Source organism: Oncorhynchus gorbuscha, linkage group LG03 (assembly GCF_021184085.1).
Source record: "Oncorhynchus gorbuscha isolate QuinsamMale2020 ecotype Even-year linkage group LG03, OgorEven_v1.0, whole genome shotgun sequence".
Lineage (NCBI taxonomy): Eukaryota > Metazoa > Chordata > Actinopteri > Salmoniformes > Salmonidae > Oncorhynchus > Oncorhynchus gorbuscha.
In genome coordinates, this window is record NC_060175.1 from 59,271,440 (window position 1) to 59,343,528 (window position 72,089).

Genomic DNA, 72,089 nt, shown 5'->3' on the forward strand with positions numbered 1-72,089 from the left:
CTGTCAACTATGTGTCTGTTTATCCCTGTTCTCTCCTCTCTGCACAGACCATACAAACGCTCCACACCGCGTGGCCGCGGCCACCCTACTCTGGTGGTCCCAGCGCGCACGACCCACGTGGAGTTCCAGGTCTCCGGTAACCTCTGGAACTGCCAATCTGCGGTCAACAAGGCAGAGTTCATCTCAGCCTATGCCTCCCTCCAGTCCCTCGACTTCTTGGCACTGACGGAAACATGGATCACCACAGACAACACTGCTACTCCTACTGCTCTCTCTTCGTCCGCCCACGTGTTCTCGCACACCCCGAGAGCTTCTGGTCAGCGGGGTGGTGGCACCGGGATCCTCATCTCTCCCAAGTGGTCATTCTCTCTTTCTCCCCTTACCATCTGTCTATCGCCTCCTTTGAATTCCATGCTGTCACAGTTACTAGCCCTTTCAAGCTTAACATCCTTATCATTTATCGCCCTCCAGGTTCCCTCGGAGAGTTCATCAATGAGCTTGATGCCTTGATAAGCTCCTTTCCTGAGGACGGCTCACCTCTCACAGTTCTGGGCGACTTTAACCTCCCCACGTCTACCTTTGACTCTTTCCTCCCTGCCTCCTTCTTTCCACTCCTCTCCTCTTTTGACCTCACCCTCTCACCTTCCCCCCCTACTCACAAGGCAGGCAATACGCTCGACCTCATCTTTACTAGATGCTGTTCTTCCACTAACCTCATTGCAACTCCCCTCCAAGTCTCCGACCACTACCTTGTATCCTTTTCCCTCTCGCTCTCATCCAACACCTCCCACACTGCCCCTACTCGGATGGTATCGCGCCGTCCCAACCTTCGCTCTCTCTCCCCGCTACTCTCTCCTCTTCCATCCTATCATCTCTTCCCTCCGCTCAAACCTTCTCCCACCTATCTCCTGATTCTGCCTCCTCAACCCTCCTCTCCTCCCTCTCTGCATCCCTTGACTCTCTATGTCCCCTATCCTCCAGGCCGGCTCGGTCCTCCCCTCCCGCTCCGTGGCTCGATGACTCATTGCGAGCTCACAGAACAGGGCTCCGGGCAGCCGAGCGGAAATGGAGGAAAACTCGCCTCCCTGCGGACCTGGCATCCTTTCACTCCCTCCTCTCTACATTTTCCTCCTCTGTCTCTGCTGCTAAAGCCACTTTCTACCACGCTAAATTCCAAGCATCTGCCTCTAACCCTAGGAAGCTCTTTGCCACCTTCTCCTCCCTCCTGAATCCTCCTCCCCCTCCCCCTCCTTCCTCTCTGCAGATGACTTCGTCAACCATTTTGAAAAGAAGGTCGACGACATCCGATCCTCGTTTGCTAAGTCAAACGACACCGCTGGTTCTGCTCACACTGCCCTACCCTGTGCTCTGACCTCTTTCTCCCCTCTCTCTCCAGATGAAATCTCGCGTCTTGTGACGGCCGGCCGCCCAACAACCTGCCCGCTTGACCCTATCCCCTCCTCTCTTCTCCAGACCATTTCCGGAGACCTTCTCCCTTACCTCACCTCGCTCATCAACTCATCCCTGACCGCTGGCTACGTCCCTTCCGTCTTCAAGAGAGCGAGAGTTGCACCCCTTCTGAAAAAACCTACACTCGATCCCTCCGATGTCAACAATTACAGACCAGTATCCCTTCTTTCTTTTCTCTCCAAAACTCTTGAACGTGCCGTCCTTGGCCAGCTCTCCCGCTATCTCTCTCTGAATGACCTTCTTGATCCAAATCAGTCAGGTTTCAAGACTAGTCATTCAACTGAGACTGCTCTCCTCTGTATCACGGAGGCGCTCCGCACTGCTAAAGCTAACTCTCTCTCCTCTGCTCTCATCCTTCTAGATCTATCGGCTGCCTTCGATACTGTGAACCATCAGATCCTCCTCTCCACCCTCTCCGAGTTGGGCATCTCCGGCGCGGCCCACGCTTGGATTGCGTCCTACCTGACAGGTCGCTCCTACCAGGTGGCGTGGCGAGAATCTGTCTCCTCACCACGCGCTCTCACCTCTGGTGTCCCCAGGGCTCTGTTCTTGGCCCTCTCCTATTCTCGCTATACACCAAGTCACTTGGCTCTGTCATAACCTCACATGGTCTCTCTTATCATTGCTATGCAGACGACACACAATTAATCTTCTCCTTTCCCCTTCTGATGACCAGGTGGCGAATCGCATCTCTGCATGTCTGGCAGACATATCAGTGTGGATGACGGATCACCACCTCAAGCTGAACCTCGGCAAGACGGAGCTGCTCTTCCTCCCGGGGAAGGACTGCCCGTTCCATGATCTCGCCATCACGGTTGACAACTCCATTGTGTCCTCCTCCCAGAGCGCCAAGAACCTTGGCGTGATCCTGGACAACACCCTGTCGTTCTCAACCAACATCAAGGCGGTGGCCCGTTCCTGTAGGTTCATGCTCTACAACATCCGCAGAGTACGACTCTGCCTCACACAGGAAGCGGCGCAGGTCCTAATCCAGGCACTTGTCATCTCCCGTCTGGATTACTGCAACTCGCTGTTGGCTGGGCTCCCTGCCTGTGCCATTAAACCCCTTCAACTCATCCAGAACGCCGCAGCCCGTCTGGTGTTCAACCTTCCCAAGTTCTCTCACGTCACCCCGCTCCTCCGTTCTCTCCACTGGCTTCCAGTTGAAGCTCGCATCCGCTACAAGACCATGGTGCTTGCCTACGGAGCTGTGAGGGGAACGGCACCTCAGTACCTCAAGGCTCTGATCAGGCCCTACACCCAAACAAGGGCACTGCGTTCATCCACCTCTGGCCTGCTCGCCTCCCTACCACTGAGGAAGTACAGCTCCCGCTCAGCCCAGTCAAAACTGTTCGCTGCCCTGGCCCCCCAATGGTGGAACAAACTCCCTCATGACGCCAGGACAGCGGAGTCAATCACCACCTTCCGGAGACACCTGAAACCCCACCTCCTTAAGGAATACCTAGGATAGGATAAGTAATCCCTCTCACCCCCCTTAAGATTTAGATGCACTATTGTAAAGTGACTGTTCCACTGGATGTCATAAGGTGAATGCACCAATTTGTAAGTCGCTCTGGATAAGAGCGTCTGCTAAATGACTTAAATGTAAATGTAAATGTAAGATGGAGGAGGCTGCATGCATATACAACAAGTCACCATAATCATGGTGTGAGTGTGTGGATATATAGGATCCCCAATTAGCTGCTGCAGAGGAAGCGACTACTCTTCCTGGGGTCCAAACAGGAAACAACACAACAAATAAAATACATAATATACACAAATATATATACATCGCAAGACATTTAAATTACAAATTAGCCATTCAACAGATGCTCCATCCCACAGCAACCCACAGCTATTACATTCATCTTAAGATAGCCAGGCGAGACAAGAACACATCACAGTCGTATCACAACCACAATACAATACATAATACAATGCAAAATGCATACACTTTTCTGTGTGTCTCTTCACAGTCCCGTCATACCGTGAGGTGTTCTTTTATCTGTTTTTTTTTATCTGTTTTTATTTTTATATTTTGTTACCTTGGGGGGCAGAGAGTTCAATTTAGTAATGGCTCCATTTTTCCCAGACTCTGTTCTGGACCTGGAGACTGTGAAGAGACCTCTGGTTGTCTTGTGTGATACCAATAAGTGTCCGAATTGTGTGTCAACTGCTTGAAAAGACAGTTCGGTACCTTCAACACCTCACACAAAGACCAATAGTGGGTGGATGTGTCTGTGTGAACATTGGACATGTTGAATCAATCAGTCACTGTTGTGACAGTGGCATGGTAGTCCTGCGGTACAGGCTTGGTGGGTCAATAATTTGCAATCCCAACACCGCACCCAGACATCCTGTCACAACTAACCCTGACCCTTGCAGCCATTAGCTAGCTTAGATTTTTTTCTACAAATCAAGTCAAATGTTATTTGTCACTTGCGCCCAATACAACAGGTGTAGACCTTACTGTGAAATGCTTACTTACGAGCCCTTAACCAACAATGCAGTTCAAGAAATAGAGTTAAGAAAATATTTACAAACTGAACTAAAGGAAAAAATAAAATAAAAAGTAACACAATAAAATAAAAACAAGGCCATATACAGGGGAACCGGCACAGAGTCAATTTGGACCTAGACTTGACTCTCCGGTAACGCTTGCCGTGCGGTAGCATAGAGAACAGTCTATGATTTGGGTGATTGGATTCTTTGACCATTTTTTGGGCCTTCCTCTGACACTGCCTAGTATATAGGTCCTGGATGGCAGGAGGCTTGGCCCCAGTGATGTACTGGGCCGACGCACTACGCTCTGTAGCGCCTTATGGTCGGATGCCAAGCAGTTGCCATACCAGGTGGTGATTCAACCGGTCAAGATGCACTCCATGGTGCAACTGTAGACATTTTTCAGGATCTGGGGACCCATTCCAAATCTTTTCAGTCTCCTGAGGGGGAAAGGTGTTGTCGTGCCCTCTTCGTGAGTGTCTTTGGACCATGGAGGAACTTGAAACTCTCGACCTGCTACCCTACAGCCCTGTCAATGTGAATGGGGGTGTGTTAAGCCCTCCTTTCCATGTTAAAACTTTAGCATTGCAAAATAGACAACAAATATATCTACAAACACTGGGTATAAACTTGATATAATTGTTGAATCTAACAAAGCAGGTGATGCCATCAATAAAGTCCACAGTCTATCACAGGCTCTTGCTTCTTCACATGCGGGTTGAGGACTAAACTGAGCATGTGCACAGTGAGTCATATGATTCTAGCTTGTTCCCGATTGAAGATATGGAGAGTGTTACAATCATCCCTGGTCTCACCTACATGGGATATCACTTTTCAACAGGAAAAGTTCCAAAATTGCTGGAGGATGTCTTTAAAGCTATCCCACCGGACACACCACATAATTTGATGGTGGAAAGGTGGGTATTATTTGGTTGAGATGTTGATCAATGAGATTTCAACCTTTATTCACCCATTCAAAAAGACTATAGTAATTTGTTAATTTTGGGACAATCAAGTTTGAAAATTACACTCAATAATTACATTTAAATATTGGAGTGAGGTTGAGTACCCATTGGGATCCGATTTGTCCAAAACACACTATGAATTCAACAGGGATTATCACCAATCCATGAAGGGTGGTGATTAGATGTTAAGTAGTTGCCATTTTGTGATGTAGACTTCTTTACATTAAATGAGGATAAGAGCCTGAGCTAAGAGTAGGAAAATAAACTGTATCAACCAGGTCCTTTCTGATGTTGCACACTCTTTAAAAGCACCCTGGTTTGTATAATACAAATTCTACTGATGATGGAAAATACAGTATATCTTCCAGACTTAAGCCCTATTCGCACCGATTAGTACAGTATTACTAGAGAACGTTGGTTATGTAATTATTACCTCAGGACATCCATTATTCCAGAGGAGGATTCGGACGGGATTTGTTTTTTCCTAACTGTCCCTGTAATATTTTTTTTGTAAATTGACCATTATGATGGAGTCCTGGAGGTTTTTATTCTAGGCGTGAACATATTTCAACATTTCCAATTGTAATGATGTATTCTGAGAGTGGTGAAGCAAGTTCAAGGAGTGAATACATTTAAAAAATAAATGAACAAAACAAGAAACACAAAACAGTGCACCAACATGAAACAGCAACAAAGACGAATGGGAAAGAAACCTAAGGGAGTGACATACATTTGAAGTCGGATGTTGACTTACACTCAGGTTGGAGTCATTAAAACTAGTTTTTCAACCTGCTGAAATAAGGGGAGGCCCAAGGCAGGTTGGATTCATTTGTATACAGGGAGGGACCAGGAAATCTGGTAGCAATGCTGACGCAGTGGGCAGATAACAGACCATTTTATTACCATGTGTAAACGCAACAAATCTCGATCAGATAGTGATCGGGTCATCTTGATTGGATGACAAAAACTACTTGTTAATGCAGTGTGTAACCACAGCTTCTGTGTCATAGATCTGTGAATTACATTTTATTCTGGGTTGCAAGTAAAACTTACTGAACATCAACAAGATGCATTTGAATCCCAAAGGATAAAATATGAAAACATAAAGGAAAAAACTTACATTTACATTACATTTAAGTCATTTAGCAGACGCTCTTATCCAGAGCGACTTACAAATTGGTGCATTCACCTTATGACATCCAGTGGAACAGCCACTTTACAATAGTGCATCTAAATATTTTAAGGGGGGGGGGGGTGAGAAGGATTACTTTATCCTATCCTAGGTATTCCTTAAAGAGGTGGAGTTTCAGGTGTCTCCGGAAGGTGGTGATTGACTCCGCTGTCCTGGCGTCGTGAGGGAGTTTGTTCCACCATTGGGGAGCCAGAGCAGCGAACAGTTTTGACTGGGCTGAGCGGGAACTGTACTTCCTCAGTGGTAGGGAGGCGAGCAGGCCAGAGGTGGATGAACGCAGTGCCCTTATTTGGGTGTAGGGCCTGATCAGAGCCTGGAGGTACTGAGGTGCCGTTCCCCTCACAGCTCCGTAGGCAAGCACCATGGTCTTGTAGCGGATGCGAGCTTCAACTGGAAGCCAGTGGAGAGAGCGGAGGAGCGGGGTGACGTGAGAGAACTTGGGAAGGTTGAACACTAGACGGGCTGCGGCGTTCTGGATGAGTTGTAGGGGTTTAATGGCACAGGCAGGGAGCCCAGCCAACAGCGAGTTGCAGTAATCCAGACGGGAGATGACAAGTGCCTGGATTAGGACCTGCGCCGCTTCCTGTGTGAGGCAGGGTCGTACTCTGCGGATGTTGTAAAGCATGAACCTACAGGAACGGGCCACCGCCTTTATGTTAGTTGAGAACGACAGGGTGTTGTCCAGGATCACGCCAAGGTTCTTAGCGCTCTGGGAGGAGGACACAATGGAGTTGTCAACCGTGATGGCGAGATCATGGAACGGGCAGTCCTTCCCCGGGAGGAAGAGCAGCTCCATCTTGCCGAAGTTCAGCTTGAGGTGGTGATCCGTCATCCACACTGATATGTCTGCCAGACATGCAGAGATGCGATTTGCCACCTGGTCATCAGAAGGGGGAAAGGAGAAGATTAATTGTGTGTCGTCTGCATAGCAATGATAGGAGAGACCATGTGAGGTTATGACAGAGCCAAGTGACTTGGTGTATAGCGAGAATAGGAGAGGGCCTAGAACAGAGCCCTGGGGGACACCAGTGGTGAGAGCGCGTGGTGAGGAGACAGATTCTCGCCACGCCACCTGGTAGGAGCGACCTGTCAGGTAGGACGCAATCCAAGCGTGGGCCGCGCCGGAGATGCCCAACTCGGAGAGGGTGGAGAGGAGGATCTGATGGTTCACAGTATCGAAGGCAGCCGATAGGTCTAGAAGGATGAGTGCAGAGGAGAGAGAGTTAGCTTTAGTGGTGCGGAGCGCCTCCGTGATACAGAGAAGAGCAGTCTCAGTTGAATGACTAGTCTTGAAACCTGACTGATTTGGATCAAGAAGGTCATTCTGAGAGAGATAGCGGGAGAGCTGACCAAGGACGGCACGTTCAAGAGTTTTGGAGAGAAAAGAAAGAAGGGATACTGGTCTGTAGTTGTTGACATCGGAGGGATCGAGTGTAGGTTTTTTCAGAAGGGGTGCAACTCTCGCTCTCTTGAAGACGGAAGGGACGTAGCCAGCGGTCAGGGATAAGTTGATGAGCGAGGTGAGGTAAGGGAGAAGGTCTCCGGAAATGGTCTGAGAAGAGAGGAGGGGATAGGGTCGAGCGGGCAGGTTGTTGGGCGGCCGGCCGTCACAAGACGCGAGATTTCATCTGGAGAGAGAGGGGAGAAAGAGGTCAGAGCACAGGGTAGGGCAGTGTGAGCAGAACCAGCGGTGTCGTTTGACTTAGCAAACGAGGATCGGATGTCGTCGACCTTCTTTTCAAAATGGTTGACGAAGTCATCTGCAGAGAGGGAGGAGGGGGAGGAGGATTCAGGAGGGAGGAGAAGGTGGCAAAGAGCTTCCTAGGGTTAGAGGCAGATGCTTGGAATTTAGAGTGGTAGAAAGTGGCTTTAGCAGCAGAGACAGAGGAGGAAAATGTAGAGAGGAGGGAGTGAAAGGATGCCAGGTCCGCAGGGAGGCGAGTTTTCCTCCATTTCCGCTCGGCTGCCCGGAGCCCTGTTCTGTGAGCTCGCAATGAGTCGTCAAGCCACGGAGCGGGAGGGGAGGACCGAGCCGGCCTGGAAGATAGGGGACATAGAGAGTCAAAGGATGCAGAAAGGGAGGAGAGGAGGGTTGAGGAGGCAGAATCAGGAGATAGGTTGGAGAAGGTTTGAGCAGAGGGAAGAGATGATAGGATGGAAGAGGAGAGAGTAGCGGGGGAGAGAGAGCGAAGGTTGGGACGGCGCGATACCATCCGAGTAGGGGCAGTGTGGGAAGTGTTGGATGAGAGCGAGAGGGAAAAGGATACAAGGTAGTGGTCGGAGACTTGGAGGGGAGTTGCAATGAGGTTAGTGGAAGAACAGCATCTAGTAAAGATGAGGTCGAGCGTATTGCCTGCCTTGTGAGTAGGGGGGGAAGGTGAGAGGGTGAGGTCAAAAGAGGAGAGGAGTGGAAAGAAGGAGGCAGAGAGGAATGAGTCAAAGGTAGACGTGGGGAGGTTAAAGTCGCCCAGAACTGTGAGAGGTGAGCCGTCCTCAGGAAAGGAGCTTATCAAGGCATCAAGCTCATTGATGAACTCTCCGAGGGGACCTGGAGGGCGATAAATGATAAGGATGTTAAGCTTGAAAGGGCTGGTAACTGTGACAGCATGAAATTCAAAGGAGGCGAAACTTATATACAAAGCTATCCTTGATTGTGAAACAAACTTTGGAATAATATTTCAGGTCTGTTTTTCCTGGTCTAGTCACGTGGGCAGTCAGGGAAAACACTTGGCCCTGATGATATACAGACAGAAACATGACTTTAAGATTAATTTGAAGAGTAAATGGCTGACTTGAAATCAATAATTTCTCCAAATATTCCCGACCGCTGTACTTTTTCTCCTACATTATCAAGTCAATTGAAAGAGTGTACCTGTGATTGACTACATAATACAACACATACACATGCAATCATATGTCAATCTACACTCCAAACTCACTGTAATTCAGCTCTGATAATACACAATAAAACAGTCCATTCCGGTGTCTCTGAGTTTATGACAGAAAATATCCAGCAGAGCAGACATGGCTCAGGAGAGGAAGCTGCTAGCAGGGGGTCCTAGGTAAAATATTGCCCACTTGATAGTGTGGTGTGCTGCTGTGGATGGTGTCACACAGTCACAGTGTGGCTGTGTGTAGCCCGGTGTGTGTAGCATGGTGTGTGTGGCATGGTGCGGTGTGTGTACTGTATGTCTGTGACAGTGATTACTCCTCGGCCTCTCCGACGGGAGCTCCACACCTCTCAGTGCCACATGCACACACACACTCACACACACATTATCCAAGAGGAAGGCTTCACAGGCCATCATGATTGCATTCCCTCCATTTGTTATTCTATGAATTACTATCCAACTGGAGACAACAGGTAATTGTAATAGACACACCAACCCAGATTGAATTCCAAAAGTTGACATGTAGGTAAAAAGGCCTCTATTAGTATATTTTGTGTTTCTTTGCTTGTGTTGTTGCTACAGTCTGAAAATATTTTGAAGTAACTTTTTACATTTGGACACACACTTTGCTCAATCTGCACCAATGTCCTCTCTGTCTCCCTTTTTCAAACTTCTGATTTGTGGTAAATGTTTCTCTGTTTGTCTCCAATCACAAGCACAGTCCTGTGACAATCACAATCACAACACCAGACTCTCTAGCCTTGGGCAGCTGGAGAGAGAGCAGGAGAGAGAGGTTTCCAATTTCTGTTATTGCGACCATGAGGTAGTCCGGTGAAGGTGATTCGTTTGGCATTCCCTTTCTTTACAAAAAATATGCCTCTTGAATAAGAAAGATCTCGACTCTACGGTCAGTCAAAAATAACTGAAACGTTATGTTGGCAACTGCATGTTATGGTAAATGCTAGAACACTGCGAAACAACAAGACCATGGACTAAGTAGCTGAAGACTCGACTAAAGTGAGTTTTGAGACACTACTAACAGAAATTCACACTGGCAAAGAGATACTGTCCAAGAAGATGAAGAAAATATCCAATGATATGACTGAACTGTGCAAATGCATGGAGGAGGCCGTGCGCAGGAGAAAATCACATGAGAAAAGCATGAGAAAAGCTCAAGTAAATTGTGTATGAACAGAAATACATCATTATGGGGCTTACTAAAAGATTAAACGGGATCGTGGACATGTCAGTATAGACAATCTTTGGTGCAGGTCAGTCAAAATCAAATAGAACTTTATTGGTCACATACATGTACTGTATTCAGTCGCCTTTCAAATCTTAATTTTGTAAATTTCCCCAAAATGGGAGAATTCCTGGAAAAGGGAATATCACAACTACTGGGCCAGGAGAACTTCACATGAGCTCCCCCACAATTGAACAAGCACATCTAACAGGTGACTTGAGAGGATACATGAGCAGCAAATCAAGGGGCATTATCGCAAAGTTTCTTAACTATAGAAATAAAGATCAACGTCGAACCTTTGATGTACAGTATTAGGGCAACCGGGCTTGCATCAACTCCGACATGAGCAGAGACCTCTACATGAAATGCAGAGAATTTGACCCCATAAAGAAAAAGCTATGGGAAAATCGAATCCCACTCTCTCTGGTGTATTCCGCACAACTACGGGTCAAATGGACGGAAGGAGAAGTCACACTGAAATCAGCAAAAGAAGCTACCCGATTCCTGGATAACCTGGACAAAGAGAACGGTGGAAATGGCAATTCACTTTCACAGATGCATTGGGCACTGGAGTATTGAACTGTTTAGGCTACAGAAATTATATGAACAATGGACTATTGCACCCCACCACATTAGACACAAAAGAGAAAGGTATGTGTTGTTAATGCCTTCACTCACATGCCTTATTGGAAGACAATCACAGCACCATCCAGGCGATCTGCCTAAAGGAATAACACTTTAATGACCTTTGGCTCTACAGCCTAAATGACAACACATGCATTGGTGGGCTATAGCCATGATTGATCTATTTGTTTAAGTAACGAACTGACAAGTGAACAAGACAACATGATGTTTGCTATGATCTGGGCAATTATTTTTGAATGCTCCCCAGCCCATGGGCTATAAAGCTTTAAGTGGGTGGGGAGATCTTAAATATCATCACGTGTCGATTGTCCTTTTCTTGTTATTCTCCCATAGAAAGAACAATTGAAAAATGCTAACGAATTGTTGAATGAATGTTGAAGAAACATGGGCAATTACCAAATGTGTAAAAGAGAGAGACCAAAAAGCAGGCTGTGTGAGCAAAGCCCACAAATATGCACCTTTCAGTCATTATTTCTAGCTTCATGTTGGACAATCATATCAAATCAAAAATCAATATAGCCCTTCTTGCATCAGCTGATATTTCAAAGTGCTGAACAGAAACAAAGCCTAAAACCCCAAAGAGCAAGCAATGCAGGTGTAGAAGCACGGTGGCTAGGAAAAACTCCCTAGAAAGGCCAAAACCTAGGAAGAAACCAGGGCCAGGGGTGGCCAGTCCTCTTCTGGCTGTGCTCTGTGGAGATTATAACAGAACATGGCCAAGATGCTCAAATGTTCATTAATGACCAACAAGGTAAAATAATAATAATCACAGTAGTTGTCGAGGGTGCAGCAAGTCAGCACCTCAGGAGTAAATGTCAGTTGGCTTTTCATAGCTGATCATTAAGAGTATCTCTACCGCTCCTGCTGTCTCTAGAGAGTTGAAAACAGCCGGTCTGGGACAGGTAGCACGTCCGGTGAACAGGTCAGGGTTCCATAGCCGCAGGCAGAACAGTTGAAACTGGAGCAGCAGCACGGCCAGGTGGACTGGGGACAGCAAGGAGTCATCATGCCAGGTAGTCCTGAGGCATGGTCCTAGGGCTCAGGTCCTCCGAGAGAGAGAAAGAAAGAGAGAAAGAGAGAATTAGAGAGAGCATACTTAAATTCACACAGGACACCGGATAAGACAGGAGAAGTACTCCAGATATAACAAACTGAACCTAGCCCCCCGACACATTAACTATTGCAGCATAAATACTGGAGGCTGAGACAGGAGTGGTCAGGAGACACTGTGGCCCCATTCAAAATGTATTTTTGATACTGTCGCAAAGCTAACTAAAAAGCAGCATTCCCCAAGTGAGGATGGCTTTCACTTCAGCAGTAATAAATTAATGAACTTCTTTGAGGAAAATATCATGATCATTAGAAAGATTAGAAAAGGCACAACTCTGCCAGGCACAACTCTGCCAGGACCTAGGATCAAGAGAGACACTCAAGTGTTTTAGTACTGTATCTCTTGACACAATGATGCAAATAATCATGGCCTCTAAACCTTCAAGCTGCATACTGGACCCTATTCCAACTAAACTACTGAAAGAGCTGCTTCCTGTGCTTGGCCCTCCTATGTTGAACATAATAAACAGCTCTCTATCCACCGGATGTGTACCAAACTCACTAAAAGTGGCAGTAATAAAGCCTCTCTTGAAAAATCCAGAAAATGTACCCAGAAAATATAAAAAACTATCGGCTTATATCAAATCTTCCATTTCATCGCAAACATTTTAGAAAAAGCTGTTGCGCAGCAACCCACTGCTTTCCTGAAGACAAACAATGTATACCAAATGCTTCAGTCTGGTTTTAGACCCCATCATAGCACTGAGACTGCACTTGTGAAGGTGGTAAATTACCTTTTAATGTCGTCAGACCGAGGCTCTGCATCTGTCCTCGTGCTCCAAGACCTTAGGGCTGCTTTTGATACCATAGATCACCACATTATTTTGGAGAGATTGGAAACTCAAATTGGTCGATATATACTGTATATATAAATTCATTCATTTATTGAATCCAAAGGTGGAATGTACAAGAAATGTATATAGACCAACTGAACATGTAGAAGATAAACCCTGAAAAATCAAGTGAATAAATTACACTCGCTTTAGCTCTACCGGTGCCCAGAGTAGACTGATGTTACATTAATGTTGCAAGTCACTATACCCCCCAGCTCTTAGTGATCAGCCTGCTCTGTCCCCCTGTGGGTCAAGATGAGTGAGCCCCACATGTGGTTGCTTGCAGTACAACGGAACTGTAGGTTACTCCAGTGGTTATAGGCCTACATCTGTTTTCAATTTCTCTCTTTAATAGACTATACTGATAATCAAATTCATTTTATGGTCAATTAACAGTAATGGTAAGTGCTTTTAAAGTAGTTTTTCTCATTATTGACCGTGAGCGGGATAATCTTTAGAAGGGTTTCATCTCAAAAGGTAGAACCAGACCTAGAAAGGACTCCTTAATAATAATCACTATATTTACTTCACAAACACTAATTATACTAGTGTAGCATGTACACTGTAGTACTAACGCTCACTTCCCAGTGGTTAGGAATGGGTATGGGAGCGACCAAGACACCTCTAATGTTGGAGATTACAAATACTGACTCAAATAAATAAAAATAATAATCAATATAATCATTTTTTAGAGTGTTTTATTTAGTCCAAGTTGGAAAATATATTGGACTTACCAATGGAATCATAAGTCATATTACTATAAAGCTACAAGCTTGGCACACCTGTATTTGGAGATTTTCTCCCATTCTTCTCTGCAGATCCTCTCAAGTGCTGTCCAGCTTGATGGGAAGCATCACTTCAGGTCTCTCCATAGATGTTCGATCGGGTTCAAGTCCGGAATCTGGCAAGGATATTCAGAGACTTGTTCCTGTGTTGCCTTGGCTGTGTGCATAGGGTCGTTGTCTTGTCGGAAGGTGAACCTCCACCCCAGTTTGAGGACCTGAGCGCTCTGGAGCAGGTTTTCATCAAGGAGCTCTCTGAACTATTCTCTGTTCATCTTTCCCTCTATCCTGACTAGTCTCCCAGTCCCTGCCGCTGATGAACATCCCAGCAGCATGATGCTGCCACCATTATTCACCGTAAGGATGGTGCCAAGTTTCCTCCAGACCTGACGCTTGGCAATCATGCCAAAGAGTTAGATTTTGGTTTCATCAGACCAGAGAATATTGTTTCTCATGGTCTGACAATCTTTAGGTACCCTTTGGCAAATTCCAAGCGGGCTGTCAATGTGCCTGATTGGTGGAGTGCTGCAGAGATGGTTGTCCTTTTGGAAGGTTCTCCCATCTCCACAGAGGAACTTTGGAGCTCTGTCAGAGTGACCATCAGGTTCTTGGTCACCTTCCTAACCAAGGCCGTCCTCCCCCGATTTCTCAATCATGTTGTATAAACATCTCAAGGATGACAATGGAAACAGGATGCACCTGAGCTCTATTTCAATTGTCACAGCAAAGGGTATGAATACTTATGTAAATTAGGTATCCTTTTTATATACAGTTGGTCGGAAGTTTACATATACCTTAGCCAATTACATTTAAACTACATTTTTCACAATTCCTGACATTTAATCCTAGTAAAAAGTCCATGTTTTAAGTCAGTTAGGATCACCACTTTATTTTAAGAATTTGAAATGTCAGAATAATAGTAGAGAGAATTATTTATTTCAGCTTTTATTTATTTCAACTCATTCCCAGTGGGTCAAAAGTTTACATACACTCAATTAGTATTTGGTAGCATTGCCTTTAAATGGTTTAACTTGGGTCAAACGTTTTGGGTAGACTTTCACAAGCTTCCCACAATAAGTTGGGTGAATTTTGACCAATTCCTCCTGACAGAGCTGGTGTAACTGAGTCAGGTTGTAGGCCTCCTTGCTCGCACTCGCTTTTTCAGTTCTGCTCACAAATATTCTATAGGATTTGAGGTTAGTGCTTTGTGATGGCCACTCCAATACCTTGACTTTCTTGTCCTTAAGGCATTTTGCCACAACTTTGGAAGTATGCTTAGGGTCATTGTAATAATAATAATAATAATATATGCCATTTAGCAGACGCTTTTATCCAAAGCGACTTACAGTCATGTGTGCATACATTCTACGTATGGGTGGTCCCGGGGATTGAACCCACTACCCTGGCGTTACAAGCGCCATGCTCTACCAACTGAGCTACAGAGGACCTGGAAGACCCATTTGCGACCAAGCTTTAACTTCCCGACTGATGTCTTGAGATGTTGCTTTACATAATTTCCCTTCCTCATGATGCCGTACAGTCCCTCCTGCAGCAATGCACCCCCACAACATGATGCTGCCAACCCCATGCTTCACGGCTGAAATGGTGTTCTTTGGCTTGCAGGCCACCCCCTTTTTCCTCCAAACATAATGATTGTCATTATGGACATGTGCAGTTGCAGACCGTAGTCTGGCTTTTTTATGGCGGTTTTGGAGCAGTGGCTTCTTCCTTGCTGAGCGGCCTTTCAGGTTATGTTGATATAGGACTAATTTTACTGCGGATATAGATACTTTTGTACCTGTTTCCGCCAGCATCTTCACAAAGTCTTTTGCCGTTGTTCTGGGATTCATTTGCACTTTTCGCACCAAAGTATGTTCATCTCTAGGAAATGAAATGCATCCACAGGTACACCTCCAATTGACTCAAATGAGAGGGATGAGACTGGGTTGCCCTTTGTCTAATTATGTATTTTCTTTAGCCACAGAACCTCTAGCATTTGTAATTAGAATGTATAGCTCAATCCAGGACATAGATAGGTGAAGATCAACATTGTTGTTATTGTTATTTTACTGCTGCTCTTTAATTATTTGTAACTTTTATTTCTTAATCATACTTTTTTTAGGTCTTTTGTATTTAAAAAAGAAAACTGCATTGATGGTTAGGGCTTTTAAGTAAGCATTTAACTGTAGGGTCTGCACCTGCTCGGCGCATGTGACAAATAAAAATAGATTTGATTTTAACATGTGATATCATTGTTTGCGGATTACACATTTACTTCATCTATCTGAACCACAACATTCTCTGTCATTCATTGTACTTCTGTTGTACACATATGATGCTGTATCAGGTTTCATGGTGAATTGGGAGTTAATAAGGCACATTTCAGTTAATAAGGCACATTTCAGTTAATAAGGCACATTTCAATTAATAAGGCACATTTCTAATTAGGACTTATCAAGCTTAGAAAGTCAATTTAAGTGGAAATGGACAAAAACACAAAATACCTGGATGTAAGACACATGAAATACGTGGGTGTACTGATACCATGCAATCTGGAGGAGGCATATAAAGTGTATTAATTTCCTTTAATAGATAAGATTGAATGTTCAGAGATGGAGATCTCTCCCTATTTCTATGTTAGGTAGGGTCAACATAATGAAAATGAATGCTGTATATTACCAAGGTTGATGTATTTATTCCAGGACCTGCCAGTATTCAATTCCATCAACTCTTTTAATAAAATAAATGGCCTGCTCTCCAACATTACTTGGAATGGAAAGATCTCATGATTCAAATTGACTGTTTTACACTTTCTTTCTTTTCTTACACAAAAAAAGACAATCCAATGATTCTCAATTCCATTCATAAAAAATGTACTGAAATTCATGAGGCGGAAAGAACCAATATTTCCAGGCACCCCAATTTGGAATAACCCCACCTTGCCTCCAGTGTTTAATGACAACACATTCAACCAACTACAATAATGATTACTACGATTTCTTTAAGTTCTTATAACTCAGAAATCGTGTTCTATCACTTCAACAGAATCTGGATGAACCTAAGTCATCTAGCAATGAAGAAATACTGAAGGAAGCTGCTACTCCAAATAAGTTGATTGCCAAGGTACAGTGCCTTCAGACAGTATTCTGGGTGAGTCTATAAGAGTTTTACACACCTGGATTGTAAAATATTTGAACATTATTTTGAAAGTTCATCATGCTCTGTCAAGTTGGTTGTTGATCATTGCTACAGAGCAATTTTCAAGGCTTGTCATAGATTTTCAAGCCAATTTATGTCAAAACTATAACTAGGCCACTCAGAAACATTCAACGTTGTCTTGGAAAGCAACTCCAGTGTATATTTGGATTTGTGTTTTAGGTTATTGTCCTGCTGAAAGGTTAATTCAGCGAGAGTATAACCCCAAAGCAAGAGAGCAAAATGGAATAAGTTTAGGGGAGAGAGAGGAGAGGACAGAAGAGGAGAGGGAAGGAATGGGAGAGAGGAGAGGACAGGAGAGGAGAGGGAAGGAAGGGGAGAGAGGAGAGGACAGAAAAGGGGAGGGAAGCAAGGGGAGAGAGGAGAGGACAGGAGAGGAGGGGGAAGCAGAAGAGAGGATGCCCAGGGCGGATGGATATACTGATCCACAGAGATAGGCGTTTCCTTTTCATAATATATGCCATCAAGCAGATGCTTTAATCTCCCTAATAGCTGGCACTTAATCTACCACTGGGCATGCTCACTATCACTGGCATGGTGGACTACACACCTTCTGGGACAGACACTCACCACAGGCCTCACATTTAGGGGCTTGGAGTTCTTCCTGGAAATGGCCAGGTTCTAGTTAAAGAGTTACGACTAGATCCCAATTTTTCCTGGTAAGGCCATGTGAGCTAGTAAGTTATTCAGAGAAGACAGTCCTGTATTATGGACACTCAGGGAGAGTCTGGAGACTGTACTGCACTGCAGTCACAATGTGGTCAAATTATTCTGTTCCAACTTCCAGGTATCGTCCTCCTGAGCATTGCTTCTTACACTTGCCACAAGCATGTTTACAGCCGCTAGATGAGAATAGCTCACAGTGAGAAAAACAGGACAAAGATTTCTGCTGCCGGGGCACTTATTATGTACAGTATCCCTTCACATCGCAGGGAGGCGGGCAGTGGGAAGGAGGTGGGGGGGGGGATCTCGTGAGAGAGGAGGTGAAAACGGTTTGCAAGAATTGTTGGTTGCAGCCGGAGGTTGAATGTGAAAATCTGTTTATCTAGATTGTGTGTGGGGATGTGGATTTCACACACACACACACACACACACACACACACACACACACACACACACACACACACACACACACACACACACACACACACACACACACACACACACACACACACACACACACACACACACACACACACACACACACACACACACACACACACACACACACGCCTCTCTCTGTCAGTTATGTGAGATGTGCCTGGTGTACTTCAGCACCTCTGTTGGGCCTGTCAGACAGCTAATTGATGAGCTGAACACTTCCTTACTCTCCCCAGTGTGTGATGGATACACATACCCCAGTGGCGGTCGGTGCCGTTTAAGATGAGGGAGGACCATTTTTTTAATGAGCATGGCCTTATTTCTATTACAGCATATAGGATGACTGTCATTCATATTCCATTTACCCAGTTCAATTTAACATCAATAGGTTGCTACAACCTTGGCTATGAATGAAAGTTAACAACGTAGGTGGCACAGGTCGAGAGGAAACAGTTGCAAATGAGAGTTTCTATTGGCAGAAACGTTTTCAACAGAATCAGCAGAATGATTAGACCCGTGATCACACGCAAACATACACGACATGAGCAAAAGTATAGTACCAGTCAAAGTTTGGACACACATAATCAAGTTAGCCCTATTTGGTAAAAGACCAAGTCCATATTATGGCAAGAACAGCTCAAATAAGAAAAAAGAAATGAATGTCCATCATTACTTTAAGACATGAAGGTCAGTCAATCCGGAACACTTCAAGAACTTTGAAAGTTTCTCCAAGTGCAATCGCAAAAATATCAAGTGCTATGATGAAACTGGCTCTCATGAGGACCTCCACAGGAAAGGACGACCCAGAGTTACCTCTGCTGCAAAGGATAAATTCATTAGAGTTACCAACCTCAGAAAATGCAGCCCAAATAAATGCTTCACAGAGTTCAAGTAATAGACATCTCAACATGAACTGTTCAGAGAAGACTGCATGAATCAGGCCTTCATGGTTGAATTGCTGCAAAGAAACCCCTACTAAAGGACACCAATAATAAGAAGAGACTTGCTTGGGCCAAGAAACATGAGCAATGAGCATTAGACTGTTGGAAATCTGTTTGAGATTTTTGGTCCTAACCGCAGTGTCTTTGTGAGGCACAGAGTAGGCGAACGGATGATCTTCGCACGTGTGGTTCCCACGGTGAAGCATGGAGAAGGAGGTGTGATGATGTGGGTGTGCTTTGCTGGTGACACTGTCAGTGATTTATTTAGAATTCAAGGCACACTTAACCAGCATGGCTACCACAGCATTCTGCAGCAATACACCATCCCATCTGGTTTGCTCTGAGTGGGACTATCATTTGTTTTTCAACAGGGCAATGACCCAACACACCTCCAGGCTGTGTACGGGCTATTTTTACAAAGAAGGAGAGTGATGGAGTGCTGCATCAGATGACCTGGCCTTCACAATCACCTGACCTCAATCTAACTGAGGTGGTTTGGGATGAGTTGGATCGCAGAGTGAAGGAAAGCAACCAACAAGTGCTCATCATATGTGTGAACTCTTTCAAGATGGTTGTAAAAGTATTCCAGGTGAAGCTGACAGAGATAATGCCAAGAGTGTGCAAAGCTGTCATCAAGACAAAGGGTGACCTTTGAAGAATATAAAATCAAAAATATATTTTGATTTGTTTAACACATTTTTGGTTACTACATGATTCCACGTGTTATTTCAGAGTTGTGATGTCTTCACTATCATTCTACAATGTAGAAAATAGGTTTATTTTTTATTTTTTTATTGAATGAATAGGTGTGTCCAAACTTTTGAATGGTTCTATATGTGGACACCTGCTCGAACATCTCATTCCAAAATCATGGCCATTAATATGGAGTTGCCCTCCCCCCTGCTGCTATAACAGTCTCCAGAAGAGGCTTTCCACTAGATGATGGAACATCACTGGGGGTACTTGCTTCCATTCAGCCACAAGAGCATTAGTGAGCTCAGTCAGCATTCCAATTAATCCCAAAGGTGTGTGATGGGATTGAGGTCAGGGCTCTGTGCAGGCCAGTCAAGTTCTTCCACACCGGTCTCGACAAACCATTTCTGTATGGACCTCGCTTTGTCCACAGGGGCATCGTCATGCTGAAACAGGAAAGGGCCTTTCTCAAACTTTTGCCACAAAGAAGAACAGAATCATGTAGAATGTCATTGTATGCTGTAGCATTAAGATTTCCCTTCACTTGAACTAAGGGGTGTAGCCCGAACCATGAAAAACAGCACCGGACCATTATTCCAATGCATTATGCATTGGGGCAGGAAGCGTTTTCCTGACATCCGCCAAACCTAGATTGCCAGATTGAGAAGCATGGTTCAGCACTCAAGAGAATGCATTTCCACTGCTCCAGAGTCCAATGGCGGCAAGCTTTACCCCACTCCAGCCGATGCTTGGCATTGCACATGATGAACTTAGGCTTGTGTGTGGCTGCTAGCCATGGAAACCCATTTCATGAAGCTCCCGACGAACAGTTCTTAAGCTGAAGTTGCTTCCAGAGGCAGTTTGGAACTCGGTGATGAGTGTTGCAACTGAGGTCAGACGATTGTTATGCGGTGCGCGCTTCAGCACTCAACGGTCCTGTTCTGTGAGCTTGTGTGGCCTACCAATTCGCAGCTGAGTTGTTGTTGCCCCTAGATGTTTCTAATTCACAATAACATTATTTACAGTTGATCGGGGTAGATGTAACAGGGCTGAAATTTTACAAACTGACTTGTTGGAAAGGTGCCATCCTATGACAGAGCCACTTTGAAAGGCAATGTATGGCTGTGGAGATTGCCTGGCTGTTTGCTTGATTTTATACACCTGTCAGCAACGGGTGTGGCTGAAATAGCCAAATCCACTCATTTGAAGGTGTGTCCACATACTTTTGTATAGCCATTGGACATTTTTGAAGAAATTAATTTCTTCAACACTGTTCAACTATTTTCTTTCTCTCTCTTAATCAACTACTCACGTTATGCTCTGTAGTGCTAGCTAGCTGTAGCTTATGCTTTCAGTACAAGATTAATTTATTGATCTTTTGATTGGGTGGACAACATGTCAGTTCATTCTGCAAGAGCTCTGATAGGTTGGAGTATGTCCCAAAGGTACCCTACAGTATGTCCCAAAGGTACCCTACAAAGTGCTGTTGAGGCTCCTTGACCTTCATTGCAAAATATTGTGTTTTAATCAATTAATTGGTGACGTGAATATAGTTAGTATTGTTTTATCTAAAAAGGAAATGTTTAGTCTTTCACTATTTGTATTAAATTCTCTGGGGAGAATGGTCCTCCCCTTCCTCTTCTGGGGAGCCTCCACTTACACACACACACGCACACACCCACAAGCACACACACCCACAAGCTGACCCCCCCCCCACCCCCACACACACACACACTCTTGAGTGAGTTTTATGACAGATGTTGCCCGTTTTATCTAGCTAGCTGGGTGACTGTTTGGATTCGAATAATGCCACAACATCGGATGAAGCAGCAGAAGTGAGAGGACTGAAAGAGGAGATGGCTAGTGAAGAATGCTAGACTACTCTAACCACTAGCATTGTGTGGTGAGATACTATCAGTGCTTTTGTGGCAGCATAAACAGCATCACTCAAGTGGGTGCTATACAGTGACAGTGGAGAGTAGAGGCGACTGGCTAGCCAGCTAATCATTTTAAAGACTGAAGCCAAGGACGACGTGAGGGGACAGCGAGGTGCATTGCTGAGGCTACCTGGGCCCGGTTTCCCGAAAGTATCTTAAGACTAAGTTCATTGTTAGAACCTTTGTAGGAGCGTTGTTAAATCTCCTAACTGTTTCCCCAAACAATCGTCATTAACGTTGAACTTGAAAACGCTCACAATCTATGCCTGCCTTAGACCACTCATAGAACAACTCAGTTCATCAAACATGTCTACACAAGCACATATATTTCTACCCTCCTACTAGGAGGAGTCACCTCCTTGCACATCTAGATAGCCAACACATCGCTGTTCCTAGTCAGGAACTTAATTGGTTCCTCTCCCTGGTGTAGTCATGGCCCCGCCCCCTACTAGAACCTTTGTGGGCATGTAGGTATACAGCCTGATAAACTCTAAGCAGAAGAGATGTCGCACTGCATGAGGCAGTCATTCCAGATACTGACTGGTTTTCTGATCCACTCCCCTAACTTCTTTTTTAAGGTACCTGTGACCTACAGATGCATGTCTGTTTTCCCAGTAATGTGAAATCCATAGATTAGGGCCTAATTAATATATTTAAATTCACTGATATCCTTATATGAACTGTAACTCAGTAAAATGTTTGAAATTGTTGCATTTTTCTTTTTGTTCAGTAATGTTCTGAGAATGTGAAGAAACATCATTCTTCTGTGGGAATTTCAGTACTTTTCTACAGGTTTCCTCATGGTTCTTTTTACAATAAAGTTCTCAAATTGTTCGGAGAACGTAAAAAAAGTTTAAAAACCACAATAAACGTTTAATAACATCCAGAGAACATTCTAAGAATATATAAAACATATACATTCCGTTCTCGGCATCAACACAATTCTCCCATCCTCTCTCTTTAGGTCTGTTCAGGTATGTTGGCCATGCCCACTAATTGGACTCACCTGATCATAATGAGTGTTTGTTTCCTTTGAAATGATGTCTATTTGAATAGACTAAAATGAACAGCCTTGTATACGTAGAAGATAGCACACTTGTAACTGAGACGCTGGGAGTCGAGAAGCATGTGCAGCTGGTGAGTTTAATAATACAATGAACATGGAACGATACAGAACAAGAGTAGTGTCTGGACATGAAACACATAACCAATACTGATTGGGCAATGAAACTAAGGGAGTGACAGATATAGGGGAGGTAAGTACAGGTATGTCTCATGATATAGGTGAAGTGAGTACAGGTATGTCTCATGATGGGGCACAGGTGCACGTAACAATAATTCCATGTGTGCGTAATGGTTGTCAGAAACCGGCGACATCGAGTGCCTGGGAGGGGGAGCTCCCAGGCACTCGATGATTTCCACCTTTGGAACCCAACCTTTGGAACCCAACATTGCTCCTCTGGACCATACCCCTCCCAGTCCACCAGGTAATGGAGCCGACCCCCACAATGTCGGGAGTTCAGTAGGCATCTGACGGCATAGGCAGGACCTCCCTAGATGTCCACGGGAGACGGAGGGGTGTCGTGGGGGCCAGCCTCAGCCAGAGGACCAGGAACAACCAGCCTGAGAAGGGAGACATGAAAGGAAGGTGAGATACAGTAGTCACTGGGGAGCTGTAATCTATACATCACCTCGTTGACCCTCCGGAGAACCTTGAATGGCCCGACAAACCGGGGGCTTAGCTTCTTGCAGGGTAAGCGGAGTGGGAGGTTCTTAGTGGAGAGCCAGATGCAATCCCCAGGATGGAACACCAGAGCCTGTGGACGGCGCGCTGGAGTCTCATGTGGGCATCGCTCCACACTTCTTCTGCACACCTGAACCACTCTTCCACTGCGGGAGCTTCGGTCTGGCCCAGGGTCCACAGAGCCAACACACTGAATATATCAATTTAAACTCCTCCATAGCCTTGGTTTCACTCACCGATAGAGGGTAGATGAGTCTGTGCGAGGGTGCAGAGCATGCAAGCAGGTCGACGGCACAGTCCCAGGGACAATTAGGAGGGAGAGAGGTGGTGCGTGTTTTGGAAAAAAACTTTGCACGTCCTGGTATATCTCCGGGATGTTGGGCTGAAGGGCAACCACAGGACTCTCAAGTGACGTGGAACCACAGGGGACGGGAAAGCAAGTCCTCCGGCATTCCGGTGCCCAGTCCGTGATTTTCATCCTCGACCATGATATACTGGGGTTATGGTGATGGAGCCGAAGGAAATGTATTTCCATTTTCCTGTGCTTTGAGTTTTAAAAGATTCACCCAAAATAAGCTAGCACTGATATTAAAAGTCTTATGGAAACATTCAGTGAACAATTTATTATGGAAGATATTCCAAAAACTCCAAATTACCTATAATTTCCATTCTCAGAGCATTAATAAAACTTCCCAGGAGCTGGTGTACTAACCAATGGTGGTGTGCCACATCATCGACTGTGTAATCAACTATAACAAATGTGGTTTGATACTTAAAATACCTATCCAGGTGTTGTAACATCTGTCAGGCATCAGGAACGTCGAAGAGTCTAACTATGTCTCCATGAACCGCCATCTTAACCAGACTTCTTTGGCTTCAAATGAGTTATTGAGTCTTCAAATAGGAATGAGTGATGCCACGTGATTAATGGATTTGTCCATTCATATAATCATTGGTCTTCAGCACTCATTGTAAGTTTGTCAAAGTCCCGAAATCAGGGTTAGCTATCCTGCTAAAGAGCATTTTGATGTTGGAATGCGCACGCATCACTCGAACATGACAATCGATGGTAAACAATGCCATCCTATCTGCTTCTCCCAGATCATCATCCCTTCAAGTTTCTGTCACAATTTATTGATTCATCATTGTTATTTTTTGTTTGTACTTCAGCTTTTAGCTGCCATGTGTACAAAATAGAATTAAACACAAACAGAGAAAGCAGAGCTTACACTCACTCACAGTCGGACACACACTAGACTGGCAGGGATAGACCGCTATTACGCCACCAGCGAACACACCACTTATGTTTTATTATGAGATAATTATTGTGCATTAGCGTGGGGTTGTGTAAACGCAGCCAGACAGCTCCACTTAGTAAGGCTTGAGTGCATTCATTACCTACTGTTAAATAAGACTGCTGCTGCAGCCACCCAGACATGATTATAGACGATATGTACATTCTGGAAAAGGTTTGAACATGTGTTTTGATAGAAGACACAAATGACAGGTTTACGGTCCAGACATTAACCTTTTTACGCGTGAGTTACAAATATCTCTAACCGTTTCCCCTGCATGAGTTTCTTCATGAGTGTGATGGCATAATGCTCTCACTGTTCCAAAATGTGATTGTTATGCAACAAGACAGTTTCTCGCGCTGCACTCAAACCAAGGCACGCTGTCTGCTAATTATCTATAGGCTGTTTCAGTTGGTCAATTTCAAATGATTTTCTAACAAATTTTACTTCCTATCAACAGTTCGAATTGAGGTATGTTCTGCCTCTTCATTAATTCACCTAAGAAGTTGCCCATTTCACTGTTGCGGACAATTTATGTTATCGTGTTGTTGTTTCTGCTGTAGCACACCATGTATATGTATGTATGGATGTATGTATGGATCATAATGTATTTACTGTTTTATTCACATTTTCAAGTACTGGTGACAAATCATGCATTCTGATTCTTGCATGTAATGGACTCCTATGATGTGTGTAAAATACTTTTTGAATGTTGTACTGATTATGATGCGCTAATGTGAAGCTATTTGCCGGTTTTGTGTGGCACCATGTATGTTTGTCATCCTACAATGCATTCTGGTTGTCACATAAGCGTCTGTCAGACCAAAGATGTTATAACAGGGTGTAGTTCACTCGACTAACTTATGGTGCATTCAAGACAACTGTGAACTCGGAAAAACACTAGGTAAAATCATGATGTCAATGATCTTCAGGTCAGAAAGTCGGAGCTCTAGAAAGAGGCCCGAGTTCCCGAGTTGGAATTCCGAGTTGGATGACCATTCAAAATCTTTCCCGGTCGGAGCTCGTTTTTTTCCGTGAGTTCCCAGTTGTCCTGATGGCACTGAAGTCGGATATTTCCCAGTTCCCAGTTGTTTTGAATGCGGCATCAGATTGTAACTTTGGTACCTCAGGGATGCCAGCTCAGACACCTGTTTCCAGGGGTTTTATTTAGTTTATGAACTTCTCTTGTGTTTGTCCCCCATTAATTGATAAATCCCCCCTCATAGTAATATTTCATGCATCATATTCCCCCACGATATCTTCCCCCATTTCTACCCCCCATGGACTTGAAAACCCCCAACAAATGTAATTAAACCACCATACAATGTTTTTATCCCTGTTACGCTTTCACACTACAGTTAGGCTAGGCAGTAGGCTTGTATTTGATGTGATGATCTGTGAGGTGATAACATTTATTTGCTTTGTGATTTGTCAAAAAACGGTGAACGACTTGTCAAGTCGTGCTACGGTTCTTGTATACACTAACAAGTACATTGACGATTTGTAATATGCTGAAAAGTGCTAAACTAAGTTCATATTTTTCAGGCAGTGAGCGCAGCCATCTTTGACTTTGTTTATTTGTGTCTTATAGTGAATGGCATTCTGGAATTAAGGTCAAATATAAACAATCATGGCTGCCATCATAAAGAATTTAGTAGCTGTTACATTGGCTGACATGCATTTATTTTCAAAACAACATTACATTAGTCTCTTGTGCTCACCAGAGAAGTGGTATATTGTAAACTAGTCTCGCTGTTAGGTCGCTAACTTATGTTGAGTTTTTTTGTCAGCGGAGCTTGTTATTTAGACTGGTTTATGGAATGAGTTTGGCTGTGGATGTTTTCCGTGTGACGCTTGGATGATGAATATATTTTCTCCAGCAGTACAAACAAATATTTATATGCTGTTCAGACAACAATGCTGTTAGATGCATTTGTTGCATCATACGTTCTGTTGCTACTATTGACATATGTATGCTGCAGGGAACACTCAATAATGATCACAGATACGTGATCGTACTTGTCAAAGGGTTAATTACTGCATATACACTGAACAAAAATATAAATGGACAAATGCAACAATTTAAAATATTTTACTGAGTTGCAGTTTATATAAGGAAATCAGCCAATTTAAATAAATTCATTAGGCCCTAATCTATGGATTCCACATGACTTGGAATAAAGATTTGCATCTGGTCACAGATACCTTAAAAAAAGTAGGGGCGTGGATAAGAAAACCATTCAGTATCTAGTGTGACCACCATTTGCCTCCTTCACATAGAGTTGATCAGGCTGTTGATTGTGGCCTGTGGAATGTTGTCTCACTCCTCTTCAATGGCTGTATGAAGTTGCTGGATACTTTGGCGGGAACTGGAACATGCTGTCGTACATGTCAATCCAGAGCATCCCACACATGCTCAATGGGTGACTTGTCTAGTGAGTATGCAGGCCATGGAAAAACTGGGACATTTTCAGCTTTCAGGAATTGTGTACAGATCACTGACATCGACATTGAGGGGTTATAAGATTGGTGGAATAATTTTGAATGTTGCATAAATACATAAAAATAAAGCCATGGACTTTAAGTTGGAAGCATTTGTTGAAGACCTCAAACGGGAGATGCTAGATAAATGTACAAAGGCGAAACTGCTCGTCATTTCAAAGTATTGTGACATTAAGGTGGCATCTGGCGATCCAAAAGCAATAGTCAAACAGTTGATCGGTACTGCTTGGTGGAGGAGGAAATCCATCCAGAGAGGGAGGATGATGAAGAGGGTCCTATGGGTAGTAGAGTACATCCCATAGATGTGGAACTAAGGGAGTTAGAACTAAAGGCAAAATGGGAAAAATAGAAATTAGAGCTCAGGCACAAGGAAAAGGAAAGAGAATGTGAGGAGAGATTGGAACAACAGAAAATACAGTTGGAGCACAGGAAAAGACGAGATGAGCCAAACAAAAAGAACATGAACATGCAGACAACAAGAACAGAAACGTGCGCATGCCAGTCAACTAAGAGAAACAGATCTGGAAACACTCCAAATCCAGTCAGGCCATTCTGTACCCTCAACAGAGTTTGATCTGCATCAAAACAGTTGGCTTGTACTGTCTTTTAACGAAAAATAATTGCATGTATATTTCACTCTGTTTGAGAGGATTGCCACATCCCTAAAATGAACTCAAGATATTTGGTCACTGCTCCTCCAAAATGTTCTTGTGGGAAAAGCTAAAAGTGTATGCCGCTTTATCTCTTGACCAGCGTTCAAATTACGATACTGTTAAAGCTGCTATCCTTCAGGCTTACGAGTTGGTCCCAGAGGCATACAGACAAGTTCCTTCAATTATAAAACACACAACCATAAAGCCATGTTGAGTTTGCAAGGGAACAAGCATGTCTTTTGATTGGTGGCTTGGTTCTCAAGAGGTCAAGGACTTTGAGGATTTGAAGATACTCATACTTCTCGAGCAGTTCAAGAATTACCTACACGAAAGGGTTGTGACCCACACAAGGATCTCACTCTTGAGAAAGCTGCAGTTCTTGCAGATGAGTTTGCTTGTGAAGGTAGTTTTATGTTTTGAACACAAAGCACCCAGTAGTTATCCCTACAGAAAAAGCAATCCAGAGCAGTCATCTTCTACTGCGAGGTTTCCGTCCTTTTCCACAGTGCCCAAAGATCAAGATCATCAGAAAGTGGATTTTTTTCCCTTTCCAGCATTACTGCCATGAGAAAGGATCATACAGTGCATTCGGAAAGCATTCAGACCCTCTTTTTCCAAAATTGTTACGTTACAGTCTTTTTTCAGCCTAGATTGATTAAAAATATATTTCAGATCAGAAGAAGTTAAGCAAGATACAGTCATACGTCTTGTTGACCCCAAGATGGCCTGCCATACCACCCTCGTGAGCCAATCTCAGTATCTCTTGTCGAAGCATAATTGGAATGACAACTTGAGATACACTGGGCCAATCACCTCGCCCAGAAGTGGTGTGAGAACACCATTTCCTCATTAGAACACCATCTCTATCAAAGTAACCCACACAAACTTCATCAAACTACTCCTCTCCTCTTTCAGAGGTACTACAAACTAGCTCACCTTTGCGATTTCCACAGGTACACATTCAATTGACTCAAATTATGTCAATTAGCCTATGTCAATCAGAAGATTCTAAAGCCATGACATAATTTTCTGGAATTTTCCAAGCGGTTTAAAGGCACAGTCTTAGTATATGTAAGTTTCTGGCCCACTGGAATTGTGATACTGTGAATTATTTTTGAAATAATCTGTCTGTTAACAATTGTTGGAAAAGTTACTTGTGTCATGCACAAAGTAGATGTCCTAACTGACTTGCCAAAACTATAGTTTGTTAAGAGTCAAACAGATCCCTGTTAATCCCCCTTTAGGATTAATGCGCTGGACAGACAACCTCTCGGAAACTGGTCTTGTGACTTGCATGACCGAAAGTATCACCTCCTTCACTCTGAGGTCATTCAGTTAATGGTGTTGTTTTTCGCCTAAAGAACCCCTCATCCTCAGTCACCCCTGGCTAAGCTTTATGACCCAGCCAACTCCTGGTGACAAGGGGAACTGCTGTCATGGGCTCCAGTCTGTTTTAAGAACTGCTTCAATCCACCCTGTCGAGCCACCTCTATGGAAGGATCTGAGTCTGCCATTCCAACCTACATCCCGCCTGTATATGCCCAGTTCCAGAGTGTCTCCAGGAGGACTGAGCGATTGACCTGCTTTCTGGGGCATCGCCCCCTAAGGGTCGGATCTACCTCTTGTCCATTCCAGAGAAGGAGGCTATGGACACCTATATAGAAGAGGACCTCAACATGGGATTCATCCGTCCATCCACGTCTTCGGCTGCATCCAGTTTCTTTTTTTGTGAAACAAAATGATGGTAGTCTCCTTCCCTGTATAGATTACCGACCCCTCAATGACCTTACCATCAAGAATCGCTTCCCTCTTCTTCTGGTTCCGGCCGCACTAGAACAAGTTGGACAGGCTACCATCTACTCCAAACTGGACCTACGTTGTGCTTACAACCTGGTCTGTATCCGAAGTGGGGATGAGTGGAAGATGGAATGGACCGACACCGCCCTTACTGCATTTGAGACCATGAAACACGTCTTCACCTCTGCGCCCATCCTGAGGCAGCCAGGTCCTACCCTTCCTTTTGTTCTGGGGTGTGACGACCCTCCCACTCTGTCTGCCGTATTCTGTCTTTGTTCTTGTTTCCTTATTAGGATGCCGATGGGCGGAGTTGAGAGGGTCGTCAGCTACATGGGAAACACCTGGGCCAGGTGTCTCCCAGGATAAATAGACCTCTTCCACATTCATGGAAGAGACTTTCTCCATGCAGACACCTTTTGTAGATTGTGTTGTGGTTCTTGGTGGCCTTTTGTTTGTTTGCTTTGGCACCTTTCATCACCCTGCATTATCACATTCATGCATGCAAAACACTCACACTACTGATTACTGATTACACACACCATTGGATATTTTCCTTAGTTGCTTTAGTTAATAAATATATATTTTGCTACTCCTTATCTCCACGTTGTCTCCCTTTGTTACGGGCTTTGAGCCGGTTTGTGACAAGTGAGGGCTCATCCGGGATCTTTGAACTATTGGTTTGGGAGACCGTGGAGGTACGAGTTTGGTTTGAATATGTTGTTTGAGTGTGATCGGCCCAGTATTGGTTGCCTTTGATGTTTGGTTTGTGTGCTGCGTTGGAGAGAGTATAATGGTTAGTTTCCCGGCCTTGCCTAGCCTGGAAACTCTTGTTCTACTTTCTGTTGGGAAGTCAGTCTGAGGAGGTGAGTAAATCGTCTGTGTACCTCGGTAGGAGATTTGTGTAGGGTAGTGGAACTTGCTACCCGGAGCTATAGCCTTTTTCCCCTGATAGGCTTAGCGACGTGTTTCAATTTTGGACATGTTGGGCATGGTTAAATGTTTGTTATTTTTGTGTGGTGTCTGTGGACTGAGCAGTTGTCTCGGGGGCACGTCCTTGGCTTGGTGGAATTTGCCAGCATGCTGGGGAGTTCTATTTCCTTGCCAGCGGGCTACAGTGCGTAAATACCCACCGCAAATCTGCACGAAGACTAGGGTTGAGTTATTGTAGGTTTTGGGGAAGCTCCGTATCATCTCTTCTGTGGTGCTCAGGGTGATTGTCATTTCTCTGGTTGTGGTCTGATGTGCTCAGCAGAGGGGTTGAGCAAGATTACTTACTTATGACTATGGTGTCTCATGTATACAAGTTCATTCGCTTTCCATCAGAGGACCTGTTAGAATTATGTACTTAAGAACAGCTGTTGAAGATCGCTGAACACTACAAGCTTAAATGATTGAAATTAGTGAAATTCTGTTTCGTTGGAAGTGACTATGAATCGTTGGGAGTTGTAAAAATTAAGAAGGACCCTGATGTTCTTTTCGTTGGAGTTTGTAGCTGTTGGTCTTTTGTGCCATGTTCCTGAATGTTTACATGACTGACCATTGTTTCGGGTTTCGGGTTGTCATGTTCTATCTTTCCTGTCTGTTCCCTCCTGGTCTTGTGTTCTTCTTTCCTCTTAAATATTGCTTCCTATGCGCAAAGGTTGCTGAGGTCTGAGGAGGAGGAGGTTGGTTGGGGCAGGTGGAGGTGTGAACACATAACCCCTCACCAATTTGGGACGCAGCGGCCTGTGTCAATTTGGGACGCAGAGGCCTGTGTCAATTTGGGACGCAGAGGCCTGTGTCAATTTGGGACGCAGAGGCCTGTGTCAATTTGGGACGCGGGAGGCTGGTATGTTGTTCCGGGGTCCTTGTTGGTCCCCGGTTTTATGGGGGGGAATGTGACGACCCTCCCACTCTGTCTGCCGTATTCTGTCTTTGTTCTTGTTTCCTTATTAGGATGCCGGTGGGCGGAGTTGAGAGGGTCGTCAGCTACATGGGAAACACCTGGGCCAGGTGTCTCCCAGGATAAATAGACTCTCTCCATGCAGACACCCGTTGTAGATTGTGTTGTGGTTCTTGGTGGCCTTTTGTTTGTTTGCTTTGGCACCTTTCATCACCCTGCATTATCACATTCATGCATGCAAAACACTCACTTACACTACTGATTACTGATTACACACACCATTGGATATTTTCCTTAGTTGCTTTAGTTAATAAATATATATTTTGCTACTCCTTATCTCCACGTTGTCTCCCTTTGTTACAGGCTTTGAGCCGGTTCGTGACAGGGGGTTGATGCAGCCAAGGTCAGCATAGGAGCAGTTCTCTCTCAGCAGTTAGGGACACCTCCCAAATTACACCCATGTGGCTTCTTTTCCAAGAAACTGTCACCCGCTGGGAGGAACTATGATGTTGGGAACCGAGAGCTCCTCGCCATTAAGCTGGCTACCGAAGAGTGGCGCCACTGGTTGGAGGGAGCTCATCACCCATTCCTTGGCCTACCGACCACCGCAATTTGGAGTAGTTAAGAAGTGCTAAGAGGCTCAACCACAGACAGGCTCGCTGGGCACTCTTCTTTGCCCGATTCAACTTCACTGTCACCTATCTGCCTGACAAGGAATTATGTGAAGGCTGATTCCTTATCCCGTCTATTTGACTCCACTTCCTCTAACCCAGCTCCCGAGCCCATCCTGCCTCCATCTTGTGTCGTGGGACCCATACAGTGGGAAATCCAATCAGCCGTCCAAGAGGCCCTACGCCACGACCCAGCACCTCCCGGCACCCCTACATTCAAGACCTACGCTCCGACGTCTGTCAGACCCCAACTAATGCAGTGGTGCCATACCTCGCTGAGCTCTGGCCATCCCGGGATCACCTGGACCACGGAGCTACTGAAACGCAAGTTCTGGTGGTCATCCCTAACAGCAGACGTCCGAAATTACATTCTTTCTAGTTCCGTCTATGCATGGGCAAAGAGCCCTCGCCAACTACTGGTAAGCTCAAGCTTTTACCTACACCATAAAGACCATGGTCCCACATCGCCATGGATTTTCTCACTGATCTGCCAGACTCTTCGGGCTTCACTACTATTTTAGTGGTAGTGGACCGTTTCTCCAAGATGTGTCAACTCATCCCCGTTCCGCATCTACCTAATGCCATGGAAATGGCCGAGTGCATGTTCCAACAGGTGTTTCGTCTGTATGGGATCCTGGAAGACATCATTTCAGATCGGGGACCCCAGTTCGTCTCCAGGGTGTGGCGAGCCTTCTGCGACCGACTGGGGTCTCCATCAGCCTATCCTCCGGATACCATCCCCAAACCAATGGTCACACGGAACGGCCGAAACAGGAAATAGGGACGTACCTTTGCCAACACTGCACCCACCTACCACACAAGTGGAGACGCTATCTAGCCTGACCCGAATACACACAGAACTCCCTGGTGCTTTCCTTCCCATCTCACTCCTTTTTAGTGTGTCCTCGGATACCACCCCCGTGTTCCCATGGGAGAGTGCAGTTCCCCGTTCATTGGTCCCTTCAAAGTAACACACCGCATCAATCCTGTCACCTATCGTCTCCATTTTCCCCACCATTACCGGATCTCCTTATCCTTCCATGTGTTCTTTCTCAAGCCTGTGGGGTACAGCCCTCTCCATCCTCCAGTGGCACACCCTCTCCGTTTGACATCGGCAGTGCACCGGCTTATTCCATCCAAGCAGTCCTTGACTCCAAGCATCTTGGTGGTTGCATCCACTTCCTTGTGGATTGGGAGGGGTACGGACCCGAAGAACGGTCCTGGGTCCCCGCCCAGGACATCCTCAACCCAGCAATGATTCTGAGTTTCCACCGTAACCGTCCTGACCAAGGCCCCCTGTTCAGCTTCCTAGGCTGTCAAGAGCCACGCGTGGAGGGGGGGTACTGTATCGTCTGCTTCCAACTAACACTCTCAAACACGTAGATCCCCTGAATGTAGCTCACTGTCTAGATCCCAATCACCTGAATTCTGATCACCTGTTCACACACCTGTATGTCATTATCACACACTATTTAGTTCAGTTCTTTGCACCCCATCATTGTGAGGTGTTGTATGTTTTGTGACACACTTCTATTCGGAGCTCTGTTTTTCCTGTAATTTAATCCTCCCGTGTTTGATAGTTTTTGCCTGCCTCACTAACAACTCCTTTTGCCTGCCTGTACTTTAGCCTATCGGATTTCCTGTTATCAACCTATTGCCTGATCCCCCGGACAACGTTACTAGCCTTTTCCCTGCCTGTACTGGACCCCTGTGTATGACCTTCTGCTTGCCCCTGGACCCAGCTACCTGCCTCCTCCTGTGGTCCTTCACAATAAACACCTGCTGCACTCTGCGCTTGAAACCAGCTCTATGTCTCCCATCGTGTTCATTACAGTTACGTTTTTTTTAAATTAAAACACTCACTCCCTGAACTTGCTTACGGACTCTCAGCTCACATGTTACAGAATAACGCCTCACCTAAGGGAAGCATCAGGGAGTGTTTTTTGTTTTCGTTGTGAATGTCGTCAGGTCCGGGAGCCGCTACAGGCTCGCCTGCCTCAGCCGGCCCGACAGTTTTACCGCACCCCCAGCTGGAGACAGGTTCCTGCGCATCAGCAGGGGTGACCGGTCCGCTCCTGATCCCCGGATCATCCCTTTGGTTGGCATCCTGCGGCTGGTGCCGTAGGCGCCGGGGAGGGGTTACCAAACGTGACACTTGGTATTCAGGCCAAAGAGTCTTTAGGTGACTTTTGGCACATCCCGAATGGGCTGTCATTTGGGTTTTACTGAGGAGTTGCTTCCATCTGGCCACTCTACCATAAAGGCCTGATTGGTGGAGGTCTGCAGAGATTGTCCTTCTGGAAGATTCTCCCATCTCCACAGAGGAACTCTGCTCACTCTTTTTAAAACTTGAGACATCTGTGGGGCATTGTGTTGTGTGCAACAAAACAAATCAGCTCATGAAACATGGGACCAACATTTTACATTTTGCGTTTATATTTTTGTTCAGTGTATAATATGAAGGCCACAGCCTTCTCTGTCTGTTGCAACGGATTTTGCCAGAAATAGGACACAGCCTTCACATTGCATTAGGGCAAAAATATAAGTGTTTTGTGGGATGTAACCTCTATACTGTCATATAGCCAGAGTTGCTAAAAAATATATCTTTACCTCCCAATAGCCAATGTTTCACATTAAATCGCTATTGACACCCTGTCTGTGTCTTGCTTGTTTGCTATGTACATATAGCTTGCCTAAATTCTGCATGAAATCCTGAAAACAACATGAAATTGCTAGACTGCCTGTTGTGCCGTGCGTGCTTATCTTTGCAATAGATTACGGTTACAGTAGACAAATACGTTTCTTCGAACTGTCTTTCATGCAAGTGGTAGCAGAATCACTGAGTGAGTGAGCAGCAACTGAAAGGACTCGGTCTGGATGGACAAGAGGTAGTGGATCCTTATCATGCTCTGAAATCTCTTTCATTAGCTACAGAGAAAAAAAAATCCAGAACCGCAGAAACTCAGAAAAAGAAAAGCATTTGAAAATAAAACTAAAGATCAAAACTCATTCTGGGAATTATACCCCTCTCAGATAAACAGAAACTAGCGGATTTAGAAATAACAACTAAGCTTAAGCAGAATCCTCTAGACTTCCCCATCACAACAAATGAAATAAAAGATCAACTGAAAATGTAAAAATTAAAGACAGACTGAGCATCCCTAAGCTGGTGGACTGCTTAAATTATTTAAATGAATAATGGAAACTTGATGCTTCCCTGGACTCTGGAACGAAGGTCTAATTAACACCCACCTACAAAAAAGGAGCCAAATTCAACACTAATAAATAGTCTCTTCTTAACTGAATGCATTCAACTGAAAAGACCCCAATACTACAGTATGGTTGCAAAGTATAGGGCTGGGCGATATGGCCAAAACATCAGATCACAATATTTAAAAAAAATAATAATGGTATGACGGTAATTGACAGTATTTTATGTTTTTGAATGAATAAAATATCTAAATTCTAGTAGTTTATGACTCTAGGAAGACAACACAAATAAGGGATTTCAAATGGGGCTTTCTTCATTCTGATTGTGTTATGCAGTTCAATCCATTTTCTAGCAAGTTTATTTTCTAAGAACAGTTTGAATTGAGGTGTGTTACGCCTCATTCATTCACATAAAAAGTAGTCATTTTTACTTTTGCGGACCAATTAACTTTTTAGACATTTCTGACCCGGACAAAATTCCCCAAACACTTCCCATTTTTTTGTGCAGTTCTGCAGACATTTGCTCATCTCCTGTCCTGCACACACGTGTTCACATTTCCCGTATGTTGCCTGCATCGCAGTCATAGTTGTTTTCGTTACCAATAATAACTTGAAATGTGTACGTTTCTATCAAAGTAAGTGCCTTATTGCGTTATAATAGTTTCTGCATGTCGTGTTATGTCGTTTCTACTGTAGCAAAATGTTTTTGTGTACATTCCTTATAACCGTGGACACGCGAGGTGACGTTATTAATTTCATAACCTTTATGGTGTTATTCTCAATGCTTAGGTAGCTAGCTACATTCTATTAGCTCTGGAAAACAAATGCTAATTGCGTGAGAGAAGTAATTAGCATGTGTTGTATTTTGAAGCTACCCTGGCCTTATGACTCCCAAGTGGCGCAGCTGTCGAAGGCACAGCGTCTCAGTGCTAGAGGCGTCAAGACAGACACCCATGTTCAAAACCAGACTATGTTTCTATCAAAGTCAGTGCCTCACTAAGTTATAATAGTTCATGTTTGTCGTGTTCCACTGTAGCTCACTGTGTGTATGGAGCATAATATATTAGTATATATTCCTTATAACCTCAGACAGGCGAGGTAACGTTACTCATTTCATAACCTTTATGGTGTTGTATTCAATCGTGCTTATGTTGCTCGCTACATTCTATTAGCTCTGTAAACAATGCTAATTGCGTCAGAGACGTATTGGCTTGTTGTATTTTGAAGCTACCCTGGAAAAATCAAAATAATATCTTCTTATACCACTTGGTTGTTTTCTGAGTGCATTCCACAAAGCTGTTTATCATGTCAGCCTTATCCACTGCCCCGATTTTGAGGTTATAGTCAAGCACGCATTCTGGTTTGATTTTTCTCTCTCCCGTCAGGTGGTCCACCTTCCCTGTGTCCAACATGGTTGCTATACGGACAGTGGAAAGGACACAGATGTCTTGTTTGTCATGCCACTTTACTGCCAGCCGTTGGCATTTCTTATTTTGTATGCCAGGTCATTTAGGATGGCAGTAGCATTGTTGATGAAATGCAGCCATCGCAGCAGGAACTAGGAAGAAGTCTTGGGAAAATAGGGTGTCAAAGAAGGGAGTCGCAAACATAGGACCTGCGCTCCAGTATTCTCTTAGGGAGTTCTTCTTTACCATGAGAATGACTGTCACCAGGAAGGTATACATTTCTCTAATCGTGGTTGTCCTCCCCACTCCTGGCTGCTCTCTCTTCCCCTGTAGCTCCAAGGCATAGCGATTGGTCTCTGCTATGTCTCCCAACAGCTCCTCTGTCCGAAACAACTTAAAGCACTCTACCTCAGATGGAAATGGCAAGGGGTGTTGCACTCCAGACTGGGCCTCATCAAAGAAAACAGCAGGGCCAGGAGGGGTGAAATGGCTGGCAGCCTTCGAGCTACCACAGAACTTCTGTACTTCATCCACTGTCGGTCTGCCTCCATCACCACCAGCATCTTTAAAGGGAACTGGGACTTTGTCAGTGGACAAGGGGTCCTCAGATTCAGGGTTCTCCATTGTTGGGGGGAAGCTCCTCACTGTCACTGTCAGAATCTGATTCTGGACTTTCAGACTCATTGTCAGAATTTTTTTAAATCTCCAGAAGTTGTCTCCTTTTGAAAGACATTGTTAATGCTACAGCTTAGCTCACTAGGTACATACATAAACAACAACACTGAATGGCTGAGAGTGGGAGTAAGAGGTTACGCGATTGACTGCCTGCATGCGCCATTTGTATCAATAAATCACTATCAGATAATGTTTTGTGTGGTAATTATTGATATATTTACTGTTTTATTAACATGTTTTTCAATTACCGGTGATAAATCATGCATTCCGATTCTTGCATAGATTGTAATTTGCACATTGTGTGTAAAATACTTTTTTGAAGGTTGTACTGATTATGATGAGCTAAGCTAAGTCCAGCTATGAGTGGAGCCATGTTTGTTGACATACAATGCATTCTGGGTTTTGGATGTTATAGAAAGACGTTATAACAAAATGAGGTAAGGGTTCACTCATTTTTTGAGAACTTCAGGAAGTGAATGGTGGGATGTGAACGAAGGTAGACGACACACTCCTTCAACATGCATACTATAAACAGACCAAACTCATCTTGTCTTCTATTATCTTTGGTTTCTGTGAGGAAATGTGTGCACGCTGAAACTAATCATCGTTGGATTATTTTAGATTTCTAGAAAGTGTTTTACTCCATTATTTAGATCAATGGTGAGCTCACCCGTGATGTTATTAATTATACTTAGTAATTGCTATTAGCTAATTCATATTGTAGTTTATGTCAGCCGAGAGTTAGAAAATATGACCACTTGTGTTGCGTCAATCTTTCCTCAGTTAGCGCTCTGACAACTGTAGCCTACATTTTTCAGATTTGGATGATTGTGTTATGCTATAAATACTTCTGTGAATATCTGAACATTGCATCCCAAAATAAACTGCTCACATTCTGGACATAACTTTGTAAGGACTATGTTTGTGTAAATAGTTTGTCCAGCTCAAATGCTGATTGTTGCGTCATTCAAAACTGTCCGTTCTAAATAAGCGTTCTAATCACACGTGTGTGATTTTATGCTTCAGGGACCACTGTAGAACGAAAACACCCGTGTGATGGTATGCGTGAAAGGGTTAAATTCTCTGACAATAACTCGGGTGGACATTCCCGCAGTCAGGATGCCAATTGCAGGCTAACTCAAAACGTGAGACATCTGTGACATTGTGTTGTGTGACAAAACTGCACATTTTAGACTGGCCTTTTATTGTCCCCAGCACAAGGTGTACTTGTGTAATGATCATTCTGTTTATTCAACTTCTTGATATGCCACACCTGTCAGGTGGATGGATTATCTTGGCAATGAGAGAAATGCTCACAAACATGGATGTAAACAAATTTGTGCACAACATTTGTAGCTCAGTTGGTAGAGCATGGCGCTTGTAACGCCAGGGTAGTGGGTTCGATCCCCGGGACCACCCATATACGTAGAATGTATGCACACATGACTAAGTCGCTTTGGATAAAAGCGTCTGCTAAATGGCATATATTATTATTATATATTAGAAATAAGCATTTTGTGCATATGGAACATTTCTGGGATATTTTATTTCACCTCATGAATGTTAACAACACTTTACATGTTGCATTTAAATTTTTGTTCAGTATATGTTTTCCCCTTTCTCTAATGACCATTATTTAATTATTTAGTGTTATTCTTGCCAATGTCCAGTCTCTCGACAACAAGGTTGATGAAATCCGAGCAAGGGTGGCATTCCAGAGGGACATCAGAGACTGCAACGTTCTCTGCTTTACGGAGACATGGCTTACTGGGAAAACGCTATCCAGGGCGGTACAGCCAACGGGTTCTCCACGCATCGCGCCGACAGAAACAAACATCTATCTGGTAAGAAGAGTGGAGGGGGCGTATGCCTCATGACTAACGGGACATGGTGTGATGAAGGAAACATACAGGAACTCAAATCCTTCTGTTCACCTGATTTAGAATTCCTCACAATCAAATGTAGACCGCATTATCTTCCAAGAGAATTCTCTTCGATTATAATCACAGCCGTATATATCCCCCCCCAAGCAGACACATCGATGGCTCTGAACGAACTTTATTTAACTCTTTGCAAACTGGAAAACATTTATCCGGAGGCTGCATTTATTGTAGCTGGGGATTTTAACAAAGCCAATCTGAAAACAAGACTCCCTAAATTTTATCAGCATATCGATTGCGCAACCAGGGGTGGTAAAACCTTGGATCATTGTTACTCTAACTTCCGCGACGCATATAAGGCCCTGCCCCGCCCCCTTTCGGAAAAGCTGACCACGACTCCATTTTGCTGATCCCTGCCTACAGACAGAAATTAAAACAAGAGGCTCCCACGCTGAGGTCTGTCCAACGCTGGTCAGACCAAGCTGACTCTACACTCCAAGACTGCTTCCATCACGTGGACTGGGACATGTTTCGTATTGCGTCAGATGGGAATATTGACGAATACGCTGATTCGGTGTGCGAGTTCATTAGAACGTGCGTCGAAGATGTCGTTCCCATAGCAACGATAAAAACATTCCCTAACCAGAAACCGTGGATTGATGGCAGCATTCGCGTGAAACTGAAAGCGCGAACCACTGCTTTTAATCAGGGCAAGGTGTCTGGCAACATGACTGAATACAAACAGTGCAGCTATTCCCTCCGTAAGGCTATCAAACAAGCTAAGCGTCAGTACAGAGACAAAGTGGAATCTCAATTCAATGGCTCAGACACAAGAGGCATGTGGCAGGGTCTACAGTCAATCACGGACTACAAGATGAAATCCAGCCCAGTCACGGACCAGGATGTCTTGCTCCCAGGCAGACTAAATAACTTTTTTGCCCGCTTTGAGGACAATACAGTGCCACTGACACGGCCTGCAACGGAAACATGCAGTCTCTCCTTCACTGCAGTCGAGGTGAGTAAGACATTTAAACGTGTTAACCCTCGCAAGGCTGCAGGCCCAGACGGCATCCCCAGCCGCGCCCTCCGAGCATGCGCAGACTAGCTGGCCGGTGTGTTTACGGACATATTCAATCAATCCCTATACCAGTCTGCTGTTCCCACATGCTTCAAGAGGGCCACCATTGTTCCTGTTCCCAAGAAAGCTAAGGTAACTGAGCTAAACGACTACCGCCCCGTAGCACTCACTTCCGTCATCATGAAGTGCTTTGAGAGACTAGTCAAGGACCATATCACCTCCACCCTACCTGACACCCTAGACCCACTCCAATTTGCTTACCGCCCAAATAGGTCCACAGACGATGCAATCTCAACCACACTGCACACTGCCCTAACCCACCTGGACAAGAGGAATACCTATGTGAGAATGCTGTTCATCGACTACAGCTCGGCATTCAACACCATAGTACCCTCCAAGCTCGTCATCAAGCTCGAGACCCTGGGTCTCGACCCCGCCCTGTGCAACTGGGTACTGGACTTCCTGACGGGCCGCCCCAGGTGGTGAGGGTAGGCAACAACATCTCCTCCCCGCTGATCCTCAACACGGGGGCCCCACAAGGGTGCGTTCTGAGCCCTCTCCTGTACTCCCTGTTCACCCACGACTGCGTGGCCACGCACGCCTCCAACTCAATCATCAAGTTTGCGGACGACACAACAGTGGTAGGCTTGATTACCAACAACGACGAGACGGCCTACAGGGAGGAGGTGAGGGCCCTTGGAGTGTGGTGTCAGGAAAATAACCTCACACTCAACGTCAACAAAACTAAGGAGATGATTGTGGACTTCAGGAAACAGCAGAGGGAACACCCCCCCTATCCACATCGATGGAACAGTAGTGGAGAGGGTAGCTAGTTTTAAGTTCCTCGGCATACACATCACAGACAAACTGAATTGGTCCACTCACACTGACAGCGTCGTGAAGAAGGCGCAGCAGCGCCTATTCAACCTCAGGAGGCTGAAGAAATTCGGCTTGTCACCAAAAGCACTCACAAACTTCTACAGATGCACAATCGAGAGCATCCTGGCGGGCTGTATCACCGCCTGGTACGGCAACTGCTCCGCCCTCAACCGTAAGGCTCTCCAGAGGGTAGTGAGGACTGCACAACGCATCACCGGGGGCAAACTACCTGCCCTCCAGGACACCTACACCACCCGTTGTTACAGGAAGGCCATAGAGATCATCAAGGACATCAACCACCCGAACCACTGCCTGTTCACCCCGCTATCATCCAGAAGGCGAGGTCAGTACAGGTGCATCAAAGCTGGGACCGAGAGACTGAAAAACAGCTTCTATCTCAAGGCCATCAGACTGTTAAATAGCCACCACTAACATTGAGTGGCTGCTGCCAACACACTGTCATTGACACTGACCCAACTCCAGCCATTTTAATAATGGGAATTGATGGGAAATGATGTAAATATATCACTAGCCACTTTAAACAATGCTACCTTATATAATGTTACTTACCCTACATTATTCATCTCATATGCATATGTATATACTGTACTCTACAACATCGACTGCATCCTTATGTAACACATGTATCACTAGCCACTTTAACTATGCCACTTTGTTTACTTTGTCTACACACTCATCTCATATGTATATACTGTACTCGATACCATCTACTGTATGCTGCTCTGTACCATCACTCATTCATATATCCTTATGTACATGTTCCTTATCCCCTTACACTGTGTATAAGACAGTAGTTTTGGAATTGTTAGTTAGATTACTTGTTGGTTATTACTGCATTGTCGGAACTAGAAGCACAAGCATTTCGCTACACTCGCATTAACATCTGCTAACCATGTGTAGGTGACAAATAAAATTTGATTTGATTTGATTTGTTGGTCATCTCACTTTGCTTTAGCATCCGTGGCCTTGTCATTCATGCTATAATATCTTATCTGAATCTGAAAGAGAGAGAGAGAAAGAGAAGACCAAGAAAGAAACAGACAGAGAGATGAGAGATATAGAAGACTGACAGAGAAGACAGAAAGCACGAGAGAGACAGAGAGGTAGTAAAATAAATTGTCTGTACCTTCATAAAGCGAGCATAGTCAATGACATATGCATAGGCGCTGGTACCTGAAATGATCACCTTGGGTCGGAAGAGACGGGCAGTCACTTCCAGCTGGTTGTAGCCAGTGAGTCATATGGCAGGCTGGTGAGAGGGAGGAAAGGAGAGAGGGCAAGAGAGATGGAAGGCAAGTGTGAGAGATGGAGGGAGAAAGGGATGAACAAGTACACAAACACCTGTTAGAGACTGAAGCTTTACAGCTAAATGAGGGAGTGAGAAACCTATGCATACAGGCAGAATGCACTGAAAAGGTATACGTTTCTCCATATCGGTCGCATACAATTGTCATCAACCCCAAAGCTTTGCGCCCACAGCTTCTCTTGAGGATAGGGGGCAGAATTTTTACTTTTGGATAAATAGCGTGCCCAATTTCAACTTCCTGCTACTCATGCCAAGAATATAAGATATACATACCATTCATAGATTTGGATAGAAAACACTGAAGTTTCAAAAATGTTCGAATCATGTATAACAGAACTTATGTAGCAGGCAAAACCCCGAGAACTAACTGCTCAGATTTTGTTTTTCGTTCTCTGTTGACAACTTTGTCTGCCATTGGATATTTAATAGCAATCCATGTTCAGTTCCTACCGCTTCCACACGATGTCGCCAGTCTTTGGAATATGGTTGAAGTTATTCCTTTGTTTATTGAGGAAGTAGGCCAACTCGGAACTGGGGACACATTTGTGAGTTGCGCAAGACGTGAACAGCAGTGCTGCTTTGGTTTCGGTCCTGTATGGAATACAGATTGCCCCTTCTACAATTTGATCGATTATTAACGTTTAAAAATACCTAACATTTTATTACAAAAGTAGTTTGAAATATTTTGCCAAAGTTTATAGGCAACTTTTGAAATATTTTGTAGTGACGTTGTATTTTGGTAAGCTGTTTTTTTCTGGATCAAACGCGCTTTATAAATTGACATTTTCGATATATTTGGACGGAATTAATGTAACGGCGTTCTTCGTTTGTTGAAAGAGAGTCGGACCGAAATGCAGCGTGGTGGTTACTCATGTCTTTAATGAAACAATCGCGATACATGAAATAACTTATACAAATACAAAACAACAAATGGAACGTGAAACCTAATTACACCCTATCTGGTGAACACTACACAGAGACAGGAACAATCACCCACGAAATACACAGTGAAACCCAGGCTACCTAAATACGGTTCCCAATCAGAGACAACGAGAATCACCTGACTCGGATTGAGAACCGCCTCAGGCAGCCAACCTATGCTTACACCCCTACTCAGCCGCAATCCCAATGCCTACAAAACCCCAATACGAAACACAACATATTAAACCCATGTCACACCCTGGCCTGACCAAATAATTCACAAAAACACAAAATACTAAGACCAAGGCGTGACAATTAATCGAACAAAAGAACCAATTGTGATGTTTATGGAACATATTGGAGTGCCAACAAAAGAAGCTCGTCAAAGGTAATGCATATTTTATATTTTATTTCAGCGTTTTGTGTAGCGCCTGCTACGCTAGCTCTTTTGTTTACTACTGGTGCAGATGGGTGCATGCTATCAGATAATAGTTTCTAATGCTTTCGCCGAAAAGCATTTTTAAAATCTGACATTTTGGCTGGATTCACAACGAGTGTAGCTTTAATTGAGTATCTTACATGCGTGATTTAATGAAAGTTTGAATTTTATAGCATTTTATTTGAATCTGGTGCTCTGCATTTCCTCTGGCAATTGGCAAGTTGAGACGCTATCGTCTCCCTATCCTCAAGAGGTTATTAAGGACAGGGAAACCTGCTTTATTCAGACAGAGGAAAAATCTCCCATCTCTAGATCCCTCCTCACTCCATCAAGGTGGTCTCACACACACCGCCCCTCACTACATCAAGGTAAAGATCATTTTGAGGATGGAGGACAGAGAGAATAGGACAAAGTGGTGTGAGTGAGAGAGTAGGATAGAGTGGTCCCCGCCGGCCGGCATGTTGATTTCCTATTATCTCTCCTACAGTGGGGGCCTGCCCATTCATCCATCACACAGACACACGCAGAGGAGAGGAGACACACACACCATTGATCACATCCCCATCACAACACACACAGATAGGCACACACACACCCAAACTTTGCAAACACACACACACACACGCACACACACCAAAGCCTTGATCAGCACAACACACTACATTGATCACCTGCAGAGATTCCCCTAAGATTTTTTTCAGCAGAGATGGCAAAGGTAACACCACTGCACTTAGGGAGATGAGGAACAAGCAGTGGCTGTGGGTCTCATTCGCGCCCCTGCTCGCTCTGTTTGCTACAACAGACAAACAGAAAACACAGGTATAAGTACCCAGGGGATAATGGGGAAGGTGGGCGACACCTGGAGGAGGGTTGAGACAAGCACAAGGACAGGTGAAACAAGATCAGGGCGTGACACAGGGACTTGGTGAGAGAGATCGAGAAAGTGAGATCGAGAAAGCTCCCGCTCAGCCCAGTCAAAACTGTTCGCTGCGCTGGCCCCCCCAATGGTGGAACAAACTCCCTCACGACGCCAGGACAGCGGAGTCAATCACCACCTTCCGGAGACACCTGAAACCCCACCTCTTTAAGGAATACCTAGGATAGGATAAGTAATCCCTCTCACCCCCCCCCCCCTTTAAGATTTAGATGCACTATTGTAAAGTGACTGTTCCACTGGATGTCATAAGGTGAATGCACCAATTTGTAAGTCGCTCTGGATAAGAGCGTCTGCTAAATGACTTAAATGTAAATGTAAATGTAAGATAGAAATGGAGACAGAGATATAGTATGAGATAATGTAGCAACAGTCATCAAAATTGTTAAAAGCTTGAAAATATCATTCTGGTAAATGCAATAGTTGGATACAAATACTCCAAACATTTGGGAAAAAATGTATCCATCATATATTGACTAAATTATAACTAGAGATGCACGATATATCGGTGAAGGTATCAGAATCGGTCGATATTAGCTAAAAATGCCAACATCGGGCCAATGTCTAGTTTAACGCCGATGTGCAAAACCGATGTCAAAGCTGACGTGCATACCTATTTAACGTAGGTACATGATGTAATGTCGCCACGTAAAATGTTGCGCTACACGTGCAACACAGCATTCCTAACCTAGCCCACAATGTCTGCTGTGTGGATCGAGCAGTTAACAAGTCGAACTGACATTTCAACGGCATTTGAGAACATGTTTGATACTTGGAAACATGAACACACTAGCTAGCTCCATTCGAACAACTGACTCGAGAAATAAGCTCATCAACTGCGCCTGCAGCGACCTGATACCCTCTGTCATGGCATTGAAATGCCTGCTCAACAAAACTGCCGACACAGGCTGTGAACAAGCGATTCGGTGGCATTCTCTCTTTACTGTCACCACCATGCTCGATGCTATGTACAAGGACTGCTACTTCGATGCACTCAAGAAACAGGGTTTATGTGAAATGTTACATACATAGCACTTAGGAAGAGAGGCCACAGACAGACAGAGCTGAAACTTCACTGCTTGACATGTATGATGAAATCCTGGTAGAGAATGACACGATTGAACAAATGAACAATGAAACAGCACAGCAAGTAGGTGAAAGTAATAGGTTTTGATTTTGTTTTACTGGTAATGGGGACACATGTAAATGACAACAAAATAACTTTTTGGTCAGTGTGGTGTGTATGTGTGTGTAACCTTTATTTAACTAGTCAAGTCAGTTAAGAACAAATTATTATTTACAATGACGGCCTACACCGACCAATCCCAGACAACACTGGGCCAATTGTGTGCCGCCCTATGGGACTCCCAATCATGGCCAGATGTGATACAGCATGGAATCGAACCAGGGACTATAGTGACGCCTCTTGCACTGAGATGCAGTACCTTAGGCTGCTGCGTCCATGTGTGTGTGTTAACTATTTAACGATTTAACTGTACTAGAATGGCCGCTGAAATGTTAAATATCGGTATAGTTTTTTTGGCAAGCAAAATATTGGATATCGGTATCGGACAAAATTGTCATATCGGTGCATCACTAATTATAACATATACAACGTTGGCATGGACAAATGATTAATGGAGTTCAGGCAATTTGGTGGGAATTTAGGTAATCAATTTATTGTAAAATGTCACCATTTTTATTATGCACTCATTTACAGTACCAGTCATTTGAACACACCTACTCATTCCAGGGTTTTTCTTTATTTTTACATTGTGTACATAATAGTAAAGATATCAAAACTAGGAAATAACACATTTGGAATAGTGTAGTAACAAACAAAGGGTGGTGGTATACAGAAGATAGGCCTATTTGGTAAAATACAGAGTCTATATTATGGCAAGAACATCTCAAATAAGCAAAGAGAAACGACAAGCCATCATTACTTTAAGACATGAAGGTTAGTCAATCCGGAAAATTTAAAGAATTTTCAAGTTTCTTCAAGTGCAGTCACAAAACCCATCAAGTGCAATGATGAAACTGGCTCTCATGAGGACCGCCACAGGAAAGGAACACCCAGAGTTACCTCTGCTGTAGAGTTAACTGCACCTCAGATTGCGGCCCAAATAATTACTTTACATTGTTCAAGTGACAGACACATCTCAACATCAACTGGAGACTGCGTGAATCAGGCCTTCGTGGTCGAATTGTTGTAAAGAAACCACTACTAAAGGACACCAATAATAAGAAGAGCCTTGCTTGGGCCAAGCAATGTAGATTAGACCGGTGGAATTCTGTCCTGTGCGTCCAAATGTGATGCGTCCAAATGTGCAATTCTTTGGTTACAACTGCCGTGTCTTTGTGAGATGCAGAATAGGTGAGCGGATGATCTTTGCATGTGTGGTTCCCACCGTGAAGCATGGAGGAGGAGGTGTGAAAGTGTGAGGGTGCTTCACTGGTGACTTAATCAGCATGGCTACCACAGCATTCTGCAGCGATACGCCATCCCATCTGGTTTGTGTTTTGTGGGACTATCATTTGTTTTTCAACAGGACAATGACCCAACACACCTACAGTAAAGTGTAAGGGCTATTTGACCAAGAAGGAGAGTGATGGAGTGTTGCATCAGATGGTCTGGCCTCCACAATCAACGATCTCAACCAAATTTAGATAGTTTGGGATAAGTTGGACCACAGAGTGAAAGAAAAGCAGCCAACAAGTGCTCAGCATATGTGGGAAATCCTTCAAGACTGATGGAAAAGCATTCCAGGTGAAGCTGGTTTGGAGAATGCCAAGAGTATGCAAAGCTGTTATCAAGGCAAAGGGTTGGTACTTTGAAGAATCAAAAGTATGCCTTGCAAAAATCACTGGTTGGAGTCTTATATCTCCCTCACTAACTTTAAGCATCAGCTGTTTTTTAAATGTTTGCAAATGTATTAAAATACAAAACTGAAATATCACATTTACGTTATTATTCAGTATTTTGTTGAAGCACCTTGGGTATGACGCTACAAGCTTGGCACACCTGTATTTGGGGATTTTCTCCAATTCTTCTCTGCAGATCCTCTCAAACGCTGTCAGGTGGGATGGGGAGTGTCGCTGCACAGCTATTTTCAGGTCTCTCCAGAGATGCTTGATCGGGTTCAAGTCAGGGCTCTGGCTAGGCCACAAAGACACTCAGAGACTTGTCCGAAGCCGCTCCTGCATTGTCTTGGCTGTGTGCTTAGGGTCATTGTCTTGTTGGAAGGTGAACTTTCTCCCGTCTGAGGTCCTGAGTGCTCTGGAGCAGGTTTTCATCAATGATCTCTTTGTACTTTGCTCCATTCATCTTTCCCCTCGATCCTGACTAGTCTCCCAGTCCCTGCCGATGAAAAACATTCCCACAGATGGATGCTGCCACCACCATACTTTACAGTAGGGATGGTGCCAGATTTCCACCAGATGTGACGCTTAGCATTCAGGCCAAAGAGTTCAATCTTGGTTTTGTCAGAGAAGAGAATCTTGTTTCTCATGTTCTGAGAGTCCTTTAGGTGCCTTTTTGGCAAACTCCAAGCGAGCTGTCATGTGCCTTTTACTGAGGAGTGGCTTCCGTCTGGCCACTCTACCATAAAGGCCTGTTTGGTGGAGTGCTGCAGAGATAGATGGTTGTCTTTCTGGAAGTTTCTCCCATTTCAACCAAACTCTGGAGCTCTGTCAGAGACCATCAGGTTCTTGGTCACCAAGGCCCTTCTCCCCCGATTGCTCACTTTGGACGGTCGGCCAGCTGTAGGGAGAGACTCGGTGGTTCCAAACTTCTTTAATTTAAGAAAGATGAAGGCCACTGTGTTCTTGGGGACCTTCAATGCTACAGAAATGTTTTTGTACCCTTCCCAAGATCTGTGCCTTGACACAATCCTGTCTCGGAGCTCTGTGGTCAATTAATTCGACCTCATGGCTTGGTTTTTGCTCTGACATGTTCATGGGAATTGGGTGAAAAGGTGTGTAGTAGGTGTGTGTGTTTGGGTGTGCGTGTGTAGGAGGTGGGAGAGGACCAGAGGACAGAGTATATTCTGTCCATCTGTTAGTCATTCAACCTGACAATTCCAGTAATTTCATTTCATTACGTAGTAAATGCAGTGGACCGTCTGGGGACTGAAATAATGGAGAGGGAGAAACATAATTCCTGCCAAAAATGTGAAAAACACAAATAATTAACAACAAAAAAACTGCTTTACACCACTGATCTGTTACCTCAACTAGTGCCTAGTCCTGCAGTATCCGCAGTCTTGCCTCCTGCCTGGGTACCCCTCTGAGAACTTGTTGTTGATGCAGGATCCCTGGACCTCGAGAGCAGCCAGTCTGCAGAAGTTCTGTAGGGAGGAGAGAAAAACCTGAAGAAACATGTACGTTGGGATCAGATCAATGCAGGAGACAGAAGGACAAGACCTTGTTAAATTCAAAACTGCTAAGTGATTAGCAGAAATCTCCCCTGGAGCCCGTAGCAATCATTACACTATCGAACCCAGTCTTCATACACTTATCTACAACAACAACAAAAGGAAAAGGGCGAAAAAGCACAACCACTTCTATAAGCGGTGGCAATGTTTCTCATCCTATTCAACTGGCTCGGTTGCCCCCCGCCTAAGAGAGCTTGGGTTCCATTGACAGTTTTGGTGGTAGAGGGCCTGGATAATACTTTGTTCGCCTTTGGGCCGCGCATGGAAAATAAAGTAGGGGGAAGACTAAGCGGTGGTAATGCACCGTGTAACGTTTAATCAGAATTCTGAACACCCTCACAGTTTTTTGCCAGTGGTGCTAGTGGGGAATCCTAGGCCTGCTATAACCACCATAACTACAGTGTCAGTTCCCACCCATGGAGAGCGAGGGGACTGTAAGCACTATTCACAGTGTCATGGAGGTGACAGGGGACAGACAGGCACCTCAGTGTGGCATTCTGACACTCCCAGCCCAGATTATCACAGCGCCTGTCGGGTGTCAGGCCACGCTCTGCCACACACACACTCGCTGATACACACACGTCTGGCACAGGGGCCTCCCTATAGGGTTGTATGCTAATGCCTCTCAGACCTCCACTAGAGAAGGATATGAGCGATAACATAAAGGCTCAGGTAATAGCTTAGACGCACACACACACAGATTTCTGCTGTGTGCGTGTGCGTGTGCCATGCTGAGAAACATCCCCATTCCTCACATTAGACTTGGAAATGCAATCGCTGCCTGCGTGTTGTCCTTTTAAAACAAGCAAGGCAAGCGGAGTAGCAGCAAGCTGAGCTAGTGGCACCTCAACCAGGACGCCTTGGCTGTAGCCAGCCTGCCGAGAGGAGGCGAGGGTGTGTGTGTTTCAGAGGAGAGAAAGAGGGCGGTATGAAGATATCAGCTTTATCTCAGACTAAAGTGGGCCAGTTTTGTGTTGAGAGGAAGCTGATATACTCCACTAAGCAGGACTTGCAGGGCTGGAAGGAAGGAAGGAGGGAGGAATTGAGGGAGGAGGAGAGAGGATGAGGAACTTCACAGGATATAAAGGACCCGTGTGTTACGAATTTCCCTGCCGAGGGCGCTGTAGGACTATTTACCAGCGTGTGTTTGTTTATGTCTGGCTGGCGCCGCGTAGTTTACCTCTCCCCCTCACTTGAGAGATATCGATCCCCTCCAGCTTGTTGCTTCAGCCAATCGGACTCTCCCCATGCATCCACACACTGTTCATGCACTGGTCATGCATGCTCGCTAGCACTGCACTGGCCGGACAGATCCATGGCAAGGCTATAAATACAGCCAGGGCCTGGACGGTGATAATCCAGTCTCAGAACGTGGGTGGACTTATGTGCATGTTGTTACTGTTGTTTAGCTTGGCTATACTGTACCTCTGTCATAATTATTTAGCAATTACTATGTTAAGTATGTATGCCATCTCATTGGCTTGTAGCTCTGCTTTAGGTTATTTACTGTCATGTAAATAGTCCTTTCTTGCACTGCTGTCATTTATTACTATCAGCAACCATTGCTAACATTACCACTGTGTAATACATGCTTATTACCTTAGAAACAGTCCTTACCTGTTGGGCTATTGCTGTTCTGTTCCATTTCTATCCACTGTTGTGTTCTATTTGATATGCGTACATTCATCCTGCTCTATTCATCACACTCTAACATCAAGGCGGTGGCCCGTTCCTGTAGGTTCATGCTCTACAACATCCGCAGAGTACGACCCTGCCTCACACAGGAAGCGGCGCAGGTCCTAATCCAGGCACTTGTCATCTCCCGTCTGGATTACTGCAACTCGCTGTTGGCTGGGCTCCCTGCCTGTGCCATTAAACCCCTACAACTCATCCAGAACGCCGCAGCCCGTCTAGTGTTCAACCTTCCCAAGTTCTCTCACGTCACCCCGCTCCTCCGCTCTCTCCACTGGCTTCCAGTAGAAGCTCGCATCCGCTACAAGACCATGGTGCTTGCCTACGGAGCTGTGAGGGGAACGGCACCTCAGTACCTCCAGGCTCTGATCAGGCCCTACACCCAAATAAGGGCACTGCGTTCATCCACCTCTGGCCTGCTCGCCTCCCTACCACTGAGGAAGTACAGTTCCCGCTCAGCTCAGTCAAAACTGTTCGCTGCTCTGGCTCCCCAATGGTGGAACAAACTCCCTCACGACGCCAGGACAGCGGAGTCAATCACCACCTTCCGGAGACACCTGAAACCCCACCTCTTTAAGGAATACCTAGGATAGGATAAAGTAATCCTTCTCACCCCCTCCCCCCTTAAAATATTTAGATGCACTATTGTAAAGTGGTTGTTCCACTGGATGTCATAAGGTGAATGCACCAATTTGTAAGTCGCTCTGGATAAGAGCGTCTGCTAAATGACTTAAATGTAAATGTGTGTATTCCTTTCATTTCAGTATTACAGATCCATACCCATGTACATCTCTTGCTCTCTCTGTGTGTGTGTGTGTGTTTGAATGAAGTTTCCTGTGTGTATTAACTCTTGCGCTCCCTTATTACCCTCTAACCGGGGGCGGTGTCAGTGGGTCACAGACCAGCAAACACAGAGTTGGGTCACGTCCTTTCATCATGTGTCTTTGTTTGAATAGTAAAAAAAATATCCTGGTTCCTTCAAATGTTTATGGAATGGAAACAAAAAAATGCACTGATTTATCTAATGATGTGTACAGTGTTTCCCCCAATTTTTTCATTTTTGGCTAAGGCAATGGAAGGGAGGGGGGATGGGGTTGGGTGCCTGGCTTAAATCGTCCAGAAATTGGAGGCAGAGAAATGTGCTGTTATTCAGGTAATTTCCTGCAATTCTATTAATTTTTACATGGAGCTAAGAGAATTTTGCAGTGTGCAAGCTAATTTCTTACAATTCCAAGCATTTTGCCATGGCTAATTCTGTGTTCTTCTGCTCAAACATTATAACAAAACCAATGGGGACCCCAAACGGGGAAATTGGGCATGTACCCTGCGTGCTCCGTTAAGGTAGCCATGCCAAAAACAGCGAATAAACTAGTGACCCAAGCAGTGACGGAGTTCTTCTAAAAGAGCCCATATCATTGAAACCAACCTTAGTCACTGTGTTGCTTTAGGGAAGGTTTTCGAGACTAGCGTTTAGACAGGCAGCCCAGTTCTGATATCTGAGAAAGATCTGATGTAACAAGGTCAGATGTGATTTTGTCAAAAAAACAATTAGTGGAAAAAAGATCAGAATTGGGCTGCCTGTGTGAACGTCTGTTAATGATCAGGATCTGGGGTCATATGTAGGCTATCAAGTGTATCTTTGTCCATGTAATTGTATTCATTGTGATCTAAAAGGCTAAACTGATCCTAAATCAGCACTCCTACACTGAGACTTTTGGTACATACAGCCACTGATTGAAAGTGAATGGGATTAGGCCTAAGTGTGTCTTGTAATTACTAAACTGACAGTGCCAGCCTGACAGCTCAGTTTACCTCTGAAGCGGTGAGATGCACTGTCTGTCCTCTTTCCGCAGCAGGCCCCACATCTCAGGGTCCTCCTGGGCCAGACTGTCCTGCCCTGTCCATGGGCCTTGTGTTCCGTATTACTGGTAGCGGCATGCTGATCCCTCCTTGCCCCCACGCTGCAGAGAGCCACCGGGGCACGGTTGGCACAGCAGCTGGAAGAGGGGAGAGAGAGGACACAGGGACAGAGAGAGGTTATTCATGGGTCCATAATACAAAGACAACTAGGTCGTGTTCACTTGGTGCCTTGGGATCAAAACGTTTGGAAACGGAGGATGTATTGGCATGCAGGATTAGCAATTGCCCAGCAGCACATAGCTCTTCCACAAATCTCAATAAAATGAAGACAACAGTGGTAGCATGGCATGTTGTTATGTACATTCATATGATTACTAAAGCTATCATAAAACCCAACAGGATTATGAATAGTTGTTAGCGTTGTAAAATTTAAGTGAATTCCAGAAATTCTGGTTTGGAGGTTCAAGTTACAGGAATTATTCAAACCTAGTTGGCGTAGTTGGCAGTGCTTGCACATCACCAGCTCTTGGCTGTAAATGGATGTGTTGGAGATACATAAGAAGCTAGAAGTGTGCCAGAGACTGTGACTACATAATCAAATTGGCTTCTTGGGAACTTACTTGTGTCTTGTGAAAAAGAGACACATGGAGTGTGTTCTCACTATCATTTAAACAATTAATACATTTGAAACCATGTTCAAACTTCAAACGCATGAAGTATAAAAATAGAATCTTATGTCTCCCTCTCATGCAGTCCAATATGTAATGAAAAACAGTCAGCTGGGTGTTTGTCAGATATCAATAATCAGCGTGGTTTTTCAATTATGTCTATCAGCAGTACTGAGAGGAGGGCACTAGCTGGCTCCTTGACTGCCCAATGTACCAGACCCAGTATAGCACATATTCAGCACTTCCTCTTATCTAATCTCAGCTAGCTCAGTATGCCTAGCGGCTCCATACTATGTTCCATACTGCTGCTGCTCACTACTGGATATTGTGGGTGCAGTGCATAGAGTCCACACAGTTTAAGATTCCCTCTTTCACACATTTAACATAGGCCTATTCCTATTAGATCCCTTGGGAATGATGTCTTCTGACCTCAATGGAACTTTCCTGGTTATATTAAAAGTTCGATCCTGTTCTGGGCCCGGTTTTGCGATAGCGATGGAATTTATACTTACAAGTGTTTTATCGATGAATCTTTCCTACAATGGCCAAAGATGTAACATGTGTTTCCTAAAACACCACGCAGAGACAATGTTTACATAAGTGCGTCGTTGAGGCATGAGTTGATACTGATAGGATCGAAAAGGCAGCACTGCTCAAGGAGTAGCTTCATCCATTAAAATCTTCATTAACATTAGAACAGATCAGCTCCTAGAAAGATATTGGTCGCGTTCCCCTGCTCAAACATTGCATGCATCAACCAATGGTTACATGCCACGTCATCAACTGTGTCATCGACTGACAGATTTCTTTAACATATGTGGTTAGCTGACACGTAAAATACCTAACAAGTCGTAAGTTTTGGCAGGCGTCAGTAAGCAACGCCTAGGCAGAGAAACGAGCCCATTATCACCTATGGCTGCAAATATTGAGTATGTTTACATGCACACTAATAATTCAATATTAAACTGATTACGGCAGTAGGCCACGTCTGGAAATACTCATGTAAACACCTTACTCTGCTCATTGTAATCAGCGTAAGGTCAAAATCAAAATAAGCATACACCGATTAAAACACCTGGTTTTCTGAGGAATCTTTCGAATTAATAAGGACACGTAAAAAGTTGAATCAGTGTTCCAGCGGTGTGTATTTGTTCTGCGCATGTGCCAGCACCAGTAGCGCAAGGCTCCCTCTTACATGCGAGTGAAGGGAGTTTAAAAAACTGGAAGTTTTAAAAATATTTGTAAGATGCTAAAACTTCATGTCTGAACTCAAAAATAACATGGTCACTGTGGTAGACTGGGGCGAATCCCACTGCTGACAACATGTGAGAGAGCTGGTCTACTCTAACACTTAAAATGGCATAAAAGGTCAAATGCAGCCGTTTTATCTCAATTTTAAATCATTTCTGGGTGACAATTAAGTACCTTACTGTGATTGTTTTCAATTAAAATGGTCCAAAATAAGCAGAAATCACTTCTTAGTAGTGATGTTACGTTTGATAACGGAGCCCAGAAACCATGCATTGAAATCACTAAGCAGTGCACTTCGAAGGAGTGTGCCGATGCTTGTATTCACTTTGTCAGAAGCACGTCATCAATGACGTCCGAACATTGTGTCGTTGAACAACAACCTAAATAATGTAATGAACCTATTTGACACAATTGGATGCAAAACCTCTGATTCAGGAAGCTTCATTTACCCAGCACTACTTCTTAGCAAAGGCCAATTTCTCAAGCAAGAATTTTGCTAGGACTGTCTGGGAGAGGTCTGAGTAAGGAGGAGAAAACTGAAAACTAGCTGGCATAGTGGTTTGGAACTCTTTTATATTGATTTATTAACTAATTTAGGTCAAAACTCCATCCCACAAAACAGGCTGAAATTTCAGGTGGTTTCTTTCAAACAGCTCTTACACTAAAAGGGCAATATCAACATTTTCCAGTATTATTCCAACCTCATTGTGGAAATACAGTATATATAATACACAGGAAAATGACTGACTGCACAGGGCCTTTAAAAACAGTAATTAATGACAAAAAACCATTGGCACTAAAAAACATCACCTTGCTTGAAGAACCTCCAATTTTGCTAAAATCAGGTGCACCTGTGTCAGTTTACCCAATGAAATGAAACAACCAATCAGAACACAGAAACGATTGACAAGACATTTTGGGTGTGTGCTATTGCCAATCAGCTCAGGCTATGGAATATCCTGCTGTTGGAAATGAAATAACCAAACATTACTTGCTTCCACAGTTAAATAAGTTACGTTAAAATTTGTCTTTAGTCCAAGTGAAGGTCTCTCCTTTACACTTTCCCTTCACCCTCCTGTATACTCAGTCTCTCCCTACACAGCTAATTAGGGGGATAGTATTCACATACTGTACATGTAAGGGGGGTGGAAGATGTTTGTTGTGTGCTTTAAGATTTCCCAGTCTTGTATAGTCAGACGATGTTGTCTTAACACAGAGTAGACCGAGCTATGGCCTCAGTTTGTGTACCTACAAAAGTGCTGAGTTGTTACAATCTTTGCAGAGGAGGGTGCAAACTAAATAAATAGCTCATCACCATTTTTTAAATAGCAGGACTAGCCTAATAATTAGGGATGTAACGTTTCACCGATAAGCATCTGTCCCCAGTTCAAATGTTTAAGGCTGAATACCAAATCGCACCCTTCTTGTCGCCCATCCACTTCCGCGTTCACGTGCACCTCTACGATTTGCACAAATTCCCCAAAGCTGAGGGAGTAAAAATGATAGAGTGTAGGGGCTAATTAGCCCCTCCGGTAAATACTTCGACTGAGCCTGCAACACTGCTGGCTTCATAGCAGAGTGGAATCTGGCAAGGCACCACGTTCTTGGAGTTTGCTCAATTTCACACAAAAGAATGGAGAGGCATGCCTAATTATATGACACGTGCATTTGTTTGTCTGATGTTGTAAAAGATGTTTAACTGTTTAACCAATGTTTATATTTTGTAAAACAAATGTCATAAATTGCCTCATTCAAGTCACAAGTGTGTCGCGAAGATGACGGGTTTATTGATCCTCTCCCCCACTCTCTGGAAGTCACCCTCGGGGTTTCGTCCGCAACACGTGACACCAGAGGGCCCTCCAAGCGAGTTAGTAGGGGCGAGGCGGTGGTTTGGGATTCACGGTAAGAAACGAGTGCGTCGGCTGTCAGAAAATCGATTCAAACATTACGAATCATCGGTGCACTACATTTTTGGGCTGATATTACTTTCTACCTATGGCGTCCTTTTCTGTCTCACATTTCGAAGTCGCAGGGGGGCATGTCGAGAACGGCGCGGGTGGAAAGAATTGAAAGTTCAGATAAAACATTGAGGGAGCAGAGGATGTTGAGGAGCTGAAAGAGAGTTAAGAGCTCATACAAAAATGCCAGAAAGTGGGATTGAGCGCAATAAATTAAGTGTTGAGCACTGCTCACGGTATACTATTTAAGGAACATATCACCTCCACCTTACCTGACATTCTTTTGATAGAATGCCTCCGGAGGAGGAGATGGCTTCTGTTTTACGAGCTCCTAACCAATTGTGTGCTATTGTGTGTTTTTTACATTATTTTGTGCAGAATGTTTCTGCCACCGTCTCTTGAGACCGAAAAGGTGATTCTGGATATCAGAACAGCCATTACTCACCTCATACTGGACAAAGATTTTTCTTTAACAGGTCGGACGCAAATGATTTACTTCAGACGCAGGACATGGCCCAAATCCCCAACATTCGCAGGAAGAAGAGACGAAGATATAGGGGATGTAGGTCGGGGTGCCTTATATGGATCCGACAGCAAGTGGGTAATCTGCCTCTTCCATCTGTCCTATTAGCCAACGTGAAATCATTGGATTTTTAAACTGGATGAGCTCCGATAAAGACTATCCTAACAACGGGACATTAAAAACTGTAATATCTTATGTTTCACTGAAGTCGTGGCTGAACAACAACATGGGTAACATACAGCTGGCTGGGTTTTCCGTGCATCGGCAAGCTACAACAGCTCCCTCCGGTAGGCAAGTAGTGGCAGTCTATCTATTTGTCAATAACAGCTGGTGCACGAAATCTAATATTAAGGAAGCCTCTGGGTTTTGCTTGCCTGAGGTAAAATATCTTATAAGCTGTAGACCACCCTATTTACCAAGAGAGTTTTCCATCTATATTTTTCATAGCTGTCTATTTACCACCACAAACCAAAGCTGGAACAAAGACAGCACTCAACAAGCTACTGTGTATATAAGGCCATAAGCAAACAAGGAAATGCTCCCCCAGAGGAGCACAACTTCTAGTAGTCGGGGACTTCAATGCAGGGAAACTTAATTCTGTTTCAACTCATTTCTACCAGCATGTTACATGTACAACCAGAGGAGTCAAAAAACCTCTCTCTTCCTTGTCCTCCATTTGGAAAATCTGACCATAACTCTATCCTCCTGATTCCTGCTTACAAGCAAAAACTAAAGCAGGGAGTACAAGTGAGTCCCTCAATATGGAAGTGGTCAGATGAAACAGATGCTAAGCTACAGGAGTGTTTTAATGGCACAAACTGGACTATGTTCCGGGATTCTTCCGATGGCATTGAGGAAAACACCACATCAGTCACTGGCTTCATCAATAAGTGCATCGATGACATCATCCCCACATTGACCGTATGTACATACCCCAACCAGAAGCCATGGATTACAGGCAACATCCGCACTGAGCTAAAGAGTAGAGCTGCCGCTTCAAAGAGCGGGACTAAACCGGACGCTAATAAAAAAAATCCTGTTATGCCCTCTGATGAACCGTCAAACAGGCAAAGCATCAATACAGGACTAAGATCGAATCATACTACACCAGCTCCGACACTCGTCGGATGTGGCAGGGCTTGCAAACCATTACAGACTACAAAGGAAAGCACAGCCGAGAGCTGCCCAGTGACACGAGCCTACCAGACGGGCTAAATTACTTCTATGTTCGCATCGAGGCAAATAATATTGAAACATGCATGAGAGCACCAGCTTTTCTGGACGAATGTTTGATCACGCTCTCCGTAACCGATATGAGTAAGACCTTTAAACAGGTCAACATTCTGCAGGGCGTGACCAACTGGAAAGTGTCTTCACCAACATTTTCAACCTGTCCCTAACCGAGTCTGTAATACCAACATGTTTCAAGCAGACCACCATAGTCCCTGTGCCGAAGAACACCAAGGTAACCTGCCTAAATGACTACCGACCCTTAGCACTCACATCTGTAGCCATGAAGTGCTTTGAAAGGCTGATCATGGCTCACATCCACACCATCATCCCAGAAACCCTAGACCCACTCCAATTTGCATACCGCCCCAACAGATCCACAGATGACGCAATCTCCATTGCACTCCACTGCCCTTTCCCACCTGCACAAAAGGAACACCTGCATGAGAATGCTATTCATTGACTACAGCTCAGTGTAAAACACCATAGTGCCCTCAAAGCTCATCACTAAGCTAAGGACCCTGGGAGTAAACACCTCCCTCTGCAACTGTATCCTGGACTTCCTGACGGGCTGCCCCCAGGTGGTAAGGGTAGGTAACAACACATCTGCCACACTGATCCTCAACACGGGGGCCCCTCAGGGTGCGTGTTCAGTCCCCTCCTGTACTCCATATTCACCCATGACTGCACGGCCAAGCGTGACTCCAACACCATCATTAAGTTTGCCCACAACGCAACCGTGGTAGGCTTGATGACCAACAATGATGAGGCAGCCTATATGGAGGAGGTCAAGAGACCTGGCAGTGTGGAACCAAGAGAACAACCTTGTCCTCAACATGATCAAGACAAAGGAGATGATCGTGAACTACAGGAAATTGACGTCCGAGCACACCTCCATTCTCATCTATGGGTCTGTAATGGAGCAGGTTGAGAGCTTCAAGTACCTTGGTGTCGATATCCCCAACAAACTATCATGGTCTGAACACACCAAGACAGTCATGAAGAGAGCACGACAACTCTTATTCACAAAATATTTGGCATTGGTCCTTAGATTCTCAAAAAGTTATAGAGCTGCACTATCGAGAGCATGCTGACCAGTTGCATCAAATCAAATAATATTTGTCACATACCCATGGTTAGCAGATGTTTATGTGAGTGTAGTGAAATGCTTGTGCTTCTAGTTCTGACAATGCAGTAATAACCAACGAGTAATCTAACCTAACAATTTCACAACAACTACCTTACACACAAGTGTAAAGGAATGAAGAATATGTACATAAAAATATATGAATAAGTGATGGTACAGAACGGCATAGGCAAGATGCAGTAGATGGTATTTGAGTGCTTGGTGGAGAGCTGCAGAGATTGTTTTCCTTCTGGAAGGTAATCCCATCTCCACCAAGGAACTCTCGAGCTCTGTCAGAGTGACCATCAGGTTCTTGGTCACCTCCCTGATCAAGGCCCTTCTCCCCTGATTGCTCAGTTTTTCTGGGCTGACAGCTCTAGGAAGGGTCTTGGAGGTTCCAAAAGTTTTCCATTTAAGAAGGTTGGAGGCCACTGTTTCTTGGGGACCTTCTATGCTGCAGACAATTTTTGGTACCCTTCCCCAGATCTGTGCCTCGACACAATCCTGTCTCTGAGTTTTACAGACAATTCCTTCGACTTCTTGGCTTGGCTTTTGCTCTAATATGCATTGGCAACTGTGTCACCTTATATAGACAGGTGTGTGCCTTTCCAAATTATGTCCAATCAATTGAATTTACCCCAGGTGGACTATAATCAAGTTGTAGGAACATCTCAAGGATGAGCAATGGAAACAGGATGCATCTAAGCTCAATTTCAAGGATCATAGCAAATGGTCTGAATACTAATGTAAATAAGGCATGTTTTTCATTTTGAATACATTAGAAAACATTTACAAAAACATTTTTTCACTTTGTCATTATGGGGTATTGAATGTAGATTGCTGAGGGTAAAAACAATATTTGATACATTTTAGAACAAGACTAAAAAGTGTTACGAATCCATTTTGGCCCGACAGTCTAGGGGGGGATGGTAATGAGACCCGTAACATAACTCCTGCAAATTCTTATTGTGACAAAGTAAAAGTGTGCACGAAATAACCACAACAACAGAAATCTACAGTCAAACTCTAGGTTTATTTATAAACACACGGTAATGGGGGGAGCAGGAAAAGGGGCTGAGCTGGACCCAAGGAAAGAAACAATAAATATACAAAAATACACCCCTAAGCTAGACTAGCCTACTTTAACAGCTAACTAACCAAAAATACAGTGGGTGGTCCGCCCAGTTCTACCTAGTGTATTTAACAAAGTTCACCTACGGGTAGTGTATGCCCATGGGCGACTTGTCTTGGTTTCCCCTTTTCCCACCAGCAACAAACAAACACCATAACCAAAAACAATACTCACAGGTGATGACAAAGTGCTATGGAGGTGCTTTAAACAAAAGAGAGGTTAAGACACAAAGCGAGAGTGAAACACCGAGACCTACAGATATGGCATTTACAGAGAGATTGAGCTGAGCTGAGCTGAGCTTTAGAACAAACAAATGATGGGGTTTTTAAACCATGGGGAAGGAACTGTGATAGGTCAGGAAATAGGAGGAGGTGTGTCTTCTGATTGATGATTGATTGTTGACTGATTGGGGAGTGATGATTTTCACCTGTGAGTGGAGAAGGAGAGAAAAGAAACACACACACAGGATACACAAACACACAGGATAACTGTATCCGTAACAAAAAGTCAAGGCGTCAGAATACTTTCTGAATTCACTATGTATACAGACACAAACCCATACTCCGGACTCTGACATTGCTCGTCCTAATAATTCTATATTTCTTAATTCCATTCTTTTACTTTTAGATTTGTGTGTGTTGTTGTATAGCATTAGATATGACTGCATTGTTGGCGCTTAGGAGCACAAGCATTTCACTACATCTGCTGAATACAGTATGTGTATGTGACCAATAAAGTTCTATTTGATTTTGACTGACCTGCACCAAAGATTGTCTATACTGACAAGATACATGTCTCAGGCTGCCGTCTATCCCTTCTTTGGATTGGTGGATATAGCTCATTATTAGATGAATATTAGATGAGAATTGTTGATGTGAACCGCCTGTATTCAATGGAGAGAGTTGCTATGCTACTAGCCTCATGCCCTGAATATGCATAGCCATCTCGAAACAACTCTGATATAAAGTTTTTCGTTTTTTTGCCAGGATGTAATGTGTCCTACTTACATATATCAGTACACTCATAACTGAAGCGTTATAAAACTTCTATTCCATCAATTAACCTAGAAAATAACCTAGAATTTGTTGTATTGTTGACCAAACTCTCATTGATAAAAACTCCTTGCCTGGGATGCAAAACAATAAAAAGCGCTACTTGCTGGAGGGGCACAGACTTTTCTAGGAGTTGGGCATCTCTTTCTCTTCCCCTCTGCCTGCGCTCTCTTGACATGAAGCTGTGTTTGCGCGATATCTCTGTGTGCTCGCAAATCTACAATGACGTGTTACTCTTGTTCTTTCTGGCATATTGCTGCCTTTCTCAGTTCATAATGTGCATTCCACATTGTGACAAAACAAAAAAATTAAAGGGAACAGGAAAGATGTTAAAGCGATCAAAACTCCTATGTATCCCACTACTTTGCCCTAACCGTTCCTGCACCTAGCCACCCGCCTGGGAGGATGGGACCTCCTTCCTTCAATACCTGTTGTAACTCTTCTGCTGTAAAATCTTTCACTTCCAATTACTTTTCTGCTGCTGCTACTACTACTTTTAGTTTCTGTGATTTCCTTTCCATCTGTGCTGTACAGTTAATTACCATAGCAACTCCAAGAAACCAACCTTGCGAAAACACAAACTGTTCAGGTCATCCTTTACTTTCCTCACTGCCTCAGCATATGACAAGCTCTGCACGCTCGAACCCTAGCAACCTCAACCTGTCTCACTCGCACGGGACATTCCTGATCCACAGCAAACTACACACTCCTTGGTGTCATGCACACTTCGCACACCTTGGCATCTTCATGCTACACACTGCTGCTACATGGCCATAACCTTGGCACCTGAAACATCGTAGTAGTAGTTTGCAACTTCGTATTTCGTCGTCCTAACGTAGTCTACATTGCTATCTGCCCAGCAGCTAGCCAGCTAGCAAACGTCCACCGTCTACCGAATAGCAGCACTGTAGAAACTATTACACTCAACTGAACGACTTGATTAGTGTAGTGTTAGCTAGCTACATAGTTGTCTTTGCTGTCTTCGTATCCAAGATAATTGTGTAGTTTAGAGCGTGTAGTCTTAGAGTGATTATCTTAATTTACCGAGGTTAGCTAGCCAGCTATTTGTCGTCCTTAACGTAGGAGACACTGCTAGCTAGCCAACAGCTAGCCAACGTCTACTGAATAGAACTTCCGCACTCAACAACCCGGTCGCATTCCGCTTCGCTCCACAGGTAGTATCACATTTTTCATTTAATTTCTTTACAGCACAACGGTTTGATTTGTTTGATCGTAGCTAGCTACATAGCTAGCTACATAGCCGTCTGTGTATCAAAGATAATTGTGTAGTCTAGAGCGATTTTCTAGGTTAGCTAGCCAGCTATTGTCGTTCTTTTAACGTAACGTAACGTAATCAATACTGCTAGCTAGCCAGCTAGCCCCCGAATAGCAGCACTGTAGAAATTATTACACTCAACGGAACGACTTGATTAGTGTAGTGTCAACAACGCAGCCACTGCCAGCTAGCCTACAAAGTCAACAACGTAGCCACTGCCAGCTAGCCTACTTCAGCAGTACTGTATCATTTTAATCATTTTAGTCAATAAGATTCTTGCTACGTAAGCTTAACTTTCTGAACATTCGAGACGTGTAGTCCACTTGTCATTCCAATCTCCTTGCATTAGCGTAGCCTCTTCTGTAGCCTGTCAACTATGTGTCTGTCTATCCCTGTTCTCTCCTCTCTGCACAGACCATACAAACGCTCCACACCGCGTGGCCGCTGCCACCCTAATCTGGTGGTCCCAGCGCGCACGACCCATGTGGAGTTCCAGGTCTCCGGTAGCCTCTGGAACTGCCGATCTGCGGCCAACAAGGCAGAGTTCATCTCAGCCTATGCCTCCCTCCAGTCCCTCGACTTCTTGGCACTGACAGAAACATGGATCACCACAGATAACACTACTACTCCTACTGCTCTCTCTTCGTCCGCCCACGTGTTCTCGCACACCCCGAGAGCTTCTTGTCAGCGGGGTGGTGGCATCGGGATCCTTATGTCTCCCAAGTGGTCATTCTCTCTTTCTCCCCTTACCCATCTGTCTATCGCCTCCTTTGAATTTCATGCTGTCACAGTTACCAGCCCTTTCAAGCTTAACATCCTTATCATTTATCGCCCTCCAGGTTCCCTCGGAGAGTTCATCAATGAACTTGATGCCTTGATAAGCTCCTTTCCTGAGGACGGCTCACCTCTCACAGTTCTGGGCGACTTTAACCTCCCCACGTCTACCTTTGACTCATTCCTCTCTGCCTCCTTCTTTCCACTCCTCTCCTCTTTTGACCTCACCCTCTCACCTCCCCCCCCTACTCACAAGGCAGGCAATACGCTCGACCTCATCTTTACTAGATGCTGTTCTTCCACTAACCTCATTGCAACTCCCCTCCAAGTCTCCGACCACTACCTTGTATCCTTTTCCCTTTCGCTCTCATCCAACACTTCCCACACTGCCCCTACTCGGATGGTATCGCGCCGTCCCAACCTTCGCTCTCTCTCCCCCGCTACTCTCTCCTCTTCCATCCTATCATCTCTTCCCTCTGCTCAAACCTTCTCCAACCTATCTCCTGATTCTGCCTCCTCAACCCTCCTCTCCTCCCTTTCTGCATCCTTTGACTCTCTATGTCCCCTATCTTCCAGGCCGGCTCGGTCCTCCCCTCCCGCTCCGTGGCTTGACGACTCATTGCGAGCTCACAGAACAGGGCTCCGGGCAGCCGAGCGGAAATGGAGGAAAACTCGCCTCCCTGCGGACCTGGCATCCTTTCACTCCCTCCTCTCTACATTTTCCTCCTCTGTCTCTGCTGCTAAAGCCACTTTCTACCACTCTAAATTCCAAGCATCTGCCTCTAACCCTAGGAAGCTCTTGAATCCTCCTCCTCCTGAATCCTCCTCCCCCTCCCCCCCTCCTCCCTCTCTGCAGATGACTTCGTCAACCATTTTGAAAAGAAGGGACATCCGATCCTCGTTTGCTAAGTCAAACGACACCGCTGGTTCTGCTCACACTGCCCTACCCTGTGCTCTGACCTCTTTCTCCCCTCTCTCTCCAGATGAAATCTCGCGTCTTGTGACGGCTGGCCGCCCAACAACCTGCCCGCTTGACCCTATCCCCTCCTCTCTTCTCCAGACCATTTCCGGAGACCTTCTCCCTTACCTCACCTCGCTCATCAATTTATCCCTGACCGCTGGCTACGTCCCTTCCGTCTTCAAGAGAGCAAGAGTTGCACCCCTTCTGAAAAAACCTACACTCGATCCCTCCGATGTTAACAACTACAGACCAGTATCCCTTCTTTCTTTTCTCTCCAAAACTCTTGAACGTGCCGTCCTTGGTCAGCTCTCCCGCTATCTCTCTCAGAATGACCTTCTTGATCCAAATCAGTCAGGTTTCAAGACTAGTCATTCAACTGAGACTGCTCTTCTCTGTATCACGGAGGCGCTCCGCACCGCTAAAGCTAATTCTCTCTCCTCTGCTCTCATCCTTCTAGACCTATCGGCTGCCTTCGATACTGTGAACCATCAGATCCTCCTCTCCACCCTCTCCGAGTTGGGCATCTCCGGCGCGGCCCACGCTTGGATTGCGTCCTACCTGACAGGTCGCTCCTACCAGGTGGCGTGGCGAGAATCTGTCTCCTCACCACGCGCTCTCACCACTGGTGTCCCCCAGGACTCTGTTCTAGGCCCTCTCCTATTCTCGCTATACACCAAGTCACTTGGCTCTGTCATAACCTCACATGGTCTCTCCTATCATTGCTATGCAGACGACACACAATTAATCTTCTCCTTTCCCCCTTCTGATGACCAGGTGGCGAATCGCATCTCTGCATGTCTGGCAGACATATCAGTGTGGATGACGGATCACCACCTCAAGCTGAACCTCGGCAAGACGGAGCTGCTCTTCCTCCCGGGGAAGGACTGCCCGTTCCATGATCTCGCCATCACGGTTGACAACTCCATTGTGTCCTCCTCCCAGAGCGCTAAGAACCTTGGCGTGATCCTGGACAACACCCTGTCGTTCTCAACTAACATCAAGGCGGTGGCCCGTTCCTGTAGGTTCATGCTCTACAACATCCGCAGAGTATGACCCTGCCTCACACAGGAAGCGGCGCAGGTCCTAATCCAGGCACTTGTCATCTCCCGTCTGGATTACTGCAACTCGCTGTTGGCTGGGCTCCCTGCCTGTGCCATTAAACCCCTACAACTCATCCAGAACGCCGCAGCCCGTCTAGTGTTCAACCTTCCCAAGTTCTCTCACGTCACCCCGCTCCTCCGCTCTCTCCACTGGCTTCCAGTTGAAGCTCGCATCCGCTACAAGACCATGGTGCTTGCCTACGGAGCTGTGAGGGGAACGGCACCTCAGTACCTCCAGGCTCTGATCAGGCCCTACACCCAAATAAGGGCACTGCGTTCATGCACCTCTGGCCTGCTCGCCTCCCTACCACTGAGGAAGTACAGTTCCCGCTCAGCCCAGTCAAAACTGTTCGCTGCTCTGGCTCCCCAATGGTGGAACAAACTCTCTCACGACGCAAGGACAGCGGAGTCAATCACCACCTTCCGGAGACACCTGAAACCCCACCTCTTTAAGGAATACTTAGGATAGGATAAAGTAATCCTTCTCACCCCCCTTAAAATATTTAGATGCACTATTGTAAAGTGGCTGTTCCACTGGATGTCATAAGGTGAATGCACCAATTTGTAAGTCGCTCTGGATAAGAGCGTCTGCTAAATGACTTAAATGTAATGTAAATGTAATGTAAATGTAATGTAATGTAGTTGATTTGGAATAATCGCTCTCACGGGATAACATATCCTAGCATGACTTTATCAGGCAAACACTCAATATGAAAACTCAAATGAATATCGGAGTACCCCCGCTTGTGCCCGCCACTAGGTCTGCATCTCACCAAACGTTGTGCATCACAGACTCCAGGGATCTTTACCTTCAATTGATCGATCTTCAAACTCAAAGCCACGCCCAAAATCACTCCTTTCGGCGGTGCTCCCCCCAGAGAGCAAAGCAAGACACAGCTCTTGTCCCGACGCAAGTGAGGCAAAACACCTGCTCCTTCTGGGCGAAAGACACAAAATCAAAATAAGTGCACTTCTGTATACTTTGACCATGTTAACACTCAACTTCTTCTCCACCTAGTCCGATACCAGAAATGGGTCAGCCAAAAGACATGACTCCACATGACTTCCTCCACGAAACCCACTCCCACTGGGCCAGAGTCATCTCAAGCGTTTTCCTGCCGATTGGGGCGAGGCTCGGAAGCCTTCCCCACACCTATCAACACAGGTTCTTCCTCTTCACTTTTGTATCTAAACTCGCACTGGCCAACTCCATCTAAATGTTCTCAAGTGAGGTACACTACTAGCTAAATGGAAGGAAGGACCCATACAACATGATGTTTACATCCCCAGGTAGCTAACCAGCAGCTACATTGCAACATGGAGGACTCCCTGCAATGCACTTCTTTTAGGTAAGAAAGCTATTTAGCCAATAAAGCCTAATTCTATTTCAATGTGTTTTTGATGACCTCATTTATGTAACGATTTATGAGTGGATATATGTAATGGTAGACTCAGTAATTCATGTCTAGTTAAACTTTTTTCTGATGTGATGTCATTCCTTCGGATTTCATCTCACTTTTCGCAGGGGTGGGCAACTCCAGTCCTCGAGGGCCTGATTGGTGTTACACTTTTTCTCCATCCCTAGAAAATGCAGTTGATTAAATCAAATTGCACTCTAAACTGAAGATCATGACTAGGTGATTTTTGGAGTCAGGTGTGTTAACTGGGGCTGGGGCAAAACTGTGAAACCAATCAGGCCCTCGAGGACTGGAATTGCCAACCCCCAAAAGGTCTCCCTTATACCAACTAATGTCATCCTAGCTATTGTACTATCAACTAGCTTGCTATATTTCACAGCTCTAGTTTCGAGGGGAAAACAAATATTTATACAATCTATAAAGATGATAAAAAGGCCATTAGGTAGCTAGGTTAAACTCAATAGGATCATTATTAGGGTCATGCTGTCTATTGTCTGTTTCACTGCAGCTGTTGGATGAGCTAGCTAGCTAAGTTGAAACTGCTTGGGAAGAGCCAACCCTCACCAGCAGCTGAGTTTATCAATGTACTGTAGCTAGCTAATGATTTTAGAAGAGAAAAATGACATATTTGCTAGCTATATTTTAAAGCCTTGCTACTGACTATTTAACACTTTTTTTGTCAAAACGAGTTCATTCCCCTGACTGTTTATTGATGAATTGGTCAATTAAAAAGTAGCTGAGCCTGTTTTTTTGGTACCATTTGGCTGATAAAGAATAGGCTTGTACATGTACATGTATACATTAGTGTTTCATTAGTTAGTAAGCACATTGTTATTCATGTTTTTGTTGTTATTGCATTTCAGGTGGAGAGGTCATACGATTACTAGAAAGTAGTATGCTGACTGACCAGGAAGAAGCTATTGTTGCACAGCAGATGTATTACAGTCAATGCTTATGAACTGGAATAGTGTGTGAATTGCTCATTTATATAATTGGTACTAACGCAAGGGTTGGATTGTTCAGCAACATGAGCAGTACATGCTAACACAGCTTTGGTGATGAAAGGTATGTCACGGAGGTGACTATATGTCTATATGAAGCTGCCCCCATAGATTGCATTATATGCCCAGAACCTAAATCACCTGGTACTGGTTTCGCCCAGACAAATATAAGGTGCGCACCTCTTTTGCCCTTGAAAACTCCTTCCCTTGTTGATCACAGGAGTAATTAATTGACACATCACTGATTGGGACCTGGCAGTTGCTTGCACCTGTTCTTTGATTGATGTGAGCTGGGAGCAGCGTGGCTGCAGAGCCGGAGGGAGCAGAGGCGACTGAGTGGAACACGTGCTGTTGCTGGAGCAGACCGGGACCAGTGTTGAAACTGAGAGAAGGCCTTTATTGGAATTGGGAGGGTGAATGTGTCACCCTTCCAAAAGCTAAGTACCTTTCTATATCCAACTATAACATAGAGCTGTATTCTGACATTCTCTACTGTGTTACGTACTACACCCCAATGCCAGTGTGTCTGTGGATTGAGCCTATAGCTACCATGTGACCTGATGGGAGGACAAAAGACGAATCAACAAGCCCCTGTGGACCGGATTGACGACTGCCTGTGAACGGGTGGAACGATGAGGAAGTCTTTTGGGAAATTTAGAGGGAAAAATGCGTCACCCTTCCCAAAGCTTATGTACCTCTCCATATTTAATTTCCAACATTTCAGCTAATAGCACTGCCTGCCGATGTTCTCTTCTGCTTTTTGGATACTGGAAGGGAAGAGCACGTTAACCCTTCCCTAAGTTAAGTTGCCTCCCCATCTCATTCCATCCTCACCAGTATAGACATCCAATCGGGGCGAATTCCATTTGATCATACTTGACAACTCATTGTGAATTATAGCGACTTTTCTACCTGAACAAGGTAGTGGAGTATTAGTTCTTGAAATAGTATTGGTAAGGAGTTGAACATATAACCAAAAGGTGACTACTTTGGGAAAAAAGGAGGGAATTGATCTGGTAACTGGAGGGATGCTGGGTTCACATCCTATAGACATTCCTTTACTGTTGGGCCCTTAAGCATGGCCATTAACACCACAACATTCCAGATTTCCTGACTATTCCTTTCTGATTCTGAGATTCTTCCAACCGAGTTTTCTGGAAGACCAGGGAATTTTGGGAAGGTTACCAGACAGAAATGACCCACATCTGTATTTTAGAACAGGCGATACCAACATAACGTGTATTAATAGGGTGTTGGGCAACCACTAGTCAGAACAGCTTCAATGCATCTTGGCATAGATTCTACAAAAGTGGAGGCTGCTGAGGAGAGGACAGTGGAATGGTATCAAACATGTCGTTTCCATGTGGTTGATAACGTTACATTGACTCAATTTCAACCGTTACTATGAGGTGTCTTTCACGTCATCAGGGCTAAGGGTCATCTTGCATCGAACTGTGCATTTGAAGGCTGTCAAATAAATATAGTTATGTCAAATCAAAGGTACTCCTTCAATATTTTTTACTTTTTTTATTTAACCTTTAACTAGGCAAGTCAGTCAAGAACAAATTCTTATTTACAGTGAAGGCCTACCCCGGCCAAACCCTAACAACGCTGGGCCAATTGTGCGCCGCACAATGGTATGGGACTCCCAATCACGGCCAGTTGTGATACAGCCTGGAATCGAACCAGGGTCTGTAGTGACACCTCTAGCACTGAGATGCAATGCCTTGGACCGCTGCGCCACTCGGGAGCCAAAAGTTGTTTTTGACTGAAATAAAAACGTGTCATTTTGTCACTTTCACAAGGTTAGTCATAATATGCTCAACTACTTAATAATACATTGGCTTGAATCTAGGTTCTGTGTTTAGATTTCGAGAATTTATTAAATATACTGAACAATTTACAGAATTTATTAACTATACTGAACAAAACTATAAATGCAACATTTTCAAAGACTTTACAGAGTTAGTTTATAAAGGGAAATGAGCCAATTGAAATGAATTCATTAGGCGCTAATTTATAGAATTCACATGACTGGGAATACGGATATGCATCTGTTGGTCACAAATACCTTAAAATAAAAGGTAGGGGCGCGGATCAGGAAACCAGTCAGTATCTTGTGTGACCACCATTTGTCTCATGCAGCGCAACACATCTCCGTCACATAGAATTGATCAGGATGATGAATGTTGTCCCACTCCTCTTCAATGGCTGTGCGAAGTTGCTGGAAATTAGCGGGAAATGGAACATGCTGTCGTACACGTCGATCCATAGCATCACAAACATGCTCAATGGGTGACATGTCTGGTGAGTATGCAGGCCGTGGAAGAACTGGGACTGTACAGATCCTTGCGACATGGGGCAATGCATTGTCATGCTGAAACATGAGATGGCGGAAGATGAATGGCATGACAATGGTACTCAGGATCTCATCATGGTATCTCTGAGAATTCAAATTGCCAACGATACATGTAATTGTGTTCTTTGTTAGTAGATTATGCCTGCCCACACCATAACCCCACCTCCACAATGGGGCACTCTGTTCACAATATTGACATCAGCCCACCGCTCGCCCACACAACGCCATGCCTGCCATCTGCCCGGTACAGTTGAAACCGGGATTCATCCATGAAGAGCACACTTCTCCAGTGTGCCAGTGGCCATCGAAGGTAAGCATTTGCTTATGGAAGTTGGTTACGACGGCAAACTGCAGTCAGGTAAAGAACCTGGTGAGGACTACAAGCACGCACATAAGCTTTGCTTTGACGTTTTGTGCAGAAATTATTTGGTTGTGCAAACCCACAGTTTCATCAGCTGTCTGGATGGCTGGTCTCAGACCATTCCGCAGGTGAAGAAGCCAGATGTGGAGGTCCTGGGCTGGCATGGTTACACTTGGTCTGCAGTTGCGAGGCTGGTTGGAAGTACTACCAAATTCTCTAAAATGATGTTGGAGGTGGCTTAAGGTGGAGAAATGAACATTAAATTATCTGGCTACAGCTCTGGACATTACTGCAGTCAGCATGCCAATTGCACACTCGCTCAACTTGAGACATCTGTGGCATTGTTGTGTGACAACTGCACATTTTAGAGTGGCTTTTCATTGTCCCCAGCACAAGGTGCAGCTGTGTAATGATTGTGCAGCTTCTTGATATGCCACATGTCAGGTGGATGGATTATCTTGGCTGAGAAGAAATGCTCACTAAAAGGAATGTAAACAAATTTGTGCACAAAATGTAGGGCTGTCCCCAACAAAAAAAAAATCTTGGTCGACTGAAAGTGGTCTGTTCTTTCGGCCAATCAATTTGTTGTATTTTTCCACAGACACATTTAGCATTTTAATTAAATAAACTATATGCATTGAGCTTGTCTGATACTTTAAGCTTATGGTTTGAAATAATACCAATTCCTCCAGAGGGCGCCAGAGATCTAGATAACGTAACCTGACCAAACTATTATTTTCCTCCTCCCGCTAACTTTTGCAGATTCTGCCATTACCCCCCCATTGAAGTTGCCGGTAATCGGCTACAGGAAGAGTCAGCAACCTTTCTCCTGTGGAATGCCAATTTGTCTTACCATTTTTACCGGTCTGTGTGCCAGCTATTCATATGCACATTGTTGTGAAAGTTTCATTTTAATTTACAATAACATCTTCATATCTCTATCATTAATCAAAATGATATCCAATCTAAATGAAAATGATATAAACCTAAAACATTACCTATATTGCCATTGCCAACTATGTAAAAATATCCTACAAAAAGCCAAGAAAAAAAACCATTGCAGCCTCCAGGTAGAAAATATCCTGATAAAAATAAAT

General features: G+C 44.6%; 1 long non-coding RNA gene across 2 annotated transcripts; it reads right to left on the reverse strand.

The window, feature by feature from the left end:
* Nucleotides 1-22,651: 22,651 nt before the first annotated feature.
* LOC124031641 lies at nt 22,652-54,169 on the reverse strand. Of its 2 annotated transcripts, none has more exons than XR_006838148.1 (5): nt 53,983-54,169; nt 52,755-52,939; nt 49,045-49,163; nt 42,341-42,463; nt 22,652-23,144 (listed from the first exon to the last, which is right to left on the reverse strand). It is a non-coding gene; the product is annotated as an uncharacterized LOC124031641 (long non-coding RNA). The 2 variants fall into 2 exon arrangements; XR_006838149.1 differs by having other exon boundaries at nt 49,045-49,184.
* Between the last annotated feature and the right edge of the window lie 17,920 nt (nt 54,170-72,089).